A 72,089-nucleotide genomic window follows, 5' to 3' on the forward strand; every position below is an offset into this window, starting at 1 on the left:
CTATGTCTTTAGGAGCTATGGCTAATCTGTTTTTATATAGAATCGAGGAGATAATTCTCTGAGCTTGTCTGCATCTAAGCTTAGTTGCTAGTAAAGAATTAGCTTTGTTGCTATGATAATAAAAATTTTGTTTAAACTGACTAAGCGTTCTTTGGACTTTGTTTAGTTCTAGCGTAAGAAGTTCAGCTTTTATTGTTTCAAGTGTTTTAGCACCCGCTAGAGTATGGTTTCTTTTTTGTTAATTCAATTGATATCTATATAAGCAGGTTAGCTCTGCCAGAGTTCTACCTGATTCTTTTTTAAGAAGGGCAGCTTTTTTGATGAGGAAACCTCTTATATACGCTTTCAACGAGGCCCACACTACTTGGACTTCCGTCAGTCCATTGTCATTTATCTGAAGAAACTCTTTTAGTTCAGTTTCTATCTCGCCAGCTATCGCAGGGCTTGCCGCTAGCCAGTTAGCATATTTCCATTTACCCCTGGGGGCCTTCATAGGAGTTGAGAATGTGACTATGAGCGGGTCGTGATCGGACAATGAAACGGTCCCTATCAGAGTTAGATATCTCATCTAGTAATGGAGCTTCAACAAAGATATAGTCTAATCTAGAGAATGTTTTGTGCGGGTTAGAATAGAATGTGTAGTCCTTCTCCGTGGAATGCATGGCGCGCCAAACATCATATAGGTTATACTGGGCCATTAAAGAGCGGAACGCAGAGGCTAGCGAACATACCTGTCTTTCCGAGCAGAGGGACTATAAACCCTTTCTATCTATCACTGGGTCCCAGACTAGGTTAAAATCACCTCCAAGAATTAGTGTATCCTGTTTGATCTTAAAGATAAGTTTTAAAATATTTTTCAAGAAAGGGATCTGTTTCGTATTTGGAGTATACAGATTAGCCAGGGTATAAATGTGATCATTCAATTTACAAATGAGTATCGCATATCTGGCATTCGGGTCAGATTCCTCGTATAAGATTTCTATCTTCAACTCAGATTTAATTAGAATAGCTACTCCCCTAGATTTAGAAGAGTGAGATGCCTCAATTCTAGTTGGGAAGTGTCTAATTGAATATGGCATCTCTAAAGAATCCAACCAATGGGTCTCCTGCAAGAAAGCGACATCCGCCTTGAGTACTCTGAGGCTTTTACTGAGGAGGCTACGCTTTGTAGGGGAGTGAAGTCCCTGTACGTTATGAGTAATGATGATGGAGATACATGGGTGAAGAGATAGCTGCGGAGAAAAAAAAGAAGGGGAGAAGAAAAAAAAAAGAAAAAAAAAAGGGGGGGGGGCAATGCGGGAGGGGGAAAAAGGGGGAGGAGGGGAGACTGGTAAGGTACTAGGTAGGTGAGGGAGGTATAAATGCAGATGAATGATATATCAACACCAGAGAATCGGAAGTAGTACTAGTTAGTCTAATACGAGGCCAAGCTCGTTGTGAGTATGGGTGATTAGTGAGACAAATGTTTCTTACTTTTAGAGGGTCTTGGTACAGAGAATAAGGTATGGAGCAGGGGGTAATTAGGGAAATATCAGCGGGTAAGCACCGCTATTTAAATAATTTTTCTATATAACAATGATGATAAATTCCTTAAGTTATTTGTTGAAAATAAGAAGAAAACAATGATATAATCTGTAGTGGTCCACAGCAGTAGGGGGGGCGGAGGACCATAAAAATGCTAATTGACTTGGTCAATTATTTATTATATGCTAGGTTATGGGGTGTAGTACTAAGCTAAATAGTGGTTAAATGTAAGAAATAATAGATATCAAAAGGGGCGGATGGGGCCCCAATTCAGTGGGTACGAGGATTAAATTTAATAAATAACAGTTACATAAATCTCCTTTTGAGTAACTTGGCTCAAATTAAATTAGACTTCGGGTAAGAACCCTATCTATGCTAGAGTGATTATAAATCTACATATATGCTCATAAACACTAACATCATAACTTACTAGTTTATCTAGTTTATCTAAGTGGTAACCAACTATATCTGTGATTTTGTTCCATACGGACTTAAAAAAAAACAAATTATCGAGACTCCCTGTGTTTATATATTATCAAAGCTTGATATGAGAAGTCTGTATGGCAGGTTATACCTAAAAATTAAGTGTCTCAACCCTAAACGTTAACCATACAGCTGAATATGGGAGCTATATAAAGAAGTGTCACATTAATCTAGATGCACCTAGATGGTCAGACTACATGTTAAATGTACAAAGCCAGTGATATACCATCATGGGAGCCAATAGGGCATAGGTTCTGAACTATAATTGTAGCATATAGACATAGACTTTCTGTCTTTTTAGCCTGTGTTTTAAGCTACAATCTGTAAATTCCATCAAATTGGTCAGTATTGCTTCAGACTTGAAAAAGGAAGACACTCTTCCGAAAGCTTGTCATCTTTTAAACAGATTGATATAGGAATATCTTTGTGAATATCATTGGAATGTGAAATATTTACAGTACAAACACAGTAAAACACTTCATTAAATACTAGTCCTAAAGCCCGTTCACATGGCCATTTTTTGCAGTACAGTGGTCCCACCCCTTGCACTCTATCCCTCCCCCTCTCTTTTGCTCTCTCCCCCCCCTCTCTTTTGCTCTCTCTCCCCCTCTCTTTTGCGCTCTCTCTCTACCGCTCTCTTTTGCTCTCTCTCTCTCCCCCTCTCTTTTGCTCTTTCTCTCTACCCCTCTCTTTTGCGCTCTCTCTCTACCCCTCTCTTTTGCTCTCTCTCTCTCCCCCTCTCTTTTGCGCTCTCTCTCTACCACTCTCTTTTGCTCTCTCTCTCTCCCCCTCTCTTTTGCGCTCTCTCTCTACCCCTCTCTTTTGCTCTCTCTCTCTCCCCCTCTCTTTTGCGCTCTCTCTCTACCCCTCTCTTTTGCTCTCTCTCTCCCCCTCTCTTTTGCGCTCTCTCTCTACCCCTCTCTTTTGCTCTCTCTCTCTACCCCTCTCTTTCGCTCTCTCTCTCTCCCCCTCTCTTTTGCGCTCTCTCTCTACCCCTCTCTTTTGCTCTCTCTCTCTCACCCTCTCTTTTGCGCTCTCTCTCTACCCCTCTCTTTTGCTCTCTCTCTCTCTCCCCCTCTCTTTTGCGCTCTCTCTCTACCCCTCTCTTTTGAGCTTTCTCTCTCCCCCCTCTCTTTTGCACTCTCTCTCTTTTTTTTCTAACTCCTGAGACCTCATATCTTGAGCCCTTATAACTTTTTATTGCAATTTTTGAAAATAATTTTTTTGTGTGTAACTGTACTTTTAAATGTATTTTTGATGTTTTGTGCAATTTTTTTTATTCAAGTGTAACAGTTAAAGGGACATGAAACCCCAAAATTTTGTTTCATGATTCAGATAGAGAAAACAATTTTTAACAACTTTCCAATTTACTTCTATTTTTTAATTTGCTTTCTTCTCTTGTTATCTTTTGATGAAAGATTTATCTAGGAAAGTTCATGAGCAGCAACGAACCTAGGTTCTAGTGGCTGATTGGAGGCTGCATATAAATACGGATTTTCATTGGCTCACCCATGTGTTCAGTTTGAAACCAGCAGTGCATTGCTGCTCATTCAACAAAGCATACCAAGAGAGCGAAGACAAATTGATAATAGTAGTAAATTATAAAGTTTGCTTAAAATTGCATGCTCTATCTGAATCATTAAATGACAAATTTGAATTTCATCTCCCTTTAACCAGAGCTCTGAAGTCGCTATATCCCGACATGTGGTAAATTCAATTGTTCTCGACGGAACGTGTTTACTTTAAACTTGTATTGCACATACTATTTCTGACGTACCCCTAAATATGTTATTTTAAAATTGTATCCCTTTAAGGAACTTATTCACCAATTTGGAGATTTACTTCATATATTAGGAATTTTAATGCCTAGCTATATATCTCAGTAGAGAAGTATAAAAAACTATTAACTCTCAGCAGTACTAAATGTGATTTGGGATATTTTCAATTTATAATTATAGCAACTTATAACCTTATATAGTTTAATTAATGTCTATGTTTAACAATATATTTATATTAATTTAAGTTATAGTTTTAGTTAGTTTATTTGTACTGAGTTTGGGGTTTATTTCTCAGTTAGTTGCATCATCAACATATGAGAGCACTCTTTGTTTTTTCATTTATGTGAGATTTCTTATATGTTTTTAAATATTTTTTTTATTGTTTATTACCTATAATTGCACTTTTATTGACAAAGCTATTACCAGCTCATATATGTCATGCTTTACTGGCTACTCCTGGTAAACAGGTAAGTTTTTCATTGGGGCAAGTAGTACTAGATGTATTAGTATGTTAGAGCAGATAAATCAGTGCAACAGATCCAGCTAAATGTGTGTGTGGCAAAGTATTTTGCTTGTGGCTTATACCTCCCAGCAAGTGAACCCAGAACTGGTTCATTAGGTCTTCCAGCTAGAGGCTACGGAGAGTGGGGGCAATTGAGTCACGTTGAAGAACAGGTTACATTCTTTATATACATGTGGAATTTAATATAATTCTTAAAGGGATTCAATGGAATATTAAGTTTGAATCAAAATGTTGTGTCCCAGTCTGGGACCAGAATTTGCATATTATGAACGATATTTAAAGCCCCTTTGTCTGTTTCTTTTCTGACAGAGCAGATGGTGCAGCCAATCAGAAACTCTGCTGCCTCTTCCATTACTAAATAGTTGAGTTCTATCCGACAGCTCTGCTTTATGAGTCTGTTTATTTTCATCATCCTGAGGTTTAGCTTTAGGTTCCTTTACATTACACTTATTCAGACCTGATAATAAACTGAAAAGAAAGAAACACAGCGCATCCCAATCTAAGGGTAAAACTGTTTTACTCAAAAGAAGACTGCGCACGATAAAGATACACTTACAAAATGTAAGATCAATGAGCGCAGAATGGACGACACTCCTTGCGTCCTTAGGTCTAGAGGCAACCAGGGAAAGATGGTGAGCAAGATTCAGTCGTGTCCGTGGTGTGCACCGCACCAGTGTGGAGGAACAGCTTCCTGGAGTGATGACCTCTAAACGTTTCGTCCTATAGCATTAGGGCTTTCTCATCTATATTTTGTATGTGCTAAATAAGGAGCGCTGTATATACTTTGTCTTTTTTCCTTTAGACCTGATAATACCAACTAATACAGGAGACGGAGGGCTTCTATAACAAGCAAATGTGTTTCCAATAACTTGTTATACCAGCTGTAAAGTATAAAATGTAAGAGAACATTCTCATTTGTCTTTATTTTTGTATATGAAATAGCTTTTTTTTTTTTTTTTTTTAAACCATAACCTTTTAAAATGCGTTGAGCTTGCAGGGAAATCAGATCTCCTTGTTTTATCACTTTATTTACACACACATTCTTCTTTAAATTATCTCTGTCTGTATACCAAAGCCCATTACTTAGGGCCTGATATTCAAAACCTTGTCTGCATGTAATGTAGGAGTTTCCTTTTCACATAAAGTACACTACATAGTAACATAAACATTTCTCAAGATAAAGTTTGTGTTTCTATTTTTTTTTTTAAGGGCCTGGCCTTACTGATGAGACTTCATAGATTATCTCACCTGATTTGTGAGGTTTTGAATATCAGTTTCTGGGAACAACTAAAAATTAACATTGTATTACTTATCTCTCCTACCTCCACTGTGAGTATATTTTGTTCTGCTGGCGATGTTTACATAGCTTTTTTATAGCCAGTACCTAAGTATAGAAACTTTTAGTATAGGTAGGGATACCACAGGCCAAATCAGTTAAACTAAAGGTAAATTAGCAGTTTGTAAACAATGAAATACATTCCAGCATGTAAAATGGATAATTGGGAACAATTTAAAAGGGATAAAAAATTAAGGTTCACTGTTCCTTTAAAGGGACATAATACTCATATGCTAAATCACTTGAACGGGATGCAGCATAACTGTAAAAAACTGAAAATATCTCCTGAGCATCTCCCTGTAAAAAAGGGAAGATATTTTTCAGCTCACCAGAGTAAGTACTGTGTACACAATTTACTTCAGCTGCTAGCCAGCTGCAAATTGAAAAACAAAAAAAAAAAAAAACAAAAAAAAAACAATAGCCAATCAGCATCAGCAGTGCTGAGGTAATGCTTTGCCTTTGCTGTGATCTCACAAGATCTAACTAATGAGATCTCTCATGAGATCTCACTAATATCTCATGAGATTTCATAGAATTTACTTAAACTGAATAGGAAAATAACATGACTGTGCCTGCACATACCAGATGCACACTCCCTTGCAAGTCCTGGGACAAGCATCCTGACTGGCTGCTTAAAGTCTCTTTACAGTGGGGTGTGAATACTTTTTTTACATAGAGATGTTCAGGTGATATTTTCTAGTCAGCTTTTTACAGCTAAGCTGCATTGCTTTCAAATGTTTCAACATTTGGGTATAATATCCCTTTAAGGAGTGAATATAACAAAATATGTAGTTGCTGCTTGTCTGGGCTTCTAGAGCTGTTATTTGTGAAGTTTAAAAGGGAATGTTGTGGTTAAACACAATACTTGGAAGCAAAAAACATAAAATATTGTATATATAATTTGCATATCTTACCCAGAGTTCTCTGGTGCATTGGTAAGAATGTATACAGAGTATTTCTGGGGATAACCAAGCTAGGATTCTTGCCTAGATTAGCTAATTTTCTATACAATAATTCTATGGGGCCTATTTATGATTGTGCGAGCGGACATAATCTGATATAGATGATCATGTCTGCTGCACATCGATAAATGCCGACAGCATACGCTCTCAGCATTTATCCTTGCACCAGCAGTTCTTGTGAACAGCTGGTGCAATGCCGCCCCCTGCAGATTCGCAGCCAATCGGCCAAAAGGGGGTGTCAATCAACCCGATCGTATTCGATCGGGTTGATTTCTGGCGATTTCTGTATGCGGCCTCAGAGCAGGCGGACAGGTTATGGAGCAGCAGTCTCATAACTTCTGTTTCTGGCGAGCCTACATGGGGCATCAAGCTCCGTACTTAAATTTCACCAAATAGAGAGACAAAGAGGAGTGCCTGTGCATTTCATTGTATCGGAATTATATAGTTACATAGTAGATGAGGTTGAAAGAAAGACAGAAGTCCATCAAGTTCAACGAATACAAATCTTAATATACTTACAAAAAAAACTCTGTTTGAGTTTAAATTAATCCCATTAAAAAGTTGACCAATTTAACACAAGCATTCATATCCATAAATTATGTTTCTAGCCAGAAATGTATCTAAACCATTTTTAAATGTATGCAAGGTATTGACATTCACTAGCTCCTTGGGTAATGAGTTTCACAATTTGATTGATCTTACATTGAAAAAACGCTTACATTGCAGGAGATTAAATCTCCTTTCCTGCAGTCTTAAATTATGACCTTTTGCCACAAACAATTTTCTTGGAATAAACAGAGCTTTTGCCATCTCTGTATATGGGCCTTGATTATATTTATATAAAGTAATCATGTCCCCTCTCAAACGCCTTTTTTCTAGAAAAAACAGACTAGTTTGGCTAACCTCAACTCATAACTTAAATTCTCCATTCCCTTATTAGCTTTGTGGCCCTTCTCTGAACTTTTTCTAAGTTTGCAATGTCTTTTTTTGAGATCGGTCCCCAGAACTGCACTCCATACTCAAGGTGAAGTCTTACCAGGGATTTATATAGTGACAGAATTATGCTTTCCTCACTTGCATCAATGCCTTAGAAGCCACTGCATTGTGCACCTACCTTTAGCTTGTTATCTATTACAACTCTCACTCAAATCCATTCCTCCTATGTTTTGATAAATCTAGTCCCATTTAAATAAGAGGTTCCCATCTTAATTTTACTTCCAAAATGTAGAACCTTGAATTTTCCAGTATTAAATTTTATTTTCCATTTGCCTGCCCATTCTTCTAATTTTTGTAGATCCCCTTGTAGAGCAAGTTCATCCTGCCCTGACCTAATGACCTTACACAACTTTGTTTCATCTGCAAAAATAGAGATGTTGCTATTTAATACTTGCTCCAAGTCATTAATAAAAATATTAAAAAGAACAAGGCCCAGTACTGATCCTTGGGGGACTCCACTGATTACCTTTGTCTGATCTGAGTATGATCTGTTTACTACTACTTGTTGCTCCCTGTCTTTTATCCAGTTATTTATCCATGAGCTAACTCTTTTAAACTATTCCCAGTCCCTTAATTTTGTTCATTAATCTCTCATGTGGCACTGTATCAAACGATTTTTGCAAAATCCAAGTATATCACATCAACTGATTCCCCTTGATCTATAATTTTACTTGATTCCTCGTAGAATCTAATTAGATTTGAAATGATCTATTTATCATAAAACCATGCTGATTTAAACTCATAATCTTGTTTACATGAATATACTCATCAATAAAATCCCTTATAATCCCTTCAAATATCTTCCCCACTATTGTTGTCTATAGCTTTTTAAAAAAGTGGTACCACAGCAGCTTAACACCTGTCCTGGGGTACTATGCCTGAGGACAAAAAATCTTGAAAAATTAAGAGTAGAGGTTTGGCTATAACAGTGCTAAATTCCCGTAAAACCCTTGGGTTTATTCCATCTGGGCCTGGAGTTTTATTTACCTTAAGTGTTGTTCAGTTGGTATTGATAAACCACAACACAGACAACTTCAATAAAATGGCTTTTAATACTTATGACGCGTTTCTCAACCTCAAACAGGTTGTTTCATCAGATACATTTTTATCTGATGAAACAACCTGTTTGAGGTTGAGAAACGCGTCATAAGTATTAAAAGCCATTTTATTGAAGTTGTCTGTGTTGTGGTTTATCAATACCAACTGAACAACACACAAAAGATTACACCTCTGCAGCACCAGAAGTCCAGCCAACAGGAGACACACTCAGAGTTTCAACTAGGATAAGTGCCTTTGGAGCTTGGCTTCCACAGTGTACTAGCCACTGATAAGTGCTAGCCTGCTTTCTTGCACTGGTCACAGCACAGTGTCACACCATCTGGTAAGCATAATACTTACTTATATCTATACCTACATATCCAGACGGTATCACGCTATTGTGGCGCCCTCTTTCTACTTTCTATTTTAACAGTTGTTCCACACTCTCTGGGATCAAGAGGAGCAGCCCTACCCACGTAACAGGAGGATACCTTTATCCCTTCAATTTACTACCAGTCTATGGACATTAAACAGGACTAATACGGTAGACTTGATCTACTATATTTTAAGTGTACTACCTGGTTTTATATTGATTATTATTTTTTTATATTTTAAATATCAGCGCTCTTTTATATCCCTTTATTGGGATATGTTAATTTTTTGTTAAAAACATATATTTTATTTTCTGTAATACTCGCCTTGTCTGTCTGCCTACGGAAAAAAATTTTTTTTATACTTATCGTCATTGCCCCTGCAGCCAACAGCCGATCAAATGTCTGTCTTCTCCTATTTTGTCAGCGCTCGTTCCCTCTTGACATGCGCATGCGCACTGCATGCTTGCTTCTTCCCTGTACACAGAATCGCAATACTTCGTTGTGCATTGCAATTCTGTGCTTCTGATAAAGCGGTGAATCACTCCTACAGACGAACGAGCAAGTGTAATACATTTTTAAATAAAAAGCATTATTTTAATTACACTCTAATGGTTTGTATAATATAAAATATATTTCACCCTCAATCGTCTTTGCCATAAATATTTTAAAAGAAAAAAAACAACACAGAGCATAACTCATATTTATTTCGTCACACACTTTTCATAAACCAATGTCATAAGCAGTAAATCGCAATGCGCTTTGCATTGCGATCCACTGCTTATATTGTGAAGCAGACTAACTCTGAATGCGCGCTCCGGGTAATGAAATGGGCGTGTGAAGTGTAGAGTGTGACGTAACTGCCCTGCAGCACTGTCTCTGAAAAAAAATTACACAGGCTGCATGGGCGGATAGAGGGGGGAAAAACAGTAAATAGTTTTTAATCACTTCCGTAGCGCTTGCACTCTGCACAATAAAATGTTTAGAATACCCATAGAATGGAATGAATAGTTAGTGGGTATGCATTGTTATTATTTACAGTCCCTTTAATATTATCCATTTTTCCCCCTGATATTTTCTAGAGATAACCCAGTTAACCGTATGGGCTTGTATGTTCTAATTTGTTTTAAAGTATCTGCCATAGGTTCCTCCCTTGTGTATACTGAAGAAAAGAATTGGTTTAGTACCTCAGCCTTCTCCCTGTCACTGTTATCATGCTGCCCTTCACACATTTTAATGTACCTATATTGGCCTTTTTAGATTTTTTGCCATTTAAGTACTTAAAAAAACGTTTAGGGTTTGACTTAAAATCATTTGCAATTGATCTTTAATTTTTAATTTTGGCTAATTTGATTGCTTTTGCATGCTTTGTACATTCCTTATAAACTTGGGATGTTGAGTCTATACTATTTTCTTTGAATAATTGAAATGCCTTACATTATTTCCTAATTTCTCTTGACACATTTTAATTTAGCCACATTGGCTTGGATTTATTTATTTTACTTTTATGACCATGTGTTGATGTTTATATTTATTTAACAAAGTTTTAAAGAGAACAAAGAAAAATTGATATTAGGAGTAAATGAGAAAGTTGCTTAAAATTGCTGCTGTATCTGAATCATGAAATAAACTTATTTTGCTGGAGGTGCGGCCATCCCATGGAACTTCAGTGAGACAAATAGTTCAGATGTTTCAAAGTCCAACCCTCTGATAACTTGTGACATTTGTTAATTTACACCAGGCAAAATAACTCCTTTTAGGCCTTTTGTGTTACTTTGCATTGCTTCTGCCTAGGGACATAACTAATGAAGCCGATGGTATTCCTGTGTCTGCAGATCATCCTCTGTGCAATGCAAAACTACAGGTGTTTTCTCCTTAAAGGGAAGTCAAAATTTCTCCCCCCACAAAGGGCCAGATTACAAGTGGAGCGCAAACATTTGCTCGCAAGCGATATTGGGTTTCGCCGATTGTTTGCGCGCAGGTTACACTGCATGTGTATCAAAAGTTGAAAGTAAATGTGATTGCTTGAGTGCAATCGCGATTTACGCTTGAATGATTACCGCTTCGTCAGAGCTGTGGTTAACTGTTCCACAAAACTAAGACGTGTCACAAAACACATCAAAAATACATTACAAACTATAGTTACACTCATAATAACACTGTCTAATAAAAAATATTTAAAAAACATATTGTGCAAAATATGTTATAAGGGCTCAAATATATGAGATCTCAGGTGTTAGAAAAAAAAGAAGTAGGCAAAGGGATTTAACATAGAGATTCATACATACAGATCTCTATAGATGGATATGTATATATATTCTAACATATGCCTGCCTGGTATCACTGTCCCTTTAAGACTGCCTTCCCTGCTACTGACAATCATACTGTTTGGGGAGTATCTGCATTCAACTTACCTGTTTAATTAATTAATCATTCATGCACCTGATTCCCTCAGCCTCTTTTTAAACCATCTCAGGCCTAATGTGCATTGCATTAGCTTTAAAGTTTTGTTCCAGAACAGAGGTCTGTGACTGTTCCAGCATATTCAAACTACAGCCTTTTCTTTTAGCTATGCTTAAAATCATCTAATTGCAGAAAGGACTTCCGTTGGGGGAGGAGCGGTGCAGTGTACCTGCATGACGGCGTGGTGAGAGAACGCTGATTCATCATCTCCCCACTCACAGCCTCTTACCCTGGTGAGCTCACAAGGGGAACAAGAAGTGTATGGCGCTTGGTGTGGTCTTGGTCCGCCTGAGTTTGGAGCCCTTCCAAGCAGTATTGGGTTTGCGATCCTATCGCAGTATTTTTTAACTTTTTTCTGGAGACTCTCCACAAATTGTACACCGAGGGCAAAGGTGAGCAATAACAGCTGGGACTAAGGAATAAAGCTTTTATCTGCAAAGATGCCTGGCTGCCTGGAGGTGGTTTCCTAGTCTGTCTACTCCAGCCTAGTTCCTGCCCGATAACCTCAAGGGGTAGCACCTGCTGGGAGCTGTTCAGTACGAGCTGCACGTCTAGGAAAAGCTACAAAGTAGCGGCTCAGGGAACCTTGGCTTGTTACTTGTTGCAAAGGCTACAAATCAACTGGAAATCTATGTAGCAGCCCCTGGGATTATCATCACAGCAGCTAGGTGCCGTCACTGAGCCAGCATCTCTCCTAGGATTCCAAGCTTTTGGGAGTGACAAGAAAACCGCTATCCGCTCATTGTGGATGGATAGGAGCCCAGTAAAAGCAAGTACTTTCTTTTGTTATACAGTGACCCTAACATAAGGCATTATTCATCTTAGCCCTAGGGGCGGAGCGGTGTCACCGATATATGTACAAATTCTGGTGTACTCTCTTCTTACAGTTAGTTTTAAACTATCCATCTGCTGGCCCTATAAAATCGTGTTAAGGAAATGGTAAAACCAGCATAGATCCCTTAAAAGAGTTTTGCTCCACAGAAGGGAAGTGACTGGGGTCTCTATGGATGATATTGCAGGTGTTTGACTGGGACATTAACACCTATATGTTGACTGTATAAGCCCCAATTTAAAAGAAGGGGAAAGAGAAAGAAAGAAAAAGGGGTTTGATCTATATTGTCTTCCCTGGACACCGGGCGAAACTCTGTCTGTATAAGGAAAGGGGGAAGAAACATCACTAATTGATATAACGAGAGATTACTCTATGTTTCTCCCTATAATTAAGCTGGATATTTTCTGTCCTAGTAATGAGAATGGCATGTAACTATTAGAGAGTCAAAAATTGAGATAGAATTAGGCATATTTATATTGTTACTATATAGGCCTAATCCTCTGGGGATCAACCTTTGGGCGGATCACCTTACTGATGCCTTGTTCATGGTAAAGCAGCATAGGCTGGTTTGGGTGATATCTATCTCATTGAAAATACAGGAATGCTGTTGCTGAGATTCACATAATCATTGGTATTACATCCCCCTACAGGGAGTTTTTAGTACCCATCCCCTAGCTGTGTGAAAATACTTTATAGAATTTACTAGCTTAGACAGATTCTTTTTTAGAGCATCTCTTTATATAGAGGGAACTATACAGTTATTATTTAGAACAGTGGTATTGGTTCAAGCAAGGGGTGTATATAGGTATATGCTGAAAGTATGGAACTTAGGGCCTGATTCTAACTGTTTCACAGGAGATATTATAGGGCATACTTAAATACTCATCATACAGGCCTAAACTCACTGGGGTCTGAACATTTTTGCGGACCATTCACTTCACCCTCTTCACAAGTGAAGAGTATCACATTACTGGTTTCTTCATAGTATTTCACGTTTGAGCATTTTCTACACTTGTGTTGGTGTATCTATATACCCTTATTTATATATACAGATATATTCTGCATTGCTATTTTTTTTTTTGCACGTTTTCACCTGTATTTTTAAATGAACAATTTTTTTCCCCACTATATGGTAGAGATGTACTCCTCTGCTACTCATCTAGTTTAAATTTTCCCCAACACCTTCTTCCTTTTTATTTTTTTTGTCACTATAACCTTATTATATGGAAAAATTTGTTACACAGATTAAATCTTCATCATCAAAAATGCCTGTAAAAGGTAAAGACAAAAAAACTAAGTTGCCTGAATCTAATTTAGATATCACGGGTGATTCTATGGCTAATAATAATTAGATAATTAGACCCTGATTGTTCAATTATCAGAACTTTTCTCCCCCCAATTTGACATGATAAAAAAAGAATTAGGTACAATCTCTTCAGAATGCTAGAAGCTGATTACAGAATTTCTGAACTAGAGGACCAGGTTAGTACCCAAGGTAATATTATTGACAAGCAAGATTCTAAAATTAATAATTTTCAATTGCGTCTTGACGGTCTTGAGGATCGTTCAAGACGCAATAATATTAGAATTGTCGGTCTCCCTGAATTAGCCGAATATGAAGACTTGATAAAGTTCACCTCACTGGTGTTGCCCCAGGCTCTTGGCTTCCCACAGCTGGCGTTGCCAATCGCCATTGAGAGAGCCCATAGAATGGGCCCTAAGAAATTTCACTCTGAAGGCCCTGCTAGGAACAGAATGTGTATCTTCTGTCTTAAATTTCCAGGATAAAATTGAGATAATTAAATTATTTTAAAAAAGTAATCCTTATATTCGGGAATAGCAAAATCTTACTATTCCAGGATTTTTCAACTGAAACCTCACTAAAGAGGAAGACAATGGTACCCTTCTGTACCCAACTTATAAACAAAGGAATAAGTGCAAGGATGGTTTAGCCAGCTCAAATTATAGTGGAGTACAGTGGGTCTAGATTAGTCTTCTCTGAGGTTGGAGCGGTAAAAGAATTTCTGGAAGGCAAGTGAGATATTTCTCTTTTCTCTGCTTTCCAGATGGTTACTAGTCAGAATGTTTCTCGAAACTGATATATATTGTCCCCTATGGGGCTCTAAATTCATGGGTAGTGTTACTTATATTACTTTCTTATTAAGATATGATGTTAATGGTGTGTCCTTTTCCCTTTTATTGGATAAGGGTGTCTCCTCTATCGTTTGGGTTCTTTTTCTTTTTTTTTTCTTTTTTTTCTTGTGTTCCCCCAGGGTCCGCGAGTTTGGAATTTTTTTTTAGGGGACTTTAGTGGATATTAAAATTCTATCTTGGAATGTAGGAGGGATTGCCTCTCCTATGAAGCGTAAATTGATCATTAAATTACTTGCTAAAGATAAACCAGATATTGCCTTTATACAGACTCATCTTAAAGAGCAGGAAGTCATTAAGCTTAAGACAAAATGGGTAGGTGAGGTAATTGCCTCCTCAACTAGAAGGAGAAAATGTGGCGTAGCTATTTTGATTAATAAATCTCTCGATTATAAGATATTACGTGTGGAGACGGATTCTGCTGCTAGGTTTATACTATTACAAATTCTTATAAATAATACCAAATTCATTCTTTGCAATGTGTATGGCCCAAATAAATTCAGCAGCGAGTTCTGGGAGAATATCAAGGTTAAACTTTTTCCTCATATTAAAGAGAACCTTATACTTGGCGGAGATTTTAATATGACTATGGGGCCCATTTATCAACCTCCGAACGGAGCTTGTGGGCCCGTCTTCAGACTCGCCAGAAACACCGGTTATGAAGCAGCGGTCTAAAGAACGCTGCTCCATAACCCTGTCCACCTGCTCTAAAGAGGCGGACAGGAATCGCCGGAAATCAACCCGATCGAGTACGATCGGGTTGATTGACACCTCCCTGCTGGGGCGGCGTTGCACCAACAGCTCTTGTGAGCTGCTGGTGCAATGTTAAATGCGGAGAGCGTATTACTCTCCGCATTCAGCAAGGTCTTGCGGACCTGATCCGCACTGTTGGATCAGGTCTGCAAGACCTTTGATAAATAGGCCCCTATATGTCCAAAAATAGATAGATTTTCACATAAAAATGTTCCAGAGACTAAGAGAAGCTCAAAATACTTCTATAGGTTCTGCCAGAAATTACAGGTTATTGACATTTGGCGTAGATTAAACCCTGATACATTGTGTTTTACATGTGAGTCTAAAGCGCATAGGAAATTCTCTCGGTTAGATTTGTTTTTAATTTCTGAATCATTATCGTAAAACAGAGGCAGGAATAGGCGAGATTTTGATCTCGGACTACTCGATTATATCTTTAGTTTTAAACTGTCAGCATAGGTTCAAATCAAAAGCCCCTATAATAATCCTAGGTTTTAATGTTGAATAAAACAGATATGGAAGGATTATTGCACTCGTAATATTTCTTATCTTCACAAGATAGAAACCTTTTGGGAGGTATTAAAAGCTGTTTTACGAGGGGAAATTAAGACATTCCTTGATGTTCGAAATAAGAAACAACGGACCCGGGATATACAACTAACCAACCAAGTTTAAAATGCTTATAAAAATTACTATAGAGTTTGTTCAATACTTAATTGGAACAAGTATATTGATTTAAGGAAGGAAATAGACATATTTCTATCGCAAAAACATCAAGAAGAAGAGACTAAAATGAATTTATATTTCAGGAGCTTTCATGGTAGCTCAGCCAAAAATCTTGCTAGACTGGTCAAAGCGAGGAAAAAGAAGAATTTCATACCTATCATACAGGAGGGAAGTATGCGTTATATGGATACAGAGGAGATATGTGGAGTTTTTTTTAAATATTATCAGCAATTATATACTGCAGGTGATCTCAACTCCACTAATCAAGAGAATTTTTGGGCTAAGATTATCTTACCCAAGATACAGAAAGAGGAGTTAGAATTTCTTAATGCTCCGATTATAGCAGAAGAAATTGGTAAAGCAATAGATTTAGCTAAACTTAATAAATCAGCTAGCCCAGATGGGTTTCCAGCTGAATTTTATAAAAGCCTAGCTGAAGAGGTAATTCCAGTATTAGAAAAATTGTATAATAGCTACTATGTATCTGATAATCCAATCTCAGATTTTTTGCAGCAGCTAACATTTCATTAATTATGAAAAATGGTAAGAACCCAGAAGATCCAGCCTCATATAGGCCCATCTCAGCAATCAATGCTGACTATAAAATTCTAGCATCGATTATAGCTCGAAGATTGGTTTACTGTTTGGATAAACATATTCATCCTTCCTGACCAGGCCGGATTTATGACAGCTCGGAACCCCCGCTAAAAATGTGCAGAAACTAATTACCTTGGTTGATTATATCTGGAATAGTGATCAATTTAAAGATAAAAGTGACTTAAAAGATATAGCCATTCTTACTTTAGATGCCGTCAAAGCTTTTGACAGCATTTCTTGGACACATCTCTTCCTAACACTTGCGAAATTTGGCTTTTCAAATAATTTTGTTCATTTTATCTGGAAAATGTATCTGAATCCAGTGTCATTCCTCCTTGTCAACCACACATTATCCCCTAAAATAATTCTTCAGAGGGGGACAAGACAGGACTGCCCCCTCTCACCTCTCTTGTTTAATATCGCTCTTGAACCGCTGGCAACAATGTTGAGAGAAATCCTGCCAGGGATTCCAGACGGTGTTCAAAAGTAAAAAATATTATTCTATGCTGATGATATCTTAATATTTCTACATAATACCAATGACACAATTCCTAAGGTAATAAGTAATTTAGAGGAATTTAGTTCCTTTGCGGGTTATAAAATTAATATGGAGAAGAGTGAACTTATGTGGCTAGTTAAACACGACATGGAACAACCTAATTCAATGTTTCGTATAGTTACAGCTATAAAATACTTAGGTCTTGAAATTCATAAAAATCCCAAAACATTGGTATTCAGCAAACTTTGGAGCTCTTTTTCAAAAGATTAAAGAAGACCTTGAGCTATGGGTAGCCTTTCCTTTATCTATTACAGCCTCTATTAATCTGATTAAAACTATAATTTTTCCCCGGATCTTATATCCTATGCAAAATCTGCCGTTAATCATTTTGAATAAAGATCTGTGTAAGCTGACTTCTTGGTCTTGTGATGGTGGCCAGATACCCTGTTTCGGTAAGCTGGAAAGAATCTCATTTGAAATTAATAAATAACTTCTACCTATCCCCCCTAAGGATGTCTAAATTCTATCCTAACAAAGTGGCTGATAGTGCTCGTTGCTCATATGGTAGAGCGGATCTTATGCATATGTTATGGTTCTGCCCAAAAATAAATCAACTCTGGCAGAAAATTCAGTACTGGTTTAATAGAGTTTATGATGGGGCTTACTCGTTCTCTCTGGAAGACATAGTACTCAACCCAGGACATATTCGAAAATACGAATTTTAAATACTATTATATTGATAGTAAGATACAATATCTTTAAATATTGGATCGCTAAGCGCCCTCCTAGCCTGGGGTTAATTCTTAAGGGAATACAAACTCAATTTATATATGAATTACATCAGGCTTCGGAGAAAAGAATTAAAAAGTTTCTGGTAGAGTGGGCACCTACTATTATGACAAACCCAATTCAACTACAGTGACAGATCCTGTCTCCATTTGTTTCATCCATTAGCTTTGCTGAATTAGTTTTGTTACAGGTTTTCCCTTGTTCTTGGATCAGAAATTATAGAGATATCCACTAAGATTTAAAGCCAGGAGCTCTTGATTATATTATAGATTTTTTTCCTTTTTTTTTTTTTTTCTCTCTGTCTCTCTTTTCTTCCTTTTTTACTTTTTGGTCTTTCTCTCTCAGTCTTAATTTTAATTTTAGGTGTATAGGATAAAAATGAGCCATTTAAATTATCCAAGGTCTTTCTTTTCTCAGGATGGAAACATATTTAATTGTTTTGCCTTTATCTTTTTTACTGTATGGTTAAGGTATCTTGAACCTATTTGTTTTATTTTTTTCGTGTATGCATTGATACTTTGGCCTCTAGTTATCAAGCCGTCGACTTTCTTGCATTCCACGGCACCAATACGCTCGTCTAAGATAGCCTAACATCGACGCCGCAGACCTGAATACGTTCGCTAAAATTATCAAGAAAGCTGTCAAAAAGCTGCGCACCAAGTACGGAGCGATGAGCAGCGGACTGTTGTTAACTAACAGTCATCGATCTCGCTGCTCTTTGGCTTTTTCATAGCTTTCTTGCTATACTGTCACTAAACACCCACACTATACTATACTGTTTTACCCCCTAAACCGCTGCTCCTGGAGCCCCCGCAACTAAATAAAGTTATTAACCCCTAAACCGCCGCTCCCGGACCCCGCCGCAACTCGAATAAATGTATTAACCCCTAAACCGCCGCTCCCGGACCCCACCGCCACCTACATTATACCTATTAAAACCTAATCTGCCGCCCGCCACCACCTACATAAAGTTATTAACCCCAATCAGCCAATAGGATTGAGCTCGCATTCTATTGGCTGTTCCAATCAGCCAATAGAATGCAAGCTCAATCCTATTGGTTGATTGCATCAGCCAATAGGATTTTTCCTACCTTAATTCCGATTGACTGATAGAATTCTATCAGCCAATCGGAATTCAAGGGACACCATCTTGGATGACGTCATTTAAAGGAATATTCATTCGTCAGGTAGTCGTCGGTCTGGATGAATGCTCCGCGTCGGATGTCTTCAAGATGGACCCGCTCCGCTCCGGATGGATGAAGATAGAAGATGCCGTCTGGATAAAGATTTCTGCCTGTCTGGAGGACCTCTTCTGCCCGGTTGGATGAAGACTTCTGCCCATCTGGAGGACCTCTTCTGCCCGGTTGGATAAAGACTACGCCTGGCTTCGTTGAGGACTTAAGCCCGGTTGGGTGAAGACGTCTCAAGGTAGGGTGATCTTCAGGGGGTTAGTGTTAGTTTTTTTTAAGGGGGGTTTGGGTGGGTTTTAGAGTAGGGTTGGGTGTGTGGGTGGTGGGTTTTAATGTTGGGGGGGTATTGTAATTTTTTTTATAGGTAAAAGAGCTGATTACTTTGGGGCAATGCCCCGCAAAAGGCCCTTTTAAGGGCTATTTGTAATTTAGTATAGGGTAGGGATTTTTATTATTTTGGGGGGATTTTTTATTTTATTAGGGGGATTAGATTAGGTGTAATTAGTTTAAAATTCTTGTAATTATTTTTTTAATTTCTGTAATTTAGTGTTTTTTTGTACTTTAGATAATTTTATTTAATTGTATTTAATTTTATTTAATTGTAGTTAATTTATTTAATTATGTTAATTATAGTGTAGTGTTAGGTGTAATTGTAACGTAGGTTAGGTTTTATTTTACAGGTACTTTTGTCTTTATTTTAACTAGGAAGTTATTAAATAGTTAATAACTATTTAATAACTATTCTACCTAGTTAAAATAAATACAAAGTTGCCTGTAAAATAAAAATAAACCCTAAGCTATATACAATGTAACTATTAGTTATATTGTAGCTAGCTTAGGGTTTATTTTATAGGTAAGTATTTAGTTTTAAATAGGGATGATTTAGTTAACCTCTTAAGAACATATGACGGATTTTTTTCCGTCATAAAACAATTGAGCAAACTTAAAGCTGTGTCTTTAAAGGGTTAATTGTAGTAATATTTATTTAGAGTTATTTAAATTATATTTGTTTTTGGGTGTTAGGTTTAGGGTTAGACTTAGGTTTAGGGGTTAATATGTTTATTATAGTGGCGGCGGTGTAGGGGGGGCAGATTAGGGGTTAATAAATATAATGTAGGTGGCGGTGGGCTCTGGGAGTGGCAGTTTAGGGGTTAAACAATTTATTTAGTTGCAGCGGGGTCCGGGATCGGCAGGATAGGGGTTAATAACTTTATGTAAGTGGCGGCGGTATAGGGGGCGGCAGATTAGGTGTTAATAGGTATAATGTAGGTGGCGGCAGGGTCCGGGAGTGGCGGTTTAGGGGTTAATAATTTTAATGTAGGTGGCGGCGTTGTAGAGGGGGGGCAGATTAGGGGTGTTTAGACTCGGGGTACATGTTAGGGTGTTAGGTGTAGACTTTTACCATAGGAATCAATGGGATATCGGGCAGCAGCGAACATGAGCTTTCGCTGCTGTCAGACTCTCATTGATTCCTATGGTATCCGCCGCCTCCAGGATGGCAAATTGAAAACCAGGTACGCAGGGCCGGAATAGTGGCGAGCGTACCTGGTAGTTCTTTGATAACTTCCAAAAGTAGTCAGATTGTGCCGAACTTCCGTTCGGAACATCTGTAGTGACGTAACCATCAATCTGTGTCGGACTGAGTCCGGAGGATCGTATGTTACGTCACTATATTCTACTTTTGCCAGTCTGTAGGGTTTGATAACTACGGCAAATCAGGCTCGCCACAAATACGCTGCAGAATTCCAGCGTATTTGCGGTTGACAGCTTGATAAATAGAGGCCTTTGAAGGTATATATATATATATCTGTTCATTAGAGTCCTTTGCAGTTAAGTAGATGAAAACCTTTAAAAACATATTTATGCAATATTCATATCTAATCAAGTGTTATACTGTGTATTACTGTAAATATTTCCAATTCCAATGTTCTGCAGATAGGGGAATATGTTCTAAGTATTTATAAATAGATATTCCTATATATAATCAGTGATGTGCAGCCATAGGAGGCAGATCAGGCAGTGCCTCACCTGTCCTATGAGTGTAATTAAACTTTTTTTAAATTATCTAAAAAAATAAATATTTTATTTTATTTATTCCAAATGACCCCCCCCTACCCTCACCCTCCACTGCTACCACTGCCAACATGCAATTAATTAATTGAAAATCCAAATGACATATTATTTGTGTTTTTATGCATTCTCAGTTCATATGTTTTCAACCACCATTTTTTTGTTATAAATATTAGGATGGAATCACCCTAATGTTCATTTATAAACTGTGCTTAAGTGTTTAAATATTTAAACATGTTAATTATAAAGGGCCAGATGATGAGTGGAGCGCTAACAGTTATGAGCAAGTAAAAAGGGGTTTATCGCTGGTGTTTGCACACCTCAGGTTTTTCGCTCGTATTACAAGTTGAAATTAAAGGCGATCGCTTGAGCGCAACTGAGTGAATGCTCGTCCGGATAGCGCATCCTCAGAGCTCTGGTTAACTGTTTTGTGAAACAAAAAAGTGTCATAAAACACATGAAAAATATCTTATAGAGTACAGTTACACTCATAACACTATCTGATAAAAAAAGATTTAAAAAGAATATTGCACAAAAAAGTTATAAGGGCTCAAAGATATGAGATTTTAGACGATAGAACAAAAAAGGCAGTCAAAGGGCTTTAACATAAACATACATTCATATACATGTATATACAGTATATATATATATGTATATATATATATATATATATATATATATATATATATATATATATATATATATATATATATTTATATCTGTGTACATATGTATGTATTTATATAAGTATATATGTATTTACAGACATATATACACATAAATTATTATTATCATTTATTTATATAGCGCCACCAAATTTCGTAGCACTGGGTACAGAGATAGGGGTATACAATGACAAGGATTTGTGATAAAATACAAAAAATAACAAAACTAAACAAATCTAGTACAGGAGGAAGAGGGCCCTGCTCCGGAGAGCTCACAGTTTACAGTTTTAGGGTGCAGAGACATAAGGTTGGGGGTATATATAAATACATATGTACACATATATAGACATATATAGACATATAATATATATATTGGAGCCCTTTATTTATCCAATATTCATATTTTATAAAGTGTTATACTGTATATTTACTGCAAATATTTCACATTTTAATGTTCTGTATATAGATATTCCTATATACAGTATATCTGTATATACTGTATCTATACCGATATATAATCATGTATATATATGTAGGTATAGATATATGTTGTACCAAAATACCATCAGATATTTATAGAAATATGTATTTATGAATAAATAGAACATATTCTTCTATGTCAAGAACATTGGAATGGGAAATATTCATATATGTAGCGCACTTGAGTTTGCGTGTGAGTAGGGTTTTGTCCCAGTTTTGTTGCTCCATTGACGTCTATGGGGGAATTACATTAAAGTGAATGTAAAGTTTGACGAATGTGTGCCCGGTTTTTAAAAACCCTATTAAAAACAGGTTCACTTTCATTCATCAAACTTTACATTTCACTGGTTTTGTTAAAATACTTACCTTTTATTCTTGAAAGCCACTTCAGCGCTTCCCCCACCCGTCACAAGCCTCTTCATACGTCAGCAATGATGAATCCGGCTTCCTCCAATCACGGCTTCCCCCCCCAGAGCAAACATTTCCGGAGGCCAAGCCGTGATTGGAGGAAACCGGATTAGTAATTTTTGACATACGAAGAGAAGCGCGGCAGGCCGGGGAAGCACAAAAGCGGCTTTCAAGAATAAAAGGTAAGTATTTAAACAAAACGAGTGAAATGTAAAGTTTGATGAATGAAAGTGCCCCTGTTTTTAATAGGATTTTTAAAAACCGGGCACACAGTTATCAAACTTAACATTTACTTTAACATATGTGCAATATTTTGAGCTTGGCTTTTTGCTTGCATCGGGTTAGTGCTCGTGCGAACAGTTTACTTTCAACTTGTAATATGAGCACTACCAAACTCATGCAAAACGCTTACTTCTAGCGGAGTTAGCGCATGAGCGCGAGCATTAAATACAGCTCCACTTGTAATCTAGCCCCAAATGGGTCAAAATTATATGACATAATTATTATTTATTACGTCATTGCATTTATTATACTACATCAATAGTTAAGCAAAATAAATTAAACACATTTAACTGAATAATGAGTTATTTAGATGCCATTTTTTACTTACTTTAACAGCGAATCTTATTATTTTGTCTTTGAAATCCCCCTTATAAAGTCTATGCTATCCCTGTTTATCATAGTTTTTAATGTATATTTTATATGTTTAACTAAATTTCCTGCTCGCCTGCCTACAGTTTCATTGACCAGGGAAATGCCCCGGATCTGGGACTGACCCAATCTGCCTACCAAAGCCCTGTTATGACTCGCCCACAAAACGCTGGTGGACTATGTTACCTTATATGGAGAATATAGATTTTACTGTTATATTGTTTACTAATTCAACTAACTGAAATGCCAGCTCTTCTAATGGATTACAAAGGCTTAGAAAAGCCAGCAATACACTGTGTTTTAACAGACATTCTGAATGACTATTATGGGGCAATAGCTTTAAAGATATTTCTGAAATGTAAGAAAGGAGTGGAGGTCTGGACAGTGCATTGTGTGACTAGTCAGCTGGCTGCACAGTGAAGTAATACAAAATATCTATTGAAATATTGCATGCTTACGTTTCAGCCTGATACAGAGGGTATAATGTCACCGGTGATTGTCAATAAAGGGCACCCACTGGAGATAGAGGGTCATACAAAGGGCTGGTCACAGTGCTTCAGTATCAGAAGAGAGAGAGCAGCACTCCTGAGATAGAACAAAAGCTAGAATAACTTCCATGCCTGTTCATTTCCATTGCAACTCAGAGTGCACGCTCTTTTAGCACACTATACCTTTTCACAGTGAAAAAATATCCTGTAGCATATCAGTCAGACCCTGCCTAATGACAGTCCAGCGCCAAAATACCAGGCACTTCTCCTCTGAACAAGAGAAACAACAACCCCAGACACTCGTTGTTCCCAGGTTGAGTGCTTCTCTCTTTTTATTTAAGCAAATTATGACACTTGAGGAAGTCTCCCTAAGTGTGATGCGGGAATCTAGACGTGGACCCATTGCTCAGTGTGCCTAGAGGGATATGGCTGCACCCCACGGAGGGGGCCCACACTGGGACGAAATTTACGTCTGGGGTTTTGCTGTTTTTCTCGTTTAGAGAGGGATTGCCTGGCATTTCGGGGCTGGACTGTACTGTGATGTCAGGATCAGACTGATATGCTTCAGGAAAGTTCTTCTCTGTGAAAGGCACATGTTGAGCAAAAAGAGGCTGCTTCTTGGGTTGGGTGGTAACTAGCCATAGAACAGGCTATTATCAGTGACGTGCAGAGGCTAGTGAGGCAGTGGCTTGGATACGCCTTCATTCTTTAGATATCCTTTGTTGAAGAAATAGCAATGCACATGGGTGAGCCAATCACATGAGGTATCTATGTGCAGCCACCAATCAGCAGCTACTGAGCATATTTAGATATGATTTTCAACAAAGGATATCAAAAGAATGAAGACAATTAGATATTAGATGTAAATTGGAAAGTTATTTAAATTGCATGTTCTTTCTAAATCATGAAAGAAAACATATGGGTTTCATGTCCCTTTAAATGGTGTCTTGGAAAACTGGTCAACTTAGTAAACATCTGATTTTAGTCTAAAGGATTGTAACAGAAACACTTGCCAGATAACAAAATGCTTGCTCTGATTATGAGATCTAGAAATCCATGCCCATTAAAATATGTTTAAAACATACTTTTTACTTTAATGCTGCAAATTATGCTTATAGATTCTTTCATTATTCAGTAAATATAAAAATGTCTTGATCCAGTGGCGGCTGGTGAAATTTAAAGATGGTGGGGCGCTTGACCCCACCCCTTTAAATAAAGCCACACCATCAGATGGCACTACCAATTCATTAATTAAATAAATAAAAGGTAGACAGAAACACATACACAGAGGGTTAGAGAGAGAAAGAGAGAGAAAGAGAGAGACACACACAGAGGGTTAGAGAGAGAGAGAGAGAGAGAGAGAGAGAGACACACACAGAGGGTTAGAGAGAGAGAGAAAGAGAGAGACACACAGAGGGTTAGAGAGAGATAGAGAGACACAGAGGGTTAGAGAGAGAGAGAGAAAAAGAGAGAGAGAGAGACACACACACAGAGGGTTAGAGAGAAAGAGAGAGAGAGAGACACAGAGGGTTAGAGAGAGAGAGAGAAAAAAAGAGAGAGAGAGAGACACACAGAGGGTTAGATAGAGAGAGAAAGAGAGAGACACACAGAGGGTTAGAGAGAAAGAGAGAGACACACACAGAGGGTTAGAGAGAGAGAGAAAGAGAGAGAGAGACACACAATCACACACAGAGGGTTAGAGAAAGAGAGAGAGACACAATCAAACACAGAGGGTTAGAGAGACACATAAGGGATGAGAGAGTCAGAGGGGGAGGAAGAGAGACAGAGAGACCATGGGGAGAACAACACATAAGGAGAGAGATGGATAGATAGATAGAGATGATAGATAGATAGATAGATAGATAGATAGATAGATAGATAGATAGATAGATAGAGAGAGACACACACAAGGGGGGAGGGAGAGAGACCACTGCATTTTTAAGTAATAAAACAGCAGAGCTACAGAGAGTTCAGAAAGTGAAGGCAAGCTGTTAAGTTAGTGGGTGTAAAGTTTGAGTAAACAAAATACAAAAACGACCCTGCTGTAAAAGAGTAAAAAAACACTAAACCACATTCATTAAATTATAATTTTCACTAACAGAATCCCTTTCAGTGAAATCTAAGGTTGTAGAACTTACTAAGATGTGGCTAAAACACTGCTCATTGACTGCATCTCTCTTCCTGATCTGCCTCTGTCTGTATTAAGGAAGTGACAGTGGCACATTCCACTGCACTTAGAGGGGAAGTACAGAACTCTCTTTTTCACTTTAGCAAAAGCTGGCAGCTTCACAGCACAGCAACAAAATAAATAAAAGTAGTTTTTTTCCGTTTTTGTTTTGTTTTATATGATTTAACATCCAGCCCCAACCCTAAGTTCCACTTACTAATGCCTCTCACTGGATTGGGTCAGCCCAAATAGGACTGCCTCAAATAAGCAATTAATGGGCCATCCAATGATCTTAACCACTGTCATCCAGTAGATGGCGCAGCATGTTGTGTAATGGTGGGCAGACCTGCTTGTGCCTCTCCATTGCACAACATGTATCTGTGAAGAAGAAAAAATGCTTGGGAAAATAATTGAAATTTTTTTATTTTATTTTTTTAAAGCCCATAGAAAAAAATATATTTTTGCCCATATGAGAGGTGAAGCACTGCCTCACCTGCCTCTAGTGACTGCACATCACTGGCTATTATGCTATTGTTCGTTCCCAAGTTGAGTGCTTCTCTCTTTTTATTTACACAGTGCTTCAGTGTTGGTGCAAAAATCTTGTGTGCCAACAATTTGCCTGTGAGAGACAAGCTAAAGTGATTCCAAGCTTTCAGTATACAGTAACTCTTCATAAAATGTGTATGTGCACAAAAGCCCAATTTTCATATAATATAATACTGAAACCTTTTCTCTTCTTTAAGATTGCATACTCGTACCTTGCAACATACTACACAGTGATTGCTTGATTAATGCTGTAGCTAATTTATATATGTTCCTAACTGGCCACAACTAAGGAGATAAGGCAAATTAGACGAGTTTTTTTAAGTGGTCTGTCCCTGCATTACAAAACAATGCAAGCATGCTAAGCAAGATCGTTTAAAACACCTAGAAAATGTTTTTTTGTTTTTTTTTGCTTGCAAATGTTTTGCATTATAGTACTTAACTGAAAATATATACTATTCATATCTTAAAATATGGATTACATTTAATTCCATAATAATAAACATAAACTTTCCAAATCCTATAGTATTCTACAGTGATTCACTTACAGTAGATCTGAGTTAATTCATGTGTTTAAGATTGCTTAGGAATTTCAAGATATTTATCTTAATAGAAATGTATGTGAAAGAATAAAAACATAAATCAATATCAAAGACTTTTGCTTTATAGTTATATCAATCCAATGCCTTATAGCCTAATAAACACCTAGATTACGAGTTTTGCGTTAACAGGGATGCGGTGCTAACGAGCAATTTACTCCAATACCAGCGCTGCTTAAGTCAGCGATGAGCTGGTGTAACGTGCTCATGCACGATTTCCCCATAGGAATCAACGGGGAGAGCCGGCTGAAAAAAGTCTAACACCTGCAAAAAAGCAGGTGTAGTGTCTACACCTAACACCCTAACATGAACCCTGAGTCTAAACACCCCTAATCTTACACTTATTAACCCCTAATCTGCCGCCCCCAACATTGCCGACACCTACATTATATTATTAACCCCTAATATGCCGCTACGGACACCGCTGCCACTATAATAAACATATTAACCCCTAAACCGCCACACTCCTGCATCACAAACACTAGTTAAATATTATTAACCCCTAATCTTCCATCCCTAACATCGCCGCCACCTACCTACATTTATTAACCCCTAATCTGCCGCCCCCAACGTTGCCGCCACTATATTAAAGTTATTAACCCCTAAATCTAAGACTAACCCTAACCCTAACACCCCCTAACTTAAATATAATTTAAATAAATCTAAATAAATATAACTAAATTATTCCTATTTAAAAATAAATACTTACCTATAAAATAAACCCTAAGATAGCTACAATATAACTAATAGTTACATTGTATCTAGCTTAGGGTTTATTTTTATTTTACAGGCAAGTTTGTATTTATTTTAACTAGGTAGAATAGTTACTAAATAGTTATTAACTATTTAATAACTTCCTAGTTAAAATAAATACAAAAGTACCTGGAAAATAAAACCTAACCTAAGTTACAATTACACCTAACACTACACTATAATTACATTAATTCCCTAAATTAAATACAATTAAATACAATTAAATTACAGAAAATAATAAACAAATTACAAGATTTTTAAACTAATTACACATAATCTAATCCCCCTAACAAAAAAAAATAATTAAAAAAATTAAAAAAAAAAGCCCTACCCTACACTAAATTACAAATAGCCCTTAAAATGGCCTTTTGCGGGGCATTGCCCCAAAGTAATCAGCTCTTTTACCTGTAAAAATTACAAATCCCCTCCAACATTAAAACCCACCACCCACACAACCAACCCTACTCTAAAACCCACCCAATACCGCCTTAAAAAAAACTAACACTAACCCCTTGAAGATCACCTTACCGGGAGAAGTCTTCACCCAACCGGGCCGAAGTCCTCAACGAATCCGGCAGAAGTGGTCCTCCAGACGGGCAGAAGTGGTCCTCCAGACGGGCACCAACACACATACGAATTCTTCAAGACATACCAAACACGGCTTAACGGCTATTTGCAATTGTATTACTGTATAACTGGTTATTTTCATATGTAGCGAACTCAGCCCAAAATTGTATAAATCTTCAGCATAAATGTTAAGCTCTGTATTTGCCTCTGTAGTATGTATATTCATATAGTATATTCAATGCTAGTGACGTACTGGTGGAGATAGACAAACAGATGTAGACTTAATGTTTCAGCTGTCACAAGATTTGGTAATGCTGCTATATATCAGAATACACAAAGATAATTTTGTACCTTGATCTTCTTATGGATACCAAAATTTTCGCCCCATACCGGAATGTAAAGAGATCCGTGATCTTCAAATTTTCTCTCCGGTCCTACACACCGCAGGAGTGGGGAGGCTGTATAGCAGATTCAGGGCAGTCTGCAAATTTCTACGCTGCTTCCAACTTTTTAGATGATTAAAAGTTGTATAACTACTACTATGCAGAATTTATAACTCAATATCAATGTGTGAATTGTTCCCCATAACGGAAAAAGCACAAGTGTGAAAAGATGTATAAAGAATGATAACTTTGATCCGATCCAACTCTGCATAGCAATCTTCTGTGTGAGCCAAGTTAGAACGCTGTGCACACCGGCAATCCAGCTCACTGATTGAAAGCCGCTCACGGCACCAGCTGGTTAGTGAATAACTTTAGAACAGTCCACATGCTTCCATACAGCGATTTCCCAAACGCTGAGTTATACAAAAAATGCAAAAAGGAGGTTGGAAGAAGGGAGGCTGCACTTTGGAGTTAAAAAGTAAAACAAACAAATTTTATTTCATAGTTTAAAAGCTGAATAGCAAGCACATTTTCACAGTGGAATTACCCTAGCACACAGGTATATGCTGTTCACCAACGCGTTTCCTGCTCAACACGAGCACTTCATCAGGGATAACAGCTGATTCCCTTACACACAATTTATAGCCATAGGCCTGTTAAAGGGAGAGTCAACCATAGAATTGTTATTGTTTTAAAAGATAGATAATCCCTTTATTACTCATTCCCCAGTTTTGCACAACCAACACAGTTATATTAATGTACTTTTTACCTTTGTGATTACCTTGTATCTAGGAACCTTCTTCCAGCCCCCTGATCACATGACTGTGACTGTTTATTATCTATTGTCTTAAATTTAGCATTGTGTTGTGCTAGATCTTAAAGGGACACTCAAGTCAAAATTAAACTTCATGAATCAGATAGAGCATGCAATTTAAAACAACTTTCCAATTTACTTCCATTAACAAAATGTGCACAGTCTTTTTATATTTACACTGTTTGAGTCACCAGCTCCTATTGAGCATGTGCAAGAATTCACAGCATATACGTATATGCATTTGTGATTGGCTGATGGCTGTCACATGATGCAGGGGGATTGGAAACAGACATAACTTTGCAATTTATTTTACAAATATCTACTACTCATTTGAAGTTCAGACTAAGTGCTATTGCATTATCTTATTATCATGCATTTCTTGATTATGCAAATCTACTGTATTGACTGGTCCTTTAAATAACTTTCTGTGCCTGAACACAGTGTTATCTATATAGCCCACGTGTACTTTCTGTCTCTTTGTGTTGAAAAGAGATTTAAAAAGAATGTGATAAGAGGCAGCCCTCAAAGGCTTAGAAATTAGCATATGAGCCTACCTATGTTTAGTTTAAACTAAGAATACCAAGAGAAAAAAGCAAATTTGATGATAAAAGTAAATTGGAAAGTCAATTCAAATTAAAACTCCTATCTGAATAATGAAAGTTTAATTTATACTTGACTGTCCCTTTAACTGTTAGTGTGCCATAACAATGGCTTAAAGTAAACAATTTGATATGTGAGGATATGATGTACACCTCTTGTGACCAACTAGCAACTTGCTCAGGCTATAAACATAAGATTGCAATATCAATATTAATAGCGGTAATATTTTAAAAAAAGAATAATAAGAAAAAATCTATTTACATTACAATTCAATACATTTTAAGCAATTCAAGGAAAAACAGAAGTGGTTAGCTTTACATGTAATTTTAGATCTATATATATAGCGCAAAAATTCCAGTGTACATTTAAGCAGGGAGAGCTAGCTAAATTTATACTGGTACTATACAGAGCTAAAATAGCAACAAATTGAAAATTCTTTTAATGTGGTCATCATATTTTAAATTCATTTATGAAACCTACACAAAACTTTAAGCCATAGGGAAGATGTTACACAAATTTAACTGTTTGTTATCATAATAGATGTATTCAAATAAATATACATATTAAGCCTAATAACTTAAATAGTTCTGAATTCTATAGAGAATTAATATTCTATATAGCTAAAGTTTGAAGTATTATGTCAAGGCTTATTATGAAGAAATACCACTCAAATTCATTTAGTGAGATATGTTACAACTCACTACAATTTTTTTTGTATCTTATATAAATATTTAATACAAAGATATAGAATGTTAAGAGGGGAAGATATTTAGGCAACTAAGTTGTTAACTATAGTTGTACATTTATCAGACACTAAAGATCTTAGAACTCAAATTAAGAAAAGAAATCAAATTTAGATTCAAACTTAGTTAAGTTTGAATCCAAATTTAATTACAGAGGACCCTATTTTTTCGATTTCAATATTATATTCCTGTGTATAATTGAAGATCCCAAATTTTGTTTCTTCCTTTGGGAAAGCCAGTTTCTAGCTTGTGAATCCAAAAAGCTTCTTTTCTGTTTAATTTTGCTAGTCTGTCGCCACCTACAATCTTTTTAGGAACCCTATTAATTGCTTGAAATTGAAAATAGGACAAAATCTGATTTAACATTGATTTGTTATAAGGAGACCCCTGTCTATGTGTGGCAAAATGTTTAGCTATAGGTGTCTTTGGCTCCAAGGCTTCTAATGATAATAAGTGCTCTCGTATGCGATCTTTGAAAGGTCTTATCGTTCTTCCTGTATATTGTTTTCCACAAAAATTACAAGTAACTAAGTATACTACATAATCAGATTGACAAGTGAGATGATGATATATTTTATATTTGTATTTGGTTACATTCGAGACAAAGATATCTCCCAGCTTCACATAATTACAGCTTTTGCAAGGCCTAGCTCCACATCTATAAGTGCCATTTCTAGATGTCAGCCAGTTTTCTGTTTTATGTCTTGATCGATTATAGGGTTCTGAAAAATTTCTGCTGAGCTGTTGGCCAATAGTTTTTGCCCTTCTTGAGACAAAGCTGACTCCATCTTTAGTCAGATTTGATAAAGAAGGTTCCTTTTCTAGAATGGGCAAATATCTTTTTTTATTATATTACATATTTTATTGTATTGATTATTATATTGAGTGGAAAAAACAAGTTTATTACCTACATTTACTTCTTTTCTCTTATCCTTTAATAGGGTTTCACGATCCATTAGTCTTACATTATTCTGTGTAGTTTCAAGAAGTTTTTTATTATATCCTCTATCTATGAGGCGTTTCTTAACCTTTTAACGCCGTTATGCCGTTCTATTCCGTCATAATTAGACTGGGCTTTAAAGCCGTTATGACGGAATAGAACGTCATAACAAACGGCTGTCCTGAAGCCTTCTGTGCTTCTAGGACTTGATCGCGGTCTGGAGGGCGTTCCTAGGGTTGTAGGGACGCCCCCCAGATGCGATCCAATAATTGAAATCTCGAGATCGTATGCATGATCGCGTAGTTTCAATTTGTCTACATCGGAACAGGTGTTCCGATGTAGGCACTTTAACCCTGTCACTAAAGGGTTAAGGAGATCTGCATGTTTGTTGTAATCATTCAAACTACTACAGTTTCTCCTAAGTCGGATAAACTGACCCTTTGGAATTGCACATTTTAAATGTTTAGGGTGATTTGATCCAGCTCTAAGGATGGTATTCCCTGCTATTTCTTTTCTGAAGGCTTCAAGGGATATGACTTTCTGTCTTTCATCAATCTTAATTTTAAGATCTAAAAAATTAATGTACTCTTTTGACCAGCTCGAAGTGAATTTCAAGTTCATACTGTTATCATTAAGTTATTTAACAAATTCTTCCATCTGCTCTACATTTCCTTGCCAGATTATTAACACATCGTCAATAAAACGAGTGTAAAATTTGACATTATTTTTATAATTGTTCAATTCTCCAAATATTTTAAATAATTCAAAATAGCCAAGGTAAATATTAGCATATGAGGGGGCGAATTTCGTCCCCATAGCTGTTCCTTTATGTTGTAAATATATTTTAATTTTGAACACAAAATAATTGTGAGTCAACAAAAAATTAACTACATCAACTAATTAGCTAATAAAAATAATATAAAAATTAGTGTAGAATTTTAGAAACTCCTCGAGAGCCAATAGACCTTGACTATGGGGGATGCATGAATATAATGAGACAACATCTATAGTAAGTAATAGGTATGACTCATCCCACTTAAATCCATCTAGTTTTCTCAATAGTTGTTTCGTGTCCCTTAAATATCCTGGCATTTTAGTGACAATGGGCTGAAGGAATCCATCAACCCACTCCCCTAGATTCTCCCCCAAGGTGTCTATGGTGGATATGATTGGCCTCCCTGGTTTTTTTGGGGGGTTTTTGTGTATTTTGGGTAAATGTTTAAAGGTTGACACTCCAGACGGGCAGAAGTGGTCCTCCAGATGGGCAGAAGTCTTCATCCAGACGGCATCTTCTATCTTCATCCATCCGGCGCAGAGCGGGTCCATCTTCAAGACATCCAACGCAGAGCATCTTCTTCTGACGATGGCTAACACTGAATGAAGGTTCCTTTAAATGACGTCATCCATGATGGCGTCCCTTCAATTCCGATTGGCTGATAGAATTCTATCAGCCAATCGGATTTAAGGTAGGAAAAATCCTATTGGCTGATGCAACAGCCAATAGGATTGAGCTGGCATTGTATTGGTTGATTGGAACAGCCAATAGAATGCCAGCTCAATCCTATTGGCTGATTGGATCAGCCAATAGGATTGAAGTTCAATCCTATTGGCTGATTGCATAAGCCAATAGGATTTTTTCTACCTTAATTCCGATTGGCTGATAGAATTCTATCAGCCAATTGGAATTGAAGGGAAGCCATCTTGGATGACGTCACTTAATGGAACCGCGCTGGATGGATGAAGATAGAAGATGCCATTTGGATGAAGACTTCTGCCCGTCTGGAGGACCACTTTGCCCGGCTTGGATGAAGACTTCTCCCGGCTTAGTTGAGGACTTCGGCCCGGTTGGGTGAAGACTTCTCCCGGTAAGGTGATCTTCAAGGGGTTAGTGTTAGTTTTTTTTAAGGGGGTATTGGGTGGGTTTTAGAATAGGGTTGGTTGTGTGGGTGGTGGGTTTTAATGTTGGGGGGGATTTGTACTTTTATTTACAGGTAAAAGAGCTGATTACTTTTGGGGCAATGCCCCACAAAAGGCCCTTTAAAGGGTTATTTGTAATTTAGTGTAGGGTAGGGCTTTTTTTATTTTAGGGGGCTTTTTTATTTTGTTAGGGGGATTAGATTAGGTGTAATCAGTTTAAAAGTCTTGTAATTTGTTTATTATTTTCTGTAATTTAGTGTTTGTTTGTTTTTTACTTTAGATAATTTTATTTAATTTATTTAATTGTATTTAATTTAGGGAATTTATTTAATTATAGTGTAGTGTTAGGTGTAATTGTAACTTAGGTCAGGTTTTATTTTACAGGTAAATTTGTTTTTATTTTAACTAGGTAGTTATTAAATAGTTAATAACTATTTAGTAACTATTCTACCTAGTTAAAATAAATACAAACTTGCCTGTAAAATAAAAATAAAGCCTAAGCTAGCTAGAATGTAACTATTAGTTATATTGTAGCTAGCTTAGGGTTTATTTTATATGTATTTAGTTTTAAATAGGAATTATTTAGGTAATAATAGTAATTTTATTTAGATTTATTTAAATTATATTTAAGTTAGGGAGTGTTAGGGTTAGACTTAGATTTAGGGGTTAATAACTTTAAAATAGTGGCGGCGACGTTGGGGGCGGCAGATTAGGGATTAATAAATGTAGGTAGGTTGCGGTGATGTTAGGAACGGCAGATTAGAGGTTAATAAAATTTAACTAGTGTTTGCGAGGCGGGAGTGCGGCAGTTTAGGGGTTAATATATTTATTATAGTGGCAGCGATGTCCGGTTCGGCAGATTAGGGGTTAAAAATTGTATTATAGTGTTTGCGATGTGGGAGGGCCTCGGTTTAGGGGTTAATAGGTAGTTTATGGGTGTTAGTGTACTTTTTAGCACTTTAGTTAAGAGTTTTATGATACAGCATTGTAGTGTAAAACTCTTAACTACTGACTTTTAAATGCGGTACCAGTCTTGACAGGAGAGGGTCTACCGCTCACTTTTTGTCAGACTTGTAATACCAGCGCTATGCAAGTCCCATTGAAAAAAGAGGCTACACAATTGACGTAAGTGGATTTACAGTATTTCCAAGTCTGGCCAAAAAAGTGAGCGGTACACCTGTACCTGCAAGACTCGTAATACCAGCGGGCGTTAAAAAGCAGCATTAGGACCGGCCAACGCTGCTTTTTAAGCCTAACGCACAACTCGTAATCCAGCCGAAAGTTTCTTAATTGTTTTTCACATTATACTCATATTAACATATTAAAGGGCCATAACCCCTTTGAGGGGGTTAAAGGGATATAAAACCCAAAAAGTTTATTTTGTGATTTAGATAGACATTTGAAAAAAAGTTTCCAGTTTACTTTTATTATCAAAGTTGCTTCAATCCTAAAGTATTCTTTGTTGAAAATGTATCTAAGTAAAATAGGTGTCTGGAGCACTAATTGGCAGGAAAGAGTGCTGCCATCTAGTGCTCTTGCAAAAGATAAAATTCTTGCAAAACTGTCACCAAATAGTATACGCCAAACACGTGCATGCTCCTTAGCCTATATCCCTGCTTTTCAATTAAGTACTTTTGATAATAGAAGTAAATTAGAAAGTTGTTTGATATTACATTCGCTATCTGGACCATGAAAGAAAGATATTTCAACAATGTGCGAGCGGACATGATACGAAGTAGCGTATCATGTCCGCTGCACATCGCTGCACATCAATAAATGCTGACAGCTGGTGCAATGCTGCCCCCTGCAGATTCACGGGCAATCGGCCGCTAGCAGGGGGTGTCAATCAACCCGATCGTATTCGATCAGGTTGATTTCTCTCTGCGGCCTCAGAGCAGGCGGACAAGTTATGGAGTAGCGGTCTTTAGACCTGAAGGCTCGCCGTAAACAAGGGGCCTCATGCTCCATACAGAGCTTGATAAATATGCCCCTTTGCGTTTTATGTCCCTTTGAACACTCATTAGTGCAGGGTCACTAGCCTTAAAAACTAACTAGAGCATCTCGTTTTTCTATGACCCTTTAAGGTAATATGGAATATTTCCCATGTTTTGTAGCTGCACATTTCTGATGATGCCAGTATTAACTCATGAATATGATGTTAGGCAGGTTATAGCGGTTAAACACGTGGGGTTTCCCAACGTGATCTGAATACCAGCCTTCAGGCTGCTTGATTTATAAATATGTTGGTAAAGTGAGTTTAGATAAACAGTACAAAGAGATCCAGATAAGTCATATTATCTACTGAATAGTTGTGAAAGTATTTTGCTTGGGGCTTACCTCTCCCAGTAAGTGAATCCAGGAGTTGGACACGACCTACAGCTAAATGCTAAGGCATGTTGGATTAATTGGGTCACACTAAAGAACAAGTTGCATTATTTGTGTGCTAAGGGATTATAGCGGCCTGTCACAATGAGCATTCACATATGGATAAAAGGGACATTAAACTCAAAGGGAGATCGCAAAAACACCGCTAGAGTAAAGCTTTTTGCACTAGTCAGGTTGCGCTTGTATAACAAGTTAAAAAAAATTATTTTGTGCAAGCGGTAACCAGACTAGCGCAAAAATCTGAACATACAATATTGCGTGTGCTTTCAAGTATTCCTAGCAGTCAATGGAGAAAACAAAGTAGCAAAAAAACCTAACACCAGAATATCGCGCAAACAATATAGCATTTTTGCAATTACACTAACCCAACATATGGGCTCATAGACTTATATGCTAAGGGGTTCAAGGGGATAGCATTGAAGTTAGGAGAGGTTAGTGTAGGTTGTATGCATCCCTGAATAGTACAGTCTTTAGGGAGCGCTTGATGCTTTCAAAACTAGGGGAGAGTCTTGTGGAGCGAGGCAGAGAATTCCACAGATGGGAGCCAGTCTGGAGAAGTATTGTAAACGGGAATGTGAGGAGGTAACAAGAGAGGAGGAGAGTAGGAGATTGTGCGAATATTTTCTTTCGCGATTCAGATAGAGCATGAAATTTTAAACAACTTTCTTATTTTCTCCTATTATCAAATTTTCTTCATTCTCTCGGTATCTTTAATTGAAATGCAAGAATTTAAGTTTAGATGCCGGCCCAATTTTGGTGAACAACCTGGGTTGTTCTTGCTGATTGGTGGATAAATTCATCCACCAATAAAAAAGTGCTGTCCAGAGTTCTGACCCAAACAAAAAGCTTAGATGCCTTTTTTTCAGATAAAGATAGCAAGAGAACGAAGAAAAATTGATAAATGGAGTAAATTAGAACGTTGCTTAAAATTGCATGCTCTATATGAATCATGAAATAAAAAAATTGGGTTCAGTGTCCCTTAAACATGACATAATATGTTCTATTTATTCATAAATAAATATTTTTACATATCTGATGTTTTTTTAACTATATATATATATATACGAGTGTAACTGTACTGTGTAATATATTTATTAGATGGTGTTATTATCAGTGTAACTGTACTGTGTAATGTATTTATTAGATGGTGTTATTATGAGTGTAACTGTACTGTGTAATGTATTTATTAGATGGTGTTATGAGTGTAACTGTACTTTGTAATGTATTTATTAGATGGTGTTATGAGTGTAACTGTACTGTGTAATGTATTTATTAGATGGTGTTATTATGTGTGTAACTGTACTGTGTAATGTATTTATTAGATGGTTTTATTATGAGTGTAACTGTACTGTGTAATGTATTTATTAGATGGTGTTATGTGTGTAACTGTACTGTGTAATGTATTTATTAGATGGTGTTATGAGTGTAACTGTACTGTGTAATGTATTTATTAGATGGTGTTATTATGAGTGTAACTGTACTGTGTAATGTATTTATTAGATGGTGTTATTATAAGTGTAACTGTACTGTGTAATGTATTTATTAGATAGTGTTATTATGAGTGTAACTGTACTGTGTAATGTATTTATTAGATGGTGTTATTATGAGTGTAACTGTACTGTGTAATGTATTTATTAGATGGTGTTATTATGAGTGTAACTGTACTGTGTAATGTATTTATTAGACAGTGTTATTATGAGTGTAACTGTACTGTGTAATGTATTTATTAGACATTGTTATTATGAGTCTAACTGTACTGTGTAATGTATTTATTAGACAGTGTTATTATGAGTGTAACTGTACTGCGTAATGTATTTATTAGACCGTGCTATTATGAGTGTAACTGTACTGTGTAATGTATTTATTAGACTGTGTTATTATAAGTGTAACTATACTGTGTAATGCATTTATTAGATAGTGTTATTATAAGTGTAACTGTACTGTGTAATGTATTTATTAGATAGTGTTATTATAAGTGTAACTGCACTGTGTAATGTATTTATTAGATGGTGTTATTATGAGTGTAACTGTACTGTGTAATGTATTTATTAGATAGTGTTATTATAAGTGTAACTGTACTGTGTAATGTATTTATTAGATGGTGTTATTATGAGTGTAACTGTACGGTGTAATGTATTTATTAGATAGTGTTATTATAAGTGTAACTGTACTGTGTAATGTATTTATTAGATGGTGTTATTATGAGTTTAACTATACTGTGTAATGTATTTATTAGATTGTGTCATTATGAGTTTAACTGTACTGTGTAATGTATTTATTATATTGTGTTATTACAAGTTTAACTGTACTGTGTAATGTATTTATTAGCTGGTGTTATTATAAGTGTAAACATACTGTGTAATGCACGTATTAGATAGTATTATTATAAGTGTAAATTTATTGTGTAATATATTTATGAGATAGTCTTATTATAAGTGTAATTGTACTGTGTAATGTATTTATTAGATGGTGTTATTATGAGTGTAACTGTACTGTGTAATGTATTAATTAGATAGTGTTATTATAAGTGTAACTGTACTGTGTAATGTATTTATTAGATAGTGTTATTATGAGTGTAACTGTACTGTGTAATGTATTTATTAGACACTGTTATTATGAGTGTAACTGTACTGTGTAATGTATTTATTAGACAGTGTTATTATGAGTGTAACTGTACTGTATAATGTATTTATTAGATGGTGTTATTATGAGTGTAACTATACTGTGTAATGTATTTATTAGATGGTGTTATTATGAGTGTAACTGTACTGTGTAATGTATTTATTAGATGGTGTTATTATAAGTGTAACTGTACTGTGTAATGTATTTATTAGATAGTGTTATTATGAGTGTAACTGTACTGTGTAATGTATTTATTAGATGGTGTTATTATGAGTGTAACTGTACTGTGTAATGTATTTATTAGATGGTGTTATTATGAGTGTAACTGTACTGTGTAATGTATTTATTAGATGGTGTTATTATGAGTGTAACTGTACTGTGTAATGTATTTATTAGACAGTGTTGTTATGAGTGTAACTGTACTGTGTAATGTATTTATTAGACATTGTTATTATGAGTCTAACTGTACTGTGTAATGTATTTATTAGACAGTGTTATTATGAGTGTAACTGTACTGTGTAATGTATTTATTAGACATTGTTATTATGAGTCTAACTGTACTGTGTAATGTATTTATTAGACAGTGTTATTATGAGTGTAACTGTACTGTGTAATGTATTTATTAGATGGTGTTATTGTGTGTGTAACTGTACTGTGTAATGTATTTATTAGACTGTGTTATTATGAGTGTAACTGTACTTTGTAATGTATTTTTGAAGTGTTTTGTGCAATGTTTTCGTTTCGGAAAACAGTTAACCAGAGCTCTGAGATCAAAGTGTTTCGTTCAACTTGTAATATCAGCGCAATTAAAAATGCTTGTGGAAACACGATATAGATTGCACAAAAACGTTTGCGCCTTACTTGTAATCTAGCCCTAAAGCAAATAGAGCAGTGAGTAAATCAGAGCTCTTAGGTACTAGCTATGCATGCTCTTTCTACATCCGGTTTGCACTGAAGGACTGTCACAGGACAAGCCATGTTATACGTAATGTTGCCGGAACCACCACACTTGAGTGTTAGCTATGAGAGTTCATATACAAGTATGACGGCCCCTATACCTGAAAACATAAAGTCAGTCTGAATTTCCCACCCAGATCTCTATGCACAACAATAGCAAGGTAAGCATAACAAAGTGTAAAGGTGCCACTGTTGCTTTTATTTACTGTTTAATGGTTCTCACCCTTTTTACAACGGTTGGTAAGCTATTTAATTGTTGGAAGTCACTGGAAGAATCTGTAGCAAAGAAAAACATGCAAATTATTATTGAATGGACATCAATCACCTCTTGTTTTTGTGAAAATATTGTGCTTTGTCCCACTCTCCCCAGAGAGACAAAAAAAAACCCTTTAAAGGGACAGTCTACACCAGAATTTTTATTGTTTAAAAAGATAGATAATCCCTTTATTACATATTCCCCAGTTTTGCATAACCAGCATGTTTATATTAATACACTTTTTACCTTTGTGATTACCTTGTATCCACTGCCGTGAGCACAATGTTATCTATATGGCACACATGAACTAACTGTCAAAATGCATTCAGATAAGGGGTGGTCTTCAAGGGCAAAGAAATTAACATATGAGCCTACTTAGGTGTAGCTTTCAACTAAGAATAAAAAGAGAACAAAGCAAAAAATTGATGATAAAAGTAAATTGGAAAGTTGTTTAAAATTACATGCCCTCTCTGAATCATGAAAGTTTATTTTTGACTAGACTGTCCCTTTAAGTAACATATGTTTTTGCAATAATGCAAAAATCCTGTACCAGCTATTTGATTTGCGGCATATGCAGGTTACAAAATGCACTTTTTGGCCTATGGGGCGTATTTATGTAAGTGCGAGCGGACATGATACGATGTAGCGTATCATGTCCCCTGCACATCGATAAATGCCGACAGCATACGCTGTCAGCATTTATCATTGCACCAGCAAAGTATCTAAAGTAAGGATGTATAAATCAAGATCAAGGAAACAAACCCTTGTGGTACCTCTAAAGAGAGTGCAGAGGTTAAAAGCAAGTGCCATTTTAATCAATCTGTATTAATGGATGGATCATTAGGAAACAAACCACACTAGAGCTATATCTTAGATCAGAGTAAAGTATTTGTAAGAGAAAGTGATGTTTTACCATGTTAAATCTTACAGACAGATCTAGAAGAATGAGAAAGGAGATTTGGCCCTTTGGTATAGCAGCAAGTAGATCAGAAGTCTAGTAAAGATTTGGATGAGATAAAGTGTGTTAGCTGACAATAATAGCGGAGACTGTGCGATTTTTAAAGGGTGAGGTCAGATTGAAAGAAGGTTTCTATTAGATTGATGAAATAACTTGCGGCTGAGATGGTCAGGAAATATACTAGAAGAAAGAGATAAGTTGGAAACATTGGTTAATGTAGAGATCACAGTAGCAGATAAAGATGGAAGAAGTTGGGAGAGAATGAGGTCGGGGAGAAGGCTGTGAGAAGGTGTATTAATGGTTGAATACCACATCCCCTGTAGCTTTACAGAAGCTGCAGAGTGTATGAGTGAGGACCTATGGAGCTCTGCATGAGTAAGGCGGTGGTGGAAATGCAGGAGGTTACAGAAGGAAATCAAAAGTTAAAGGGATATGAAACCCAATATTTTTCTTTTGCCATTCAGACAGATCATACAATTTAAAAAAAGTTTCCAATATAATTGGAGTTCTTTGTTGAAGAGATACCTAGGTAGGTGTTTGGAGCACTACATGGCAGGAAATAGTGTTGCCATATAGTGCTCTTGCAAACGGCTTACATTTTTGCAAAACTGCTGCCATATAGTGCTCCAAGCATGTGCATGTTCGTTAGCTTTTCAACAAATATAGCGAGCGAACAAAGAATATTTGATACTAGAAGTAAATTAGAAAGTACTGAAATGCTCACTTCTGGGCTAAGCAAAGGTGAGTGCCTGCTTCTGGGTTAAGAAAAGGAATACAAGGGTGCTGATTACAGACTGCTGGCAGCAGCAGACAAAGACAGTGCTTGAGACAGGATAAATAAATAGGCACAGCAGGCAAACAGGAATCAGGGACAGCCAAGACTCTAATGCAAGAGCAAGGAGTGCTCAATATGTAGTCAGAGAGCACTTTCCTGATTGGCTGGCATCCAGGGGGGGGGTGCAGGAAGGCACACATATTGATGATAATATTCTTCCACAAACCCCTGCAAGTAAACATCCTCTAGTGGCACACACTTAGAAATCTACACTCTGAACCTGGTATCCCTGGTTCAATCCCAGACAGGTCCAGCAAGGGAGTCACCAGTGGTATCCCCGCCACGCAGTAGCTTATGGGATCCTGACTGTACCCTCCCCCAATGGGTGACCTCTGGGCCACCAACACCTTTTCATAGCAGGCAAGGTCTTTAATGCGAATGCAGGTGCCATCTGATGTCCTCACACAGCAAGAAGAGCATATGTCTCTAGAACTGACTGGAACAGCTAGTCCGTTACAGGTGGTTAAAATGTAATGAGCTTCAGACTGCTGTGTAACGGAGTGTAGAGAGATATTAGCAATGTCCACTGTGACAGGGTCTTCTCCAAAAAAAAAAGCCATCATACATCAATGCCTTTGTGAATACAGTTTCATCAGGTCTTTCTTGTTCCGTCTTATCTCAAGGAAATGGACTCCAGTAACATTTAACTAACAGAGCATATAATTAATATTTTCCTCAATTCCTCAATAGTATCAGGGGGTAATTGGGAAACACAGGCAATGTAAGAAGGGGGCACAGAATAGTTCTGACTTGCTGATACATTGTGAGTCCATTGTTTGTCAGAGCTGGCAAAGGTAGTAACAATGGTCATAGGTGGGAAAGATAAACAGGATCTAGTGGTGTGTGCGTTTTCCTCTTCCATGCCCTCATCAGTGGAGTAAGATTCATAGTCAGGATCCAAAAAGTTTGCCTCAGGATTAACTTCACACTCTCCCTGTTAGTTTTGCTCTTCCATATTTACCAAGCCCTGTATCGACCCCGATGCCTCTATTTCCACCCGAGCCTCCAGGTTCGCCGGAAACAGGAGTTAAGAAGCTGCTCCTTAACTCGTCCACCTGCTCTGAGGCGGCGGACAGCAATCCGCCTGATCACATAGGATTGGGTTGATTGACATCCCCTGCTAGCGGCCACAAATCTGCAGGGGGCGGCATTGCACAAGCAGTTCACAAGAATGCAATGATAAATGCCGGCATTTATCGATGTATGGCGGACATGACTTTGGGGTTAGGATTTTTTTTTTTGAATGGGCTTTTTGATTTCTAAGCTTCGTTCCCGCCCCTCCTCTTTTTAATGCTAGTTCGTGTAAGGCATATAGATGACATTGTGCTTACTCCTGTAGAGTTATTCAGCACTGATTGGCTAAAATGCAAGTCTGTCAAAAGAACTGAAATAATGGGGAAGTCTGAAGAGGATTAGATACAATGTAATTACAGAGGTAAAAAATATATTAATATAACCATGTTGGTTATGCAAAACTAGGGAATGGGTAATAAAGAGAATATCTATCAGTTTAAACAATACACATTCTGGAGTATCCCTTTAAGTAAAGGTAGTAGGAGTAAATAGGCCAGGGGGTTTATTGCGTTGGTGGGTTGTGGCAGTGTAGGGGTTCATTGAGTAGGGGGATAATGCGTTGGGTTATTGGAGGTTTAGGGGTTAATAAGTTAGACGGTGTCTTGCAGTGGGCTAAAGGAGGTTTAGGGGTTAGTAGGGTAGAAGGTTTCTTGCAGTGAGCTAATGGTGGTTTTTGGGTAGATGGTTTCTTGTGGTGGGGAGTTTAGGGGTTAAGTAGTGTAGGGTTAGTTTGTGGTGGTGGGTTCTGTCGTGTTAGGGGTACAAAGGTATAGATCTAAGACTAGGTGTAATATATTCCAGAGGGATCCTTTATTATACATTGCCAGTGGGCAAATATGCTGGCTGGAATCAATCGCCAGCATCACCACCCATTGGGATGTATAGTAACACGTCTCTCAGCGATGACCACTTTTAGTTGAAATTATTTTATTAGAATTTTCCAATAAGTCAAATAACAGCATATGTGTCAAAACGTGGTTTAGAAAGGAGCGCCAAATCTTGGCGAGGTCTGGTGCGGTATAGGTGTGAAAATATGGTATTCTGTCTGAGAAATTGTATAGCGCTATAGCTCAGCTACAATTATGGTAGTTGTGCTGTATAGATGTGTAGGTTTTGATATCTAGATATAAGATCTAAGAGTGGCACAGTTGATACATAAAAGCATTTAATACATATTAAACATATAAAACAAGGGTGTCGTTTAAAATATATTTTAACAGAACGGCAAGAAATAATGTGTAAAAACACATAAACACATAAATATCTATAAAAACACGCGTGTTTTGCTTTTTAGCTGTATGTATAATGTCTCATAAAATTCGTCTCATATATAGTTGTGTTGGCATAAATCTGAAAATAATAAACAATAAAAAATAATAAAAAACAATGAAAAGTAAATAATGTCCAATAATCCCTTCTCAAAGTTAAGAGATATATAAAAAAAAGGTTAAGTAGTGTCCAAAAAAGACATTATACATACAGCTAAAAAGCAAAACACGCGTGTTTTTATAGATATTTATGTGTTTATGTGTTTTTACACATTATTTCTTGCCGTTCTGTTAAAATATATTTTAAACGACACCCTTGTTTTATATGTTTAATATGTATTAAATGCTTTTATGTATCAACTGTGCCACTCTTAGATCTTATATCTAGATATCAAAACCTACACATCTATACAGCACAACTACCATAATTGTAGCTGAGCTATAGCGCTATACAATTTCTCAGACAGAATACCATATTTTCACACCTATACCGCACCAGACCTCGCCAAGATTTGGCGCTCCTTTCTAAACCACGTTTTGACACATATTTTCTAAAAGTGGGCACCTGGGGACCCACTATAGACAGGAGCTATAGGTCCACACTTTCAGCGCTGTAAGAAAACATTGAATCTATCAAATAACAGCATACTTGTGATAACTGAACTAGCGGCCAGTCTTATGTGTATTTTAAATTAAGGTTGTGAAAATGTCCAATTCAAGCGATAAGAGTGTAGCATATTAGCCAGTTGATTACTAGTCTTGTTTCATTTTTGCCTCGTTTTTCTTGGTTTAGGAGAAACGAGGATATAAGATTTTATTTGTATGGCATTTATGACAAGTGATTCTTGTATGTTCTTTTTTTTGTTGTTGCATTTTTTATAATTGTCATATGAACTGTCCGCTTGAATTGGTATATAAATAAAGAAATAAAAAAAACAAATAACAGCATACAGTAAACCAGTATAAATTAAATAACAAGTTGTTAGAGTTGATTATATCGGGCATCACAAATCATAACATTCAATTTGGCAAGATGTGTCTCACCTCTTAACAGGATTTTCAAAATAGCATCAATAAATCTTCTTACTTTAGGTTTCTGCTACAATCTGGATAACTTCAAGACATGTTATACTCAGTACAAAAACATACATTTCAGATCACAGTAATTACAGTCAATTCAGAAGGCAATGACCACTTTTAACATAGATGTCGGCAGTTTAAAATATATTGGCCTCGCTTCCATTGAGTCGTTAAAAATGGAGCCGTAAGCTACCGAAGCGGCCGACAGCTAAAAGTAATTTACGGCTCCATTTTAGTACCAGGTTTCCATTGAAATATTTTGCGGATAGCGTGCAGTCGCTCTTTTCGTGTAGCTGTAAGTTAACGTTGTGTTAACGCTTTCATCTGATGTCGGATTTCTTGAAAATCAATTAGTTGCTAAGGTAACCCGACCTTACACTATAGAATTTACGTTTAATGTCCGTGCTCCTTACCGGTGATCACCTCTCAAGAAAAATAAAAAAAACACTTATCCATATTTTTAATAATCAAATACTATTTTCTAATATAATTATATTTAACACTTCATAAATATAAGTAATATTTATTGCTGCCCTAGGCATAGGTCTAGTTTGCATTCTGTAGATATGTTCTTGCATATATTATTATATTTAAATATATACTGATATTTCTATTAGAATATAAGTTCAGCTATTTCTATACATGAGACAACAATAAATATTACTTATAACAATTTATTTCTACATTAAAACACTTGCATTATTTGCAAGTTTTATAATTTCAATAGAAAATAGGTCTCAAAAAGCACAATTTCCTCTTTTACACCAAGTTGAGCTGGGGGTAATATTTCTCAATGTATCGACAGCCTCCGACAATGTATTAACGGTTAGCGCTTTCATTGGAAACCTGGTATAATTTATCGATTAACGGCTTCTATTACTTTCTATGGGACGCGAAGATCTTTTCGGCAGCCGAAGTCCGGCTGCCGATATTGAGGTATAACGCGCCATTGGAAACAGTCGTTAAACGATATTGCTTTCGACAGCATATTTAACGGTTTGCGAGTGCACGCAAACTGAATTACAACTCAATGGAAGCGAGGCCATTGTCGGCTCACCCAACATCGTTGTAAATCCCCTTGGAATATATCGCTGCATCGCAGGGATTTTGTTCATGAGGGCCACACAGAGAAGCACGTGCGTCAGTGTAATGGGAGGCACTCATTTCTAAAGGCTTTCACTTCTGTTCAGTATGATGACTGAAGAACGTACATCGTAAAAGGATAATCCAGCAATCTGTTTATTTAAAGACACACTAAACTTATTTTTGGTTTTTGTTTTTCTATTTGCTGCATTTTTAAGAGGGAATTTGAAAATATATTACACTAAAAATGTTTTCCTGTTTTTCATACAAATATTTGAACTTGTTTATATTGATTCTACTGGGTGTACAATTTCCTTTTAAGTGGCGAAACACATATTAGCACATTTGGCTTATCTAATGAATCTCCAATCTAATGAGGCCACTGACAACTCTTTTAACAGGAAGTCTGTGTATCCCAGTCTTCCACATGCCTGTCTTGGAAGTCTACTTCTTAAATTAAAGGGCCATTAAATACAGGCCATTTGCATAATCAACAAGAGCATAATAAAAAAGTCAATGCAGTAGCACTTGTTCTCAATTTTAATGAGCAGTAGATTTTTAATTTGCTGGCCCCCTGTATCATGTGTCAGCCATTAGCCAATCACAGACTCATACTGTATACATTTACACTTTGAACTCTTGCACAAGCTCACACAGGGCTGGAGGAGGGCTGAAGCATTTCAAAGGGCCGGTAGGGAGGACAAAGATCTCCTCTGACTGGCCCCACGCCAGCAGCCAATCTGTGCACTGGAATTAACAAGTTGATTGGGGGAGGGGAGATAAGGAAGAGATAATGGGGGGGATAAGAAAGAGATAGGGGTATGGAGATGCAAAGGGGGTGAAAGAAGGAGCATGGAAGGATTGAGAGAGAAGGGTCATGGAAGGGGGTAGAGAGCAGTGGTATGGGTATTGGAGGGAGGAGTGAGAAGAGGTATGGGTATGGGAAGGGACGTAAGAAGGGGTATGTACATGGGAGGGGGAAGAGAAAGGGTATTGTCATGGGAGGGTGGTGAGTGTGTGTATATGTATTTATAATCAGTGTGCGTGAGTGTGCCTCTCTATATACATTTTTATCTAGTATTTTTTATAATGAGCACCTTAATATTTTATACATATTTCTATATATACTATTTTTTTTTTATAAATACTGCTTTTATTATGATGAATTGGATAGATTGTGATTAATTAATTAATTAATTTATTTTGGAACAGTGATATTTTTTGGTCTTAATGATAATAAATGATGTCCTTTTTACGATATGACTGCATATTATTGCATGTTTTTGCCCAAATATAAAAACTATTTTTCACCTTTTCTGATATGTATGAAAAATCCTGTATAAGTATGATCGCTACTATTGTATCCAAAAACTTATTAAAATGATTGTAAAGTCAGCCTCCTGTCTAAACAGCTGTGTAACAGTTATCCCAAAATAACCTGAGTTTCATTCATCAAATTTTACGTTTTCTAATGGATACCTGTATTTTCTTAATCTTATATTAATTTTCGGCAAAATCATCCTCCTCCCGGCATTCGCGCTCCGTTGCTGCCTTTTTTGATTGACGTCTTAATAGCCAATAACGGCTCTAACCACGGGGGGACCCACCCCCTTACCATGACGTAATACGTCCTTATTGCGCATGCGTTCGTTTGCGGTGCAGAGCTAATCTATTGTAAGCTTGTGCACATTTTGCGCATGCGCAATAGAAGTAAACACGGCGTTGCAATAAGATTATATACGGAGTCCTGTCATTTCCTCTGTATTGTAACGCTAGGATTAGTGGATCTGAAAGGGCTCCGTATATACGTTTTATTTATTTTAGCTATGTCACCAACTATGTTTATGAAGAGAATGCAATATAGGAGTAACGCATGCGCAATGCAAAATATACACGGGAGCGCGCAGTGCAGATACGTAAACAGCGGGTGGGACCGCTGTTTACGTAATATGGAGGAAAACTAGCAAACAGTGAGTGGGAGGAGTGGGTAAGTGAATGATCGATATTAAATATATATCATAAAAACGAAATCATAGATTATATTAAAAATGTATTGTGGCGGTATGCTTAATCGGATGATTCCTTACCAAACTATATTATACAAACCTGAAAAATTTACATTCACTTTAAGACCCATATGGCTATAAGATAATATATCGCATACCAATATGGTAACAAACTTGCACTTATGAACAATGTATCATCCTTTGAAACTGTGAAAATTGCCATCACTAACCTTGTCTCTAATTGTAAGACACTCCTATTTACGGCACCCAACCAATCATTATAAAGGATACGGGTATAAAAGACCCTGCTATACTCTTCTCTGGAGCTTGACAAAGGCCCTGAACTTGCTGAAACGCGTTGCTCCGCCCACTCTGACGTTACGTGACATAGCTAACACAGACCGGCTTTGATACTGTGAGGATCCCCGAGTGAAGTGGTCATCTGATACCGGCTTTTACATTGAAGGAATATCCGGTTCTACTGCTATCTCCAAAAGGGGTTTACCGCTGCTGCAGAGACCAAAACATGGTGTAAGTAAAATTGAGCACCTTAATTTTGGTTCTCTGCTGTTCTTTTGATTTGGATTCATTTTCATTTCAGCTCCTCTCCAGCTACAATTTGGCGCTCAACATCTCAGCTGTTGAAGGAGATTCCGAATTCATTCTGCCTTGGACTAAACCCACAATATTAACCCTTGAGGGCTTATGAACTGTTTTGGATCAAGTTTTATTGTGTATCTTTTTTGTGTTTATTTTATTGATACTGCACATATTTTGTTTATTTGTTTTTATGTGCTGATCAGCAATTCATTTTAAAATATTTTTTGCTTCTAATTTTGTGCCTAATAAATATATGCTCTGTACATTTTAGAACATGTGTATATGTTATCATTGAGACCAAAGTGTTTCCAAGAATTTTTTTTTTTTTTTTTTTAATTATTTTTATTATACACAACAAACCATTACAAAATTACAATGACCTACAAAATTTACACATAAACTTGAACAAACGTCGTATATATTCTTAAACATGGTATAAAGCTAGTTTGTTCCACTTACATTTATACCTCAGTGTGTCCCAAAAAAAAAAAAAAAAGGGAAAAACACTTAACTCCCCCCCCTCCAGGCCCCCTTCCTCTACCCTACGTCTGGTCTATTCATATATTCCTCCCAGTAAAACCTAATCATCTGAAATATATGTTCCCTATTAGTTTTTAGATATTCATATTCTTCAAGTATCAAAAGTTCATTGATTCTATCAGTGACTATTTTTTTCTCAGGAACATAGGTTTTTTTCCAATTTCTGGCTATTATAGATTTTGTTCCATTTAATATATAAGTTATTAATTTAGCTCTTATTTTGCAAATACCTTTAATAGGTTTGTTTAGTAAAGCTGTATAGATATCTAATTGGAACTCGTTTATCCCACTTATCCTTTGGATACACCTCGACATTTCTTCCCAAATATTTCTAACCAGAGGGCAATCCCACCAAATATGCCGCATGCTACCCACCCTCCCGCATCCCCTCCAACATTGGTTGGAGGCGTTTGGGTAGATACTATGTAACCTAGCCGGGGTCAAATACCATCTGGCCAGGATTTTATAATTTAATTCTTGTATATTAGAAGATGAAGATGAGCCAGCTGTATTTTTATAAATTTTTAACCATTCTTCTAATTGAATCCCTGTTTCCAATTCCCATTTAAGTGCATATCCATGTTTTGTACTCTCCTCAGTAGCCATAAGTAATTTGTAACTAAGTGAGATAGTACTTTTAATGGGGGCCTCTGTGAGACAGATTTTTTCAAAGTTCGTTAGTTGTCGAGTTAGTTTTGCTCTTTCTGGGTGATGTTCTAAAAAATTATGCAGTTGTAGATACTTAAACCAATTACCGTATCTACCTTTAGCTAAATTCATTATTTCTCTTTGGGGCTTAAGTTTACCATTTTCTAAAAATTGAATTAATGGTATAAGTTCTACTTGTGATTGTTGGTTCTGATACCTAGGAATGTGTCCCCCCTGAAATTCTATATTCGTTGTTATTGGTAAGAGAGGGGAAGGGATTGTTGATATATTAGCAGATTCTTTTATTATTTTGATCCAATTATTAAAGGTATGGTTAATTATTGGAAATTGTTTGATACCTATTGGTTTACTTTCTACTGCAGTCCATATAAAATCTTTCAGTGGTTGTTGGGATACCAAGTTATTTTCTAGCAATATCCATGCTTTATTTTTGTCATTAATATGCCAATCTAGAATTCTTTGCAATGTTATTGCTCTATAATAATTTTGAATATTTGGTACCCCCATGCCCCCTACTTTCCTCCCCATATATAGTATTGATCTTTTAATTCTCGGCTTTGTTTGTTTCCAGATAAATGAATTTATTATTTTTTGAAGGCTTATGCAATATGTATATGGAATGTTTATAGGAATTGTCTGAAATATATATAAGATTCGAGGGAGAATGTTCATTTTTACTGTATGTATACGGCCTATCCATGACAATGTCTTTGATGCCCAGTTTTTTAAATCTGTTTGTAAGTTTGTTAGTAGTTTAGAGTAATTTTCAGAGAAGAGCTTGCTATCACTTGTTGCTAAATGAACTCCAAGATATTTTAATGAGGTATCTTTCCAGATATATGCACTATGTGTTTTACATTCTTGGTATACCCTTTCTGATAACGAAATCTTAAGTGCTTCCGATTTATTTTTATTGATTGAAAAATTTGAGTACATCCCATACTCTTGGAGTAAGTGTTCTAAATTTATAATAGACCTTACCGGTTCGGTTAATGTTAGTAGTACATCGTCTGCATATAATGTTACTTTATATTCTTGGTCCCTTATCGTAATGCCTTTAATCTTACTATCCATACGAATTTTTATTGCCAATATTTCCATGGATAAAACAAATAGCAGGGGTGACAAAGGGCACCCCTGTCTCGTACCGTTAGAGATTGTAATTGGTTCCGAGAGTATGCCATTAATTTTCACTTTGGCAGAAGGAAATTTATATAAATAAGAGATGCATTGTCTAATATTTTCCCCAAAACCGAATTTTTCAAGTGCCAACTGCAAAAAGGACCAATCTAGCCGGTCGAATGCTTTCTCAGCATCTAAAGATAATATTATTGATGGTATTTTATGTAATTTAGCATATTTTATTAAATGTAATGCTTTTATCGTATTATCTCTGGTTTCTCTTCTTGGCACAAACCCGACCTGATCTTTATTTATAATTTCCGGTAGCAACTTATTTATTCTATTAGATATTAGTTTAGCATAGATTTTTATATCATTATTCAACAGCGAGATCGGTCTATAATTTGCAGTTTCACTAGGATCTTTATCCGGCTTGGGTAGTACTATTATTCTTGCTTCTAGCATTTCTTTTGAGAACGCCGATTCTTGGCTAAGAGAATTAAAAAATTCCCATAATTTAGGGGCTAATAAATCAGAAAATACCTTGTAATAGTTTGCACTGAAACCGTCCGGCCCAGGGCTTTTCCCTATGACCAGGTTTTGGATTATCTGCTTTATTTCTTGTAGGGAAAACGGCTCATCTAGCATTTCTTTTTGAGCTTCTGTTAATACGGGAGTTTTTACCTCCTTTATATATTTTATTTTATCCTCTACGGAGCTTTCTGATTTCTTTTGATTATCCAAGTTATATAACTGTTGATAGTATATCTGAAATTCTTTAGCTATATCTTGGCTGCCTACCTTATAATTGCCTTGTTTGTCTTTTATTCTAAGGATATATGATTGTAATGACCTTTTTTTGATTGCCCTTGCCAACAGTTTTCCCGCCTTATTACCACCATTAAAAAATATTTTTTTAAGTTGTATCGCTCTGCGTTGAGCCCCTTTTATTAAATAGTTGTTCAATTTTTCTCTAGCCTCCTTAAGATTTTCAGTTAATTGGCTATTGTAGGGGTCCTTTTTATGTTTATGTTCTATCTTAGAAAGAGAGTCCAAAAGATTATTATAGTGCTCTCTTGATTTCTTATTTATTCTCGCTTTATGTTTTATAAATTCCCCTCTTATTACGGCCTTATGCGCCTCCCACCAAATACATGAAGCGGTGTCTACAGGGCTATTTGTACTAAAATATGTCTCAATGGAGTTTTCAATGTCTTGTTTTATTTGGATATCCTTTAAAAGATTATCATCTAATCTCCACTGGTATGATATTATTGGATTGAATGGTCCGACCAGGTTATGTTATGGATTTTGGCATTTTTAACCAATATGTAACTCTTCTGATCTATAAAAAAATAATCTATCCGTGTATAGGATTTTTGTGATGCTGAATAAAAGGTAAAATCTCTTGTAGTTGGGTGGAGAGTCCTCCAGACATCTAGCAGGGATAAAGATAAAAGGTTAGCTTTAGTTGTTTTAATAATGTATTTCGATATATTACTTCTAGATTTCGAACAATCTATTTTAGGTTCTAATGAGATATTGAAATCACCGCCTAAGATTAGCGTACCTTTTTGAAGGTCTAGTATTTGGTTACATATTTTTTTTTAAAAATTACTTCTGTCCACTGTTTGGTGCATATATATTCACTAAGGTTACTGGTCTATTATATAGCAACCCTACTAAACAAACGAATCTCCCCTCCACATCCTTTTCTTCTTGTATGAGTTGAAAGGGTATGTCTTTATGTATCACTATCCCTACGCCATTTCTCTTTCTCTGATTAATACTCTGGTATATCTTTGGGTAGTATCTATTTGTAAAATTTGGCGTATTGTTACTAGAAAAATGGGATTCTTGAATAAATATGATGTCTCCCTTCTCTTTATGAAAACTATTTAATGCCATATTTCTTTTCTGTGGACTGTTAAGCCCTTTTACGTTCTGGGATATTAAACGTATAATTCTTTTAGACATTAATTATTATTTCCTTGTGCCCTGTATTTTGTGTAGTGGATGTGGCCTGGGGGGTGAGGGCAGACAGAGAAAAAAAAAATAAAAATAAAAAAAAAATAAAAATAAAAAAAAACACATATAACCCAACAAAAGGGACCACACTACATATAACCAACATTTATTCATCAAAAATAGGGGAAATAAATCCAAAAACAATGGAATTCCTCCTATGGCAACCAGTTAGAAAAAATAAAATTTATGATAATTACACATTCTGTAACCCATACTCTTTTAATGTTATACTATATCATGTTATTTAATTTGTACCTAGATTTAATACCTTCTTTATTATTATAGTTATTAACTCCTCCCTCAACTCCTATTATATATCACGTAGCACAAAAAAAAAAAAAAAGGGGGAACACATCCATTGTGATATGTGAAATACCTTATAATATGTGGATTCTTATCCATAACAACCATTGTGAAGAAGAGAAAAAAAGAAAAAAAAAAGAAAAAAAAAAAAAAAAAAGGAACACATCCATTGTGATATGTGAAATACCTTATAATAATATGTGGATTCTTATCCATAACAACCATTGTGAAGAAGAGAAAAAAAAAAAAAAAAAAAAAAAATATAAAAGGGGGGGGGGGGGTATACAACCCCCCTCCTTAACAACCTTATGATAATTCAAAAAAAAAAAAAAAAAAAAGGCCCTGTGCATACTCTTATAAATACCCTTAGTGAGTTATACCTTTTAATAATCATTATTCCTATTACATAATACTGTATGACTCCTTAGCCATATTACTCGCCCATTATGCGAGGTAAAAAAAAAAAAAAACATTAAAAATAACAAGTGTAATATCAAGTGACACAAAAAAAAAAAAAAAAAAAAAAAAAGGGGGGGGAAGCCTCCATTTTACGACCATTATAAAAGGTGAAAAAAAACATTTGTAATAATTAGTGACAAAAAACCATATTACACGCCCATTATGCGAGGTGAAAAACTTTTGTAATAACACGTGACAAAAAGAGAAAAACAAAAAAACAAAAAAAAAAAAAAAAAGAAAAAAAAAAAAGGGGGAAGGGGGGGGACAGCCCCCAAAAAATTGTCAACCATTGTGAAATGGAGAAAAGATACCTTTATAATATTATGTGACTTCTTAACCTTATTACACGACCATTACAAAAGGTGAAAAAGCCTTTGTTTTAAGAAAAAAAAAAAAAAAAAAAAAGGGGGGGGGGGAGACCCCCCGTTTTGTCAACCATTGTGGTTGAGAAAAAGAAAAAAAAAAAAAAAAAAAAAAAGGGGGAAAAAACAAAAAGAAAAAAAAAGACAAAAAATATACAAATTAAATAAATAAATAGGGGGGGGGGGAAATCCCCCCCCTCTTTAACAACATTTGTGCTATGTAAAAAATATCATTATAAAATCTTAGGATTCTTTAATAAAATCTAAAACCCTGTGCTTATCCTTGTATATACCCTAGGGGGATTCTATTTTACTTTTACACAGAAAAGGTTATTCGGGTATTAGTAAACAGTTAATGTTCTCTTGGGAAACTGCCTTCTCTAGTTGTTTTTTTCCTCCAGGAACTTTAGTCCATTGTTGAGTTACTGTCCCATAAAGAGCAGATTTATTTTGTGAGGAATTCTCTCTCCCATTCTCTCGGCCCTTTATTATATTGCTTTCCGGGGTACTAATCCCCAGTGTATCACAGAAGGTTTTAAGCTCCTCCAGAATATGTAAAGTGGCCGTCTTGCCATTTGATGTGGCTTTTAATTCAAAAGGAAAACCCCACCTATAGGGGATATTCATTTGATTTAGATGCGATGTTAAAAATCTAAGTTCTCTTCTTTTTTGTAAAGTCCTTGGACAGAGATCTGTAAATATCTGGATTGATTGTCCTTCATACTTGATACTATGTTGTTTTCTTGCGGCTTGTAATATAGCTTCCTTATCTTTATAGTGAGCCATTTTAATTATTACATCTCTAGGGGAATCACTGCTAGTTACTCTAGGTTTTATTGCTCTATGGCAACGCTCTAGGGTCTTTGCGGTATATGTTTCGTCCCCTGTCAGTGTAGAGAAAAATTGTAACAAATATTGCTCCAGATTTATATATGAGACACTCTCTGGTATCCCTCTAACTCTTAGGTTTGATCTCCTCTGCCTGTTCTCCAGGTCTTCCACTTGGTTTTGTAAAAGAGTTATAGCCTTTCCTTGCTGTTTACATTGCTGGGATAAAGATTCAAAGGAGCTTGTAGCTAATTCTTTTTCTTCTTCTAATTGGGCCACCCTGTTCCCTATCTCCACAATTTCTTTTTTAATCATGGTGAATTCATTTTTTATGCAGGTTTTAACCTGACTAATTTCTTCTAGAAGGGTTTGTATATCCTCTTTGGTAGGTAGTAACTTTAAATCTGCTTTTGTTATTGGGGATGATTTAGGGTCAGGTGTATTACAAGCTTGTCTGTGAGGTGACATGGTTTCTGGCGATTGACTCAGTAGAGAGGATTCTGCTGATTTAAAATAGGCATCTACCTTTGGGGCATTAGATATATTATTTTTAACCCCTTTATCTTGTTTAGTCTGTTTTCTGGAGGCCATTTTTTTTTTCTCCCTTTTTCCCCTTTCCTTCTTTTTTTTTCTTTCTTTTTCTTTCCTTTTTATTTTAGCTATAGGGGACCTTACATAGGGTAACAGTTCTTAAAGTTTTACTCTATCTCTTATATCCTCCTCTTATATCCTCCTACCAGAGTTTTTGCCGGTTTTTAGCTTTAATTTTACCCCTTCTTGTGTCTTTTTTAAGGCCCCTTTTTATAACAATCTAAAATGCTGTCCAATTTGTAGTTGCTTGTAGGATTATCTCAGTTTAACTTTTCTTTACACAGTCCTTTCTACACCTCTTTATGCTTATTTATCAAATCCCCAACTTTAAACAGAAAGAGAGAGAAAGGAATAAAAGTCCACCTTTATATCCAGTGGACCTGAAGAGGTTATTTTACTCCAATATGGTCAATTTGTCTCTTTTCCTCGTTAAGAGTTCCGCTGTTATCCGTGGCCTCTCCCTTGATCCACTGCAGCTTTAGTCCTACTTGGCCTTTTTGTTGTAGAAATTTGGCCAGCGTTAGGGATCTGATTATAGGTAATCCTCTGTGCTGGTAATTTTTGACTGTCTTTCTTACTCCGGGCTGTGCCCCGATAATCCTCTCCTCTGCCTGCAGCGGCTCCCTTATTTCTAAGCTCTTCAGTTACAGTCCGGCGTTTGTAATAAAAATGATGTTGATAGTTGCAGTTCCTCTCCTATCGCCTACCCGTTTTATGGGCAGCTACTCTGGGTCAGCAATATCCCTTCTGGGTCGTGTTCACTGCAGCCTGATCCTGATGCGGTCTTTCCCTGGGTTAGCATTGGCGGCCACCGTTCAGTGTGTATAGCTGTTATACTCAATCCACACTTGAGCCAATTATACCTTGACGGCTTACCCAACCTTTTACCCAGCGCAGGTTAAGTTGCTGTGTAATTACCGCAGCCCTGCTACTCGGAGCCCAGCAGCCCCCCACCAAGCTCCTCCAGACTTGGCTCTTCCTCCGGCTGCAGCACCACCCTCCGCATCCAAGTATACGCCCCGGTCGAGCATGGATCCTGGCCTCACCTCCACTTTTGTCAGCTGTTAGAAAGGTATGTTTTGTTACCGCTTCCAGGTGAGGGTGGGCTGCTACACATATGTTTGTCCCCGCTGGCTTTGTGTTCCTTTTAACTTTGCGGTATCCCCGCTTTAGACTGTCTCAGTACAGAGAACGCATAACTTTGCCGAATTTTATCGGTACTTTAGCATAGGCATGGGTTGCTTTGTTGGTTGCCTATAGGAGGTCGGTTAAGCTAGAGCTTCAGCGTTGTGCGGCCATTCTCTACCTCGGCCGGCTCCGCCCCCCATATGTTTTCTTCCCAAGAATTTTTTATATGAGATATTCTTCTATATAAATTAAGTTATATCACATTTTATCCAATTTTCTATATACCAATTTTAGCAGCATTTTTTTGCAGCGCCAGAGGTTTTAAATATCTTGTCTCTTTTTTGAGGAAGTTATTTTATTAGTTGTTTGGTTCATTTGTGGAGAAAGGGGTTCTCCATTACCTACTGGTATATTGTTTTTTTAGAAAACCTTGCGCAGGGTAACACATAATTTATTCTAACTTTCTGTGAGTATGCATGTACACTATTATATATATATATATATATATATATATATATATATATATATATATATATATATATTTAGTGTAGAATTACAGTCGTTGCACACCCTAATGCTGTATGCTGCACACGCCTATGATCAGCAGTAGTTGGTGCCTCAGAAAGTGTACACATAAAAAGACTATTGGCTCCATTTATGAAGCAGCGGATGCAGCTTTGGAGTCCTATCGTTTCAGGCTTGCCTGAAATGGAAGGTAAGAAGCAGTGGTCAGCAGCTCCTTAACCTAACCACCACCTTTTAGGTGGTGGATTGAAATCATCCTGATCCAATACGTTTGGGATGATTGACAACCCTTTTGCTGTACCCTGTCAGAAAAAAGGGTACAGTTGGCATCCGTTTGTGATTATTTAAGGCTACATTACAAGTGAGGCGCAAATGGTTTTGAGCAAACGATATCATCTTTTCACACACCTTTTTCATTGTGCTGATATTACAAGTTGAGCAAAATAGTGATTGCGCTAGCGCAATCGCCATTTGTGCTTCAATCCTTACTGCAATCTCAGAGCTGTGGTTAACTGTTTTCCGAAACAAAAAAGTTGCACAAAACACTACAAAAATACATTACAAAGTACAGTTACACTCATATTAACAGTGTCTAATAAACTTATTAAAATAAATATTGCATAAAAAAGGGCTCAAATGGCTTTAACATTGAGATACATAGAGATACATTGCTAAAGATGTATATGTATGTATGTATATATATATATATATATATATATAAATATATATATGTGTGTGTACATATATATTAATGTATTTATATGTGTATAAATCTATTTACATCGTTCTGATGTTACACGGGTTCTTCAGAGACTACGTGAGAATGGCCTGTTTTGTAAACTCGAGAAATGTGAGTTCCATCAGACTCAAGTAACCTTTGTAGGTTATGTTATCTCCTTTGCAGGGTTCTCCATGGATCCTGACAAGTTATCTGCAGTTCTGCAGTGGCATCGCCAAGTTGGTCTTCGGTCTATTCAACGTTTTTTAGGGTTCACCAATTACTATAGAAATTTATTAAAAACTTTTCTTCCTTGGTCAAACCTATCACAGACATGACCCGTAAAGAGAATGATCCACTCCATTGGTCACCTACTGCCATTAAGGCCTTCGATAGTCTTAAGACTGCCTTTGCTGCCGCTCCAGTTCTGGCTCATCCTAACCCTGTCCTGCCTTTCGTTCTTGAGGTCGATGCGTCTGAGACTGGAGTAGGTGCCCTCTTGTCTCAACATCCTATGCCTGACGGTTCCTTGCATCCATGTGGTTTCTTCTCTAAGAAATTGTCTCCAGCGGAGTGCAATTATGAAATTGGCGACAGGGAATTACTGGCCATAATTTTGGCACTCAAGGAATGGAGGCATCTTCTCGAGGGTACTAGCGTGCCAGTGCTCATTCTTACTGACCACAATAATTTAACTTATCTATCTGAAGCAAAACGTTTGTCGCCCCGACAGGCCAGATAGGCGCTATTTTTGTCTCGGTTTAATTATGTGGTCTCCTACCTGCCTGGTAGTAAGAATGTTAGGGCTGATGCCCTCTCTCAACACATTTTGCCTCTGTCCAAGGAGGAGTCTGTACCTACTCTTGTTATACCTTCTGACCATATTTTGGCTACCATACGTACTAATTTGACTTCTCCCTTGGGGGAGGAGATCCTAGCTGCACAAACCAATGCACCTCCTGAGAAACCTAGTGGTAAGTGTTTTGTTCCTGATAATCTTCGAACTAAACTTTTGCACACTTACCACTATCCTAAAGCCGCAGGTCACCCAGACAAGAACCAAATGAGTTGGTCTGTCACTCGACAATTCTGGTGGCCAGATCTTTGTTCTGATGTTGATGCGTATGTTGCCTCCTGCTCAGTTTGTGCACAGAATAAGACTCCTCGACGTCTTCCTGTGGGTCTTCTTCAACCTATTGCTAATGGTGAGCATCCTTGGACACATCTTTCCATGGACTTCATTGTCGAGCTCCCTGTTTCCAATGGCAATACTGTTATCCTTATGGTGGTTGACCGTTTTTCCCTTGACGAAGCTGCCTACCGCTCAGGAGCTTGCTTCAATTTTTGCCCGGGAGGTCTTCCGTTTACATGGGTTACCCAAAGAGATAGTGTAGGACCGTGGTAACCAGTTTGTCTCCAGATTTTGGTGTTCCTTTTGTGCTCAAATGGGGATACAGCTTTCCTTCTCCTCTGCATATCACCCTCAATCCAATGGGGCTGCGGAACGGTCTAATCAAGCTCTGGAACAGTTCCTCTGTTGCTATGTCTCAGATCACCACAGTAATTGGTCTGAACTGTTACCTTGGGCAGAGTTTGCTCGTAATAGTGCTATTAATGCTTCCTCCAAGTTATCCCGTTCATGTCGAATTATGGGTTTCAACCATCCTTGTTTTCCGATTCATTCATGTCTCAGGGTATTCTGGCTTTGGAGGAGCATCTCCGGCAACTCCGTTCCTTGTGGGCGCATATTCAGGATTGCCTTCATCGATCTATAGTAGAAAAGCGGAGAGAGGCGCCAAGAACATAAAACAGTATCGTTGGTCTAGCAGGATGGAAAATCCCCACACATTGAGAGAGACCCCCGTGGTAACGGATATTCACAAGCGGAGCGGCACAAATGGCGTGCCTCTACAAACAGATCGGGACCGTTCAGAGTCGCCCGATAGACACGCCTCGGCTGCTCTACGTCATCCAAGGTACTCCAATCCGGATCAACGGTTCAGATGGATCAGTGTGGATAGGAACAGCAAATTACCGCTGACACCTCACTACACACTGCTAAACTCCGTTCCTCGTGGGTGCATATTCAGGGTTGCCTTCATCGATCTATGCAGCGCCAAAAGTTCCAGGCTGATCGTAGGTGTCTGCCCGCGCTTTCCTACCAGGCTTGAACCTTCGTGTGACTTCCAATAAATTGGCTCCCCGTTATGTTGGTCCTTTTCGAATACTCCGACGGGTTAATCCTGTGGCCTACGCTCTTGACCTTCCTCCTGCTATGCGCATCTCCAATGTTTTTCATGTCTCCCTCTTGAAACCATTGGTTTGTAATCGGTTTACCACTGTGTTGCCTCGTCCCCGTCCTATCTTTGTTGACAACCATGAGGAGTATGAGGTCAGCAGCATTATTGACTCTCGTATGTCCAGGGGCCGTGTACAATATTTGGTTCACTGGAGGGGCTACGGTCCAGAGGAGCGTTCTTGGGTTCCCACTTCTGATGTTCATGCTCCCGCCTTCCTCCGTGCCTTCCATGCCCGTTTCCACAATAAGCCTTTTGTCCTCCCGCGGGGAAGGGGTCATTGAGGGGAGGGTACTGTCAGGGTTGTTTCCCTGTTTTGTTTGCCATGTGCTGCTGGCAGCCATTTTACTCACTTCTTTATTTAAAGGGCCTCTGTTCAGTATGCTTTGTCTTTGCGTTGTCTCAGACCTGTTTGCGAGAGTTTATGTGTTTTACCTGGCTGCATGTCGTCCTTCCTGGTTCCTGATCCCTGACTTGTTCCTGACTCTGCTGTTTTACTTGTTGCTGATTCTGGCTCGTCTGACTATTCGCTTTGGCTCCTGACTCAGCTCGTCTGACTACCTGCTCTGGTTTTTACTCCTGGCTTGTTATTTGACTTGTGGACTTTTTATTATTTGTTGCTATTAATAAAGGTGTGATTATTTTTGCACTTCTCGTCTCAGTCTGATTCCTGGCACCCTGACACACACACATATATATATATATTTATATATATATATATATATATATATATATATATATATATATATATATATATATATATATATATATATATACCGCAGCACTTGAAATCTAGCCCTTAGGGTACAATTGCTGTGGTTGTACCCTCAAAGAGTCATAATTACACCTTAAGGAACTAATATGTACCATTTAGGGGTAAATAAGCTACAAATATGTTTCCAACTGTCAAAAGGTCCATGTCTGTACCATTTAACCCCCCCAAAAAGGTACAATCACTTGTGTGACAAAAGGTTGAGGGGGATGGTTGGTTCAAAGCTGCCAAACCCTGCAAGTTCCTATCATTTGTGCACCTGAGCTATATTATTACCCAAGATGGTAAACGGTAATTTTACACACAACTGGCAGTCACCCAAATTGAATTCATCATACATGTTATACAGCAAAATAATAAATGTTCAATGGTTGTTGGTTACTGTATATGCTAAAAGGTGGACAAAACAACAAAAAATACTTAACAACCCCTATCTTCAATGATGCTGTGTTGCTGGTGCTAAACAGCTCACAAGCACTTAAAGGGACATTAAACCCAAAAAATTTCTTTCACGATTCAGACAGAGAATACAATTTTAAACAAAATTCCAATTTACTTCTATTATCTTATTTGCTTTATTATTTAGATATCCTTTGATAAAGAAATAGCACTGCACATGGGTGAGCCAATCACATGAGGCAAATATGTGCAGCCACCAATCAGAAGCTACTGAGCCTATCTAGATATGCTTTTCAGGAAGGAATATCAAGAGAATGAAGCAAAGTAGATAACAGAAGTAAATCAAAAAGTTGTTTAAAATGATATTCTTTATCTGAATCATGAAAAAACATTTGGGTTTAATGTCCCTTTAATTAACATTTTAATGTTTATATTTAGAGAATCAAGATGATAATTCTTACACATAAAGCAAATATATTAACTTAAATTGCAAAAAATAATAAAAAATGGTGATCTTTCCCCAGTCACATACATGGACATTGTAGCGCCATACATGGACACACGGAAGCGCCATCTATTGGTTGAAAGTTTCTGGACATAGTTTTACACAGCGCCATCTATTGGTAGAAGGTTCATCATCAAAATGTGTACTGGGGAAGAAGACTTATTTGCATATATTTTGCATAGGGTGACAATTCAAATGTATGGTTGTGAGTTTCATCGTTTATCCCTTCCCTAAATCTCCCTTCCTCTTCTTAGAGTTATATTTTATTTTTATGTTGTTTTCTACATGTTTTTTTATTTGTTTATGTTTTATGTGCATGTGTCACCATAAGTTAAATGGTGTGTTGGTAGATTCTAGTACAGCGTTAAATAAGGTATACCGAGTAGTTGCTTTTAGATCAGTATGTTTTGCCTGGCCTTTACAAGAGTTTCAGTGGCAGCATCTTAGGACCTACATTATGACTACTCTTTCTAAAACCATCAAACTTCATAATGGCTACTGTAAGGCTTTTATTTTTAATTAATAAGTAAAGACAAACACTTATATACTGACTGAGCAAGAGCACAGTAGTGATATGCATATTTTAATGTTATTTTATACATTTGATGGAACAGCATTTTTAATATGCTGTGTGTTGAGTACAAATTTGCCATCATGAGGTACTAAGGGCTTGTGACTGGGGCAGTACCCTTAAAAGGCAAAATTTGCACAATTTTGTAAGGGGACATTATGGTACCATAGCATTGAGCTATATATTTACTTTTGAAAAGAACAATCTGCAAGGCTACCAATATGTACCCATGTTAAAGGGTACAGCGGGTGTACCTGTGAGGGTACTGCCCCAGTAACAAGCTGTTATAACCCTAAAGGGAAAAATTTTGCACATTTTTTCTGACAGTGTAGCTGCTGCCATCATAGGAAGTTCCACTAACACAAATAGTTGACATGTTTTCAAGACTATCCCTCTTGTCATTTGTGAAGTATGTAGCTAGTATACGCCAGAAAAATAACTCCCTCTAGGTCATCTGTATTACCTTTAATTGTGCCAGGACATCTCATGAAGGCAACGGTATCCCATGCATAACTAAATCTACATGTGGTTTCCCATTAATGCAGCATTTATACAACATGAAACATCTTAGTCGTAGCACTGTACAAGTCAAACAATGGAACTGTCTGTGCTTATTGCTCCAGTGAGACATCTTTCTTGCTATGGTAGTAGCCCTGCTGGATAGAACAAAGCAGGTACTATTAATCTCACACACAGTCGGCTGGTTATGGGTATACCGGTGCGTTCTAGAGGCTTGCTTGGTATTTTTCACCTACCCTTAGGCTCAGCATGCAGAATTCATAAAGAGTTTATTGCCCTTGTTTAAGGGATATAAAACCCCAACATTTCTCTTTCATGATTCAGATAGAACAAACTTTCCAGTTTACTTCTATTATTAAATTTGCTTTGTATTCTTGATATCTGTTGTTGAAGGAGCAGCAATTAACTACTGGTAGCTGAGCCAATGACAGGAGGCAAATATGTGCAGCCACCAATCAGCAGTTAGCTCCCAGTAGTGTAATGTTGCTTGTGAGATGACCTAGGTATGCTGTTCAACAATATATAAATAATGAAGAAAAATTGCTAGTAGAAGTAAATCGGAAAGTTATTTAAAATTGCATGCTCTATCTGAATCATGACAGTTTAATGTTGACTGTACTTTTAATGATCTTGTCTCAGGGCTGTTTCTAGATATTTTAAAGCTGTTCAAATTTGTCTTGAGTTTTTATTTTTATTTTATTTCTCTTTAATTAATTCAATTTTTATTTCATTTGTTTGTTCTGTAGAATTTTTAAGGTGATTTTGCGATCCTAATATCCTTCATAGTGGAGATTGTTCTATGCCCCAAGTAATGAGCAGAAATCAGTGGTGGATTCGGAGGGGGGGGGGCGGGGGCAACAGGGCTATTGCTCCCCCAACAGTAAAGCCAAACTAGCTGCTGTTAGAGATAAACTTTCAAAGAGTTTTGAATATCATTTTCTATAAAAGGCCAATAGATGGCTCTGTTAAAAAAAAGTTTTCCCCTTGTTCCTCACTTGTGTTTGGGCCTGATTTTAAAAAGATTCCTTGGGTTGTTAAGATTCTATAAGAATGCTTCTATTTCCCTAGTGGAATTATCTAAATCCGCTTTTACTCTAAAACAGAGAGTCTCGCTAACAGTCTTATACTACATTTTCGTATGTGGAGAAGATGCAAACATTACAAAAGTGCACAATAAAATTTGCTATGTTAAATTCTTAGCAAACTAATAAATTAACCATTCACACAAAAATATGTAGGTAAAAAATTGTATTTTTAAGGTGCATTTAAAAATCGTAACAAAATTCTTCACCAAAAATCACATTTTATCAAAAATTTTAAATTTGTAGGTAAATTACACAGGAATAAATTGTTTTAAAGGAGAAAATATAGTAAACAGCGCCAGGTGAGTGTGCACACAAGCTCACTAGGAGTGAAACGATCACCTAACAAGATCGTTTATCTAGAATCAGGCAAAAAGGGGAGTAAGGAGCGCCAAAAAAGGCTAAAGTGAGCTTGAAAACTAAAATACATGAAAGTGAATTTTCACAGATTTATTACATAAGAAGTCATGCAGTACGTATAAAACAGGGGATAAAAGCAACTAAGTACAATGTACAAAATACAAAATTCCAAAAACAATGTATACAAGAATAAAAGAAAAATGATATGAATAAATCAGTACAGAGAAGTGTACACTATATAGTCGGTCAGTGACCCAAATAACCTGTAAAAAAGAAAAAGAAGGGGGCGGAGCTAACTCTCAAAGAAAGCAGACGTGCATGAGCTAAGCTCCGTGACTTTTTACCACTAAAAGTTAATTTATGCTAGTTATAATATTTCCAAACTACCCAAAAGTGTTGGGAAAACAACCTGCGATTTAAAGTGGGACAAGGTGAAGAAAAATTTACCGATCGGACAGTTACATCTCCACAGCACAAAGTTGAAGGAGGCGACCGGCTGGGAGGCCTACACGTCCACCCGCAACTGGGAGTACTTCCCCCGTATTGCCTGGGAGCCTTCAGTAACCCCTGGACACTGTAGAAGACACTGCAGTTTATGGAAAGAGCAGGGGAAGTTGTCTGTTTTCAACAAGAGCTGCAGCTGACAGCGGAGCCCCATGGACCCTGCAGGTGTGAGTCTTTGACTGTCTCCGACTGACAAGAAACCAGCGGCACAGTGTCCGGGGCTAAAACCCAGCAAAGCACTCTAACAACAGCTCGGTCACAGCTACACCTAAGAGGGACTCACCGCTCTGCAACCTATCCGGGACAGACCCGCTGTCCTGACCTGAGGGAGGCAGCGTGCCCTGTGGCGCCCCTCACTAACCTACACAGACCTACCTCTCAAGGAAGATTCCAGCCTCTCTGACCGGACCATAGAACCTCTTGGGCCCTGAAGGACCAGAGACCTCCATCGGCACTAGAGATCAGGTCACCCGGTGCAGCGCTGCTGCGTCAGCCACTCATGCATCTGTCTCCGGGCTTGGAGACTCAACTGCGGCGGATCTTCACTTCAGGAGGCAACATAAGGCCAGCTTGAGGTAGGGGGTGATCCTCGGTGGAGTGGGAAAGAGGCGGGAGCGAGTAAGGAAAGGCCACTGAGCAGGCTGAAGAGACTTTCTAAAGGGGCTATCTGGTATACAGGCCGCCGGCTGTTTGGCGCGAAGTGCGGCCATCTTGGACTGGTGTTAGAACAGCAGGGCGGCCTGTGCTTGAAGAGACTCAATTACCGGAATCGCCCTAGTAACAGTGGCCCCTGATTAAGAGCCACTAATAAACGGGTGGTGCACCTATAATCAATATTGGCTGTAGAGACACAAACTTAAAGGGAGTGAGGGAACAGGCAGCCATGCGGTTTCAATAACGCAGTTTCCCTCACACAAGTTAACGTACTACAGTGAAAGCCTAATATATGCCTCTAGTACAGAGTTATAGATACATGGTCATCATAATCTCAGGAACCTCAAGGAGAAGTTGATTTAATTCCTAAGCATCATTGTGCACATAACTCTATAAGGAGGCCTATTATGTTATAGTGGGTTATAGCAAGAATACTATAAGAGGAATTTCTGAGAACTGCCAAATAAATATCAGAATCCTGGTTAACACAGAATTACACTAACTTCATTCCACCTCTGAGGCCTTCTAAAGCATTAGCAGTCTTTAGGCTGGTCAGTAAAATATCTTGGGTCTGTATCTGTCCCCCCGCCTTAGGTGCACAGATACCACGAAAACCAGCTTCTGTGGACTTTTTTTTTTTTTTCAATAGTTTGTTCATTTAGTCTACAATCTTTGGCTGCTGCGTCAGCATCTGTGTCTTTGGGCCTACACCTCAAAGTGGAGTGTTATCACGTCTTATTGCCTACCTAACCATACTTCCTTTTTCTCTCTAGGTGTCCCCTGTAGCAGAGGTCTTAGATACTAAATTGATAATATACACACCTTAGGTGCATCCATCTAAGACTCCCCCTTGCTTAAGTCTGTGTCCCCCCCAATTTTTGTTACTCGCCTACAGGGCCTATTATATTCAATATTGACTTCATATCAGTATTTGTTATTTACCATTTTCCCTGCTCTTTGTTTACAGGGATATATTTATTAGTCTTGCCGTACGAGACTGGCTGCCTTGGTCCCCCTCGTGCTTCTCCCTTTCCGGCCCAGCTCGTCTGGGCTGGTCACTTCCACTCTCCTTTTTCCCTTCTTCCGGGTCGTATCCTTATTCCCTGAGGCACGTGGGGGCTCTTGGGAACCGCCACAACCACTAGCACACGGTCCACTTGCTGGGCCCCCTCTTTCATTAATGTAAAGGTTTAATATTATGTGCCAGGTGTAACTCAAACCGAGGGCTGTGCTGGCCCCGGTCTTACAGTATAACATTTCTTGCCAATGTTCTAACTAAGTGTTGAAGCCTAATCTCTGTGTCAATCTAGGTATCCTATTTGTCTATGTAATTAGTCCTGGGGTTTAACGACCCCTCTGAGTGTAAGTGGTCAGGGCGGACTTCCTCTACATCCTACCGATCCATCCATAGGTCTCCCTACCTTGCCAAATATGTCACACTCAGCTAGAAAAAACTCCAAGTCCCAAGCGGCCTCAAAACAGACTGTTCTTGACCATTTCTCCCAACCACGCAAGAAGCCTCCCTCAGTAAACAAGGACATTAGCGACCCTGAATCTCAAGATGAGGGTTCCCAGTCTAGCTCTCAGTCTGTCGCACATCTCAATCACTACATTACTGAAAGCACACTACAGAAACTCCTTGCAGCCCAGACCAAATCTATCACCACTGAGATCCAGAGAAGTTCTGCTGAACTTAAAAAGGAAATTCAGGAAATAGGCGATAGAGTTGACTCTCTCAAACAACAACAAGACGATCTGGCTACTGACAACTCGAACCTCCTAGCCTATGCAGAAAATCTGGCCGAACAAATTTCCCAACTTGAGCTAAAACTAGCAGATGTGGAGGACAGAGCTAGGAGGAACAATATTAGGTTCAGAGGCATCCCTGAGACGGTAAACACAGGCGGCTTGCAGGAGTACCTCATATCCCTGTTCACCGCATACCTAGGCCCATTGGAGGGCAACATGCATGCTATGGAAAGGGCCCACAGGGCTCTCAGGCCACGTTCAGTATCATCAGACAAGCCAAGAGATGTGGTCGTCTGCTTCCACCACTTTACCTTCAAAGACCGGTTGATGCAAGCTGCATATAGCAAACCCACTCTACCTGACAATCTCAAGGATGTCCAACTCCTACCCGACCTCTCCTCACATACTTTACAACAACGAAAGCTCTACGCCCCAATTACTGCTCAGCTGAGGAAAGCAGGGATTAAATATAGGTGGGGATTCCCCACTAAACTGATTGTGACCAAAGATAATCAAACCCACACAGTCTCTTCACCCTCTATGGGAGGTACCCTACTAGCTAACTGGGGTTTTCAGGCCGCCCCCGACAACCAGCAGGAAATCCGCTCCAGATTGAGGGTCACAGCTCCAGAATGGTCCATTAAAGAACAGAGACCAAAGCGTCCAAAACTCAACCCCCCTGACCACGTTCTGAGGCCCCAAGCCTCACTCACTTGAAGATGCTGAATTACACTCCAATACCAATGTCGCTCTTATGCACTGTTATTTGCTTACATGTTAAATGTTATTGTAATTAGCTCTGGTTAGAGCCTGAGTATTTATATGTTTACTTAGTTACTTTGTTGTTTTCTTGCAATAGAGCGGGGCTACTTGCACTAGTCCCTCTGCCTTTTAGGCAAGGTTAACTCCCCCCCAATTTCTGGTGCCCATTCCAGGGCCCCACATAGGTGAACTACTTCCACTTGCTTCCCCCTATTTCCTATCCCCCCTACCAAATCTTTGTTCCCCACCCTTCCCCCCACCCTCTCACAAGATCTTTAAATGACCTCCCTCAGGTTCCTCACCCATAATGTTAGAGGCCTTAATACTGTGGGCAAGAGATGCCTTCTTTCCCGGTCCCTCCGCCATCATGGAGCGGATGTAGCCTTTCTTCAGGAGACGCACCTACTAGTGGACTCCCCCCCCCTCCACACATCAAGGGACTACCCAGTATTCGAGGCGGCCTCCTTCACAAAAAAATCCAGAGGGGTAGCCATCCTTGTACACAAAAGAATGGCTTACGAGCCCCTCTTCATATTCGGAGACCCTCAGGCCAGATACCTTATTCTTATCTGTAACCTGGACCACGTCACGTACACTCTGGTCTCGGTCTACCTTCTGAACTCACTCCAGCCTAGGTACCTCAGGAAAGTTCTCCTGCATGTGGAAAAAGTTAAACAGGGCAGGGTAATCCTTGCCGGTGACCTGAATATGGTGTAGGATGGGAAGGTGGACATATAAACCAGCCCCCCTAAGAGACTCCCCTCCAGACATGACCCCACCTGTCGTAGATTCAGGGAACTTATGTGCCAGTTTACCTATTTTGACATTTGGAGGTCCCTGCACCCCCTAGACAAGGATTATACTCACTTCTCCCATCCACACGCTACATACTCGAGGTTAGACTATTTTTTCTGCCACCCCACAGACCTGGATCTGATCCGCTCGGTGAGCATTCATCCCTGCCCGTGGTCAGATCACGACCTTATCACCCTAGACATAGACTCTAGCCACACTACCAAGGCCAGGGCCCCATGGAGACTGCCACATCATCTCCTTTCGGATGTCCCATTTAGAGAGGAGATCAGGAAGGAGATCCGCTTTACCCTCCAGACTAATGATACCCCAGATGTTAGCGAGAACGCGATATGGGGAGCGTTCAAGGCTACCCTACGAGGCCTCTTCATCTGCAAGCAGGCTCACCTCAGGAGGCAAGTGGGCCTCTCCCTATCCCAAGCACACTGTAGACTACGGGTTCTTGAAACCCAACGACGGACCTCAGATCCGGTAGCCTACAAATCTGAGGTGGAAGACCTTAGGCGGCACATCTGCCTGTTGGAATTTCGTAAGACGCAAGCTAATCTTCTCCGCTTAAAACACCTCCTGTATTCCAAGGGCAATAAGGCTGACTCTTTGCTTGCCAACAAAATCAGGCAACGTGCAGGCGCCACCCGTATCCATGAAATTAAACAGGGCACACAATCCTTTAGACTCCCCTCCCAGATTGGCCGACAGTTCAATAAGTTTTACTCTGAGCTTTACAATATAGGCGATGCTGCGACACTCAGGAAAGCCCCCTCGGAAAACATTAGTACATTACTTCAATCCCTAAAACTCCCCACCCTTGACAAAACTCATAAAGAGTGTATTGACACCCCGATCACTAGCCAAGAGGTTAAGTTGGTCATTAAAAAGCTGAAGTCCCTTAAGGCCCCCGGGCCGGACGGTTTTACAGCCATTTTTTACAAAACGTACCTGGGAGAACTCACCCCTATGCTTACCAGATTCTTTAATAAGGCAATGTCCACAGGGAAATTCGATAAGGAATTCCTTGAGGCCTCCATCATTACCATCCCTAAAACCAATAAAGACCCAACCCTCTGCGCTAGTTACCGACCCATTTCCCTCATCAATACTGACGTTAAGATTTACGCCAAAATCTTAGCTAACCGGCTAGCAAAGTTGCTCCCAGCACTTATCGACCAGGATCAAGTTGGGTTTATCCCAGGGAAAGAGGGCCCGGATAACACCAGGAGGCTCCTTGACATTCTCCTAGAAGCCAAGAGAATGAATAGACCACTTGCTGTGCTTTCTCTTGATGCAGAGAAGGCCTTCGACCGCATCAGATGGGAGTACCTCTGGCGGGTCTTGGAGAACTTCCAGTTCCCTACGCAATTTATGTCTGCAATTAAGGCCTTATATTCCTCCCCAGTAGCCTCAGTGAGAGGTTTAGGGGTTGACCCCACTCCCTTCTCTATCTCCAATGGCACCCAACAGGGTTGCCCCCTTTCCCCGATTCTGTTTGCACTAGCCATGGAGCCCCTGGCCGCAGCTATTAGGGCAGATAAAGAGATTTCAGGAATCACCCTACACGGTACGGTTCACAAAGTGGCCCTATTCGCCGATGATACCACTTTGTTCTTCTCCAGACCCTTGAGAGAGATCCCGAGACTCCTGTCCCTCCTGGAGACATTTAGTACCATGTTGTACTATAAATTGAATCACTCGAAATCAGAATTCTTTGCCTCTGGGTTCCCCGAGGAGGTCTCCAGAAATCTATGCGAAAAGTATAAGTTTATCCCTAGTCACAAGTATATCTCTCACCTCGGTGTTAAATTATCCAACTCTCTCCCCCAAATTATTGAAGATAACTTTAAACCCCTTTTGACCGAGCTTCGGTCTCTGCCTCTACGATGGAACTTCAAATGTGTATCTTGGTTAGGGCGCATAGCGGCCCTAAAGATGAGCTACCTTCCTAAATGTACGTACGCCCTCCGATGTCTCCCAATTAGGGTACCCAGAACCCTTCTCGTACAGTTCCAGAGCGCCTGTACTAAATATATCTGGCAGGGTAAGCCCCCTAGAGTTGCCCATAACGTCCTCCAATACCCTAGAATGCACGGCGGGGTTGCTTCTCCCTCTATTTTTCGGTATGCCGACGCCGCTATGCTCACCCATATCTCCCAATGGGGAGTTAAGGAGTCAGATTGCAAATGGAGGACAATTGAACAAGCCTCCCTCCCTCACAATCTTGCCCTGAGGGACCTAATATGGACGCCACCCCATTGTAGAAGGAACCTAGGCGCCTCTAACCCGATTATCAGGGAATGCCTATCCGCCTGGGACCGTCTAAGACATAATCCTAAGGTAGCCCCTCATCCGTCCCCAATTACTTCCATAGCCGGCCTCCTGTCCGGTCTCCATGATTCACACCCGATTGCCTGGACTAGGCTGGGTGTCACGAGAGTGGCGGACCTTTGGTCCACATTGCCTCATACAACCTTTTTCCCCTTTAACCAACTTGATGTCTCTCCATCCACACCCCCGTATATGAAGTTCGAATACTCAAGAGTCACTAGCTTCCTGTCAAGGTGGGGTTTCAAACCCTCTTCGCCTCTGCAGCTCACCATCTGGGAAGCTCGATGGCAACAGGGGCTCAGGTTAGGCAAACCACTATCCTTACAGTATACCCTTATGGAGGGTGCTGCCCCAGCTGACAAAGCCCAACACATTTTGAAATGGGAGCGGAAGTTGGACTTCACGAAACCCATCACAGAGTGGCAACGTACACTCTTAATGACGAAGAAAACCCTCCATTGCATTACCGTCCTGGAAACCTACGTTAAGGTACTCACGCATTGGTACTATGTACCAGCTAGACTCGCGAAAATCTTCCCTGGAGCCTCCCCCACTTGTTGGAGGGACTGCTCACACATAGGGGA

This window comes from Bombina bombina, chromosome 3, assembly GCF_027579735.1.
Source record: "Bombina bombina isolate aBomBom1 chromosome 3, aBomBom1.pri, whole genome shotgun sequence".
Taxonomy (NCBI): domain Eukaryota; kingdom Metazoa; phylum Chordata; class Amphibia; order Anura; family Bombinatoridae; genus Bombina; species Bombina bombina.